Source organism: Camellia sinensis, chromosome 11, assembly GCF_055761805.1.
Source record: "Camellia sinensis isolate YWXY chromosome 11, ASM5576180v1, whole genome shotgun sequence".
Classification (NCBI taxonomy): Eukaryota; Viridiplantae; Streptophyta; class Magnoliopsida; order Ericales; family Theaceae; genus Camellia; species Camellia sinensis.
In genome coordinates this window covers 153604885-153676973 of record NC_138971.1, presented here as the reverse complement: position 1 = coordinate 153676973, position 72089 = coordinate 153604885, and the positions used below count along the sequence as shown (strand labels likewise).

The following is a 72089-nucleotide window of genomic DNA, read 5'->3' as shown; positions in this document are numbered from 1 at the left end:
ATGATGTACTTTAATGTTTTCTTGTTTGGTGGGCAGGATCATTTGGGGTTGGTTTTACGCCACACGTTATATTGGTCAAGGCGGGAGAGGTAATGCAACTTTTTGTTATATTATACTGTGATATTCAATTTCATAGATGGGTACTGTCATTTTATAAAGGAAAATTAAGATTCAATGTTAATCAAAGGAGGCTGCAATTTAGCAAAAGTATCTAAATTGGCCGTGGTAAGTATTTAGTAGTGAAGCGATCATTATTGCATTAAATGGAGGTAGTTTGTATTTATTTATTTATAAAAAAGGATATAAGGTTTACTTTCCCTTCAATGAAGTCAATGAGATTAGATATATATTTATTTTGACGAGCAATATCATGACACTGAATTTAGTTGATAATGGTTAATTGTCATTTAATCCAATATTCATGCATGGGCATGTATATTAATGAGACACATGATTGGGTGGGCTTTCACAATCTTTTTAAGATTTGCACCCTTCCCCTTGCTTCTCAATAATCAGACTTTTCAACTTATTTCAACTATTTTTACCTATTTTTAGGTCTCGTTTGGGAACAAACTTTTTAAGTAACATTTTGACTTTTTTGACTAAAATATGATGTAAAAAAAAATTAGTATGTTTGGGATGATTTTTTGATTTTTTATGAAAATATGTGTAAAAAATAGAGAGAAAAGAGAATATTTGACTTTTTGGTATAGGTTGTTGACTTTTTGATTTTTTTTAGTGATTTTTTAGCCTTTAGGCTATAAAGTGCTGCTGCCAAATGAGGTCTTAAGGTGTAGGCAGAAGCTGTACCAAACACTATTGCACAAATTTTCAGAATCAAAAAGGTTATAAATAGAGGTGAGCAGTAAATATTTCGATCCGCTACATTTTGGACGGATGCGTGATGATGAGCAGACGTTTGTGGGCTAATTTTTTTTAATCCGCCTAGTTTTGGATGGATGACGGGTTTAAGATTCCTTTGGTTACAACCAAACTGCTAAACCGCGAGCACCCCTAGTAATTTCTAAGACTTTATATTTTTAATTTGTTTAGATATTTTGTTTGTATTTTTAATTGAAAAAGATGGTAGACATTTTGTTGTGTTTTCAATTGAAAAAGAGGTTAGATATTCTGTTGCGTTTTCAATTTGAAAATCTTTTTATCAAATGGTAAGTGCTGATATTTGGTATTTTTGTGTGGAAAATATAAGGTTTAATTTTGTCATTTAAAAAAAAAATCAAATTAAATAGTTTTTGAATAAAAAAAAAGAATAATGAAATAGTTTTGATAATGCATGGTTTTCTTTTATGTATTTATTATTGGTATTTGACAGTTTATTTGATAATCTTTTGATTATGTTGAATTGGATTGTTATTTAAAAAAAATGTTGATAAATTGTTGTATTATGTTCAAAATTTGTAAAAATTTAAACCGCCAAATAGATTCGCATCTATGTCAATTCGTGTAATCCGTCAATTCGTTCAATCCGCAATCGTCAACCCGGCAGACAGATGCGGATTGATTTTTTTCAATTTGCCAATCCGACGGACGGATAGCGAATTAAAAGTTCTCCAGCAGCAACCGAACCACAAACACCCTAGTTATAAGCATGCCAATAAGCTGCACTGCACCAAACAAAATGCTTGTGCCACTGACATATTTTGTGGTTTAGAACCAGTCATATGTGGATTTCTGTGTAGAAAAGTTGTAACCCTATACTTGAGAGGTCCTATAATATATGCCACATGAAAAAGAAAGTACTTACTAAAAACACTTTTCCGTTTCTCACAAAAATTGACGAGATTTGGCGAGAAACGAATAATTGGATAATGCTGAAATTGTCCATAAAAGGAAAGGAAAAGACAACTTTATGTTCTTTTCTAGTATAATCATACAAGATTGGTCACCATTTTCTTTCTTGTTTATCCAAACAAGATGTTGAGAAAATACAATCATTTCTTTTCTTTTCTAACATATGTGAGAAACCACGATAATTTTTTTTTTATGTAATTTTTTCTCGCCTAGCTTTTCAAATTGACTGTTTTGTAGGTAGCTCAATTGATAGTAGCTAAACCAATATCTGATGATATCTTGGGAAGCCAATTGTGTTGGTTGTAATAGAATAGATGGATAAATAATACAAATTATTCATGTATGATGGGAAAAGCACATGATTTTCCCACGAGTGTAAATCGGTGGAGGGAAATAAAAAATATAAAAAAGGCGTACCCAGTGCACGAAACTCCCTTTAAAGTAGGGTCTGGGGAAGGGTTGATGTATGCAGCCTTAACCCCGCAAACGGAGAGGCTATTTCTGCGACTTGAACCTGTGACCACAGGTCACCAAGGGGTAGCTTTTACCCGCTATAGAAGGTAATAAAAAATATGCTGAAAAATAAATCAAACAAAGCCACTAAGAATTTTTACGGGATTCCTTCAATGTGAGGTACATCCATGGGATTGTAGTCCGATTCCACTATCAACAACCTGTTTACAAATGATTTATAAATGAGACAAAAGGTCTCACAACCACCCTTAAGGTGAATTCCAACTAAATCAAAAATAACAAGGAAAAAGACCTCACCTAATGATTGAACAAATCATCTTGGAAACAGGCTGTAAAATACACCAAAATAATGGACCAAGTTGATGAATGAAGCTACTGGAAATGAACGAAGGAAGTTCGTCAAAACTACTGGAGATGGAACAAATATGGAGTTCTAAGTCTTGGACCCAAAACTGAGTATACAAAACAGCAACTGGTTTCAATGAACTCCACTGAATGCATATCCACGTTCAGCACAAAACAATGCTATTGTTTTCTTTTTGATTAGCAATCAGACAAGATGAGATGATAGCCACCAAAGCAGACCAATCACGATTAAGGCATGGCAAAGGTCTTTTAATTGCAGTGTCGAAATACCTCATTCTAGCTGCTGACAGCTTGAGTAAATATATCATTGTGACTCCAAAAGTCAGATACATATATAAATTACATATACTCTATATAATACAACCAACACCAAACTTAATTAAATAATACTTGGGTAAATCAAATTGGGTATCACACTCCACTAAGGAGGTATACCCAACAAGCAATCCTGGCGTTTTCCATCGGAAGATAGTTAAGAATTTGAGTTACATAGAATAAGTTCGAGAAACAAATATGCATATTACCCCTTTGTTTTAGTTTTGTTGTATTTATTCCTGTGGCATGGAATTATATTGCGATGACTCTGGTCATTTTATCCCCTGTGCACTTCTTGCTATTTTAAGTTATATGCTTGTTTACCTATTATCATTTTTCCTTCTCTCTTTTTATCTAAACTTAGTCTGGAAGTTGGAATTGGTAGGAGAAAAGGAGAAGGAAATGGAAAACTGCTTCCTTTGTATTTTCCCTTCTACTTAAAAGAACATTAGAGTAGTATATTTTATGAAATGATAATAAATCATGAAAAAGAGGGGAAATGATTTTTGAAACTAACAATTCCTCATATGCGTCCATCATGTTTTATTTTCCTCATTGTTTTATTTTTCGTTGCCCTTGGCATCATTAGTTTTTGGAGTAGTTTGGTGGAACTCCTGGTTCATGATGTGTCAGTATTGGGAGAAGAGATGGGTAACAATTGCAATTTTTTGAAGTACTTCAATGACTTAAAACTTCAATTATTCCCATTGAAAGTTAGTTAAGATATGTATAATAGTATTTAGGGGCCAGGTAGCATTTGGAAAAGTTTGAGCTTGCATTACACCTTTTGAATTCGTGTGTTGATGATAGGGGTATGTTATTAGATTTATAATGAAATGCACACATACCTTTTCCCTCGTTTAATACCTTGTATTTGTTCTTGTGATGTTGCTAAATAATGTTGTGGATCTTATTATGGTCATTTCTTGTTGTTTACACTTCTTATTTTTGTAATAAAAAATTTCCTACTTAAGTTTTAACTGATTTGCATATTTATTGTAATGTGATTATGGTTAATTTTAATTTTTATGGGTGCCCTTCTGTTTTACAGGACATAGCATCAAAGATCCTGGCCTTTTCACAGCAAGGGCCGCGGACTGTTTGTATTCTCTCTGCAAATGGTGCCATCTGCAATGTCACCCTTCGCCAGCCGGCAATGTCTGGTGGCACTGTGACATATGAGGTTAGCACAGAGTGGGATATGCATACCATTTTGGTGTCGTCATTAGGTCCATTTATAATAAGTTAGAATGCTGAATATATTCATTTTATCCGACTCTCTAGCATATGCATATTGATTGGAATATGGGAGCATTTTTTTTTAAGAAGCCTGCATAGGAATTTCTATTGATAGCTAAATTTATTTCTAAATATGAAGAACATGGTCTTTTGGATAGCATAATTGGGTTCATGATTAGCATAATTGGGTTTGTGATGTCCTGTTTATGTTTTTTTACTTATTCTATGTTTTTACTTTTAAAGTACGTGGAGAAAAGGTGGGCAATGGTTGCGGCCCACGTACACAATGTATACAGAAACCTTCCATACTACTTACAAAAGCAGTGACAAGTTCAGTTGTACTTTGTTCATATTATTATCATTTGTTTAAATTTGATAAAATTTTACAGTTACTGCTTTTAAATGGTGTTTATGATGGATATTTTTCCATGGAAATGGGATTTGGTAGAAATCCAATTGGTATGACTTAAAAATCATGCCGATATCAAAAGATCTGCTTTCGCATTGAAAGGGAAAAACTGTGAGCATGAAATAACCTTTCGTGTTGGGCATTTTGTGAAGCTTGGTTTGTGATGTAGCCCAAAATCTATTTGCTTTCTTTTCTGGTATTTTCTTTTCAATGAAATATATATATTTAACTCGATTTCTGAAAACAGATATTGCAAAATCTGATGTTGCCTCTGCACACACCAAATTTGCTACTTTCGTTATGCAAATGGTAAGATTAATCTTGAACAGAATTTGAACACACCAAACGATATGAAGAACTAAAATTACATGTAGAAGTCCGAAATATCTTTATTCTCATCCAAGTCTGTAAGTAGGAAACTTGTCAATTTCCTAAACAAATTTGAATCTAGCTGTCATTTGGTATGTATCCATTCTGCAGGCCATAGTGATTGAATGAGCTTCTGCACCATTTGAATGTGCTGATTGTATGGCTCATCATTTATCAAAGTTCACCATCAATTACTCCCTTTTTAAAAAGAACTAGTCTTCTGGTTTAACTGGCTCTGTAGGTTCCACATGGAACATCTTGGCCATCTTCTGTTGATTCATGCTGCTGTCGTAGTTGATTACCTCTTCTCGCTTCTATTGTCAGGTTTTGATGTTGTTGAACTTGAACCATTGAAAACTAAAAAAATATATAAATGATATTGTTGGAGCCCGCATGATTTTTTTTCTTCTTTAAATGAGAAATTCTGATGTGAATTATGAATTGTATGATGATCATATCACTGTTAGCTGTTGCCCAAGTAGCACACTACATATGCATATAGTATTCAGTTCCATGTCACACCTCAACTGATCTTTTTAGTGAGTTTCCACTAGTTACTTGATTCAATTGAGACCTCATCCAAGTGTCGTATCACGAGGATGTGGTTTTGAATGTAGCTTGAGTTTTCCCCACCACAAATGAGATGAGATTATATCAACAGCTACAGGCAAAGTCTGAAAGATGTTAGACCTATCACTGATCAGCATTTATTTTTATCCATGTCTCTCTAATAATTAACAGTACTTGATCATTTTATAAATGCCTTTTTCCAAAAGAGAAATTGCCAAGATATTAAAAAAGGGTAATCCTTGTGTGAATAATTTAGTTTTTGTTTTGTTGCCTCCCCCCTTAATTTATTTATTTATAATAATGATACCTAGTCTTTATCATCATCATCATCATCATCATCATCATCATCATCTTTATTATTGGTTATCGTCATTATTATGTTGTCATTGTTGTTGTATTAAGTTCTTTGCCCCAGGAGTAGAAGAAGACTATCCAACTAAAACCACCACTGTTAGGGTGGGACTGCTATTGCATTTAACCAGTAACAAAAACCGGGCAGATCTGAACTTGATGAACATCCAAACAAATCAGAGGCCACTTGTTCACATCTAATTTAATTGCTTATTCTTCTATATTAAAGAACTGTCAGTAGGTTGATAAGTTAATCTTTGTCACTTAATGTTTCTTTGTCCTTCCAGTTTTTTTATATGCATTTAGTGTTTTTTGTTGCATCTTAAATACTGGTATATTTCAACAAGTGTGTTTTTGTTTGCTTTCTTGTTGGTTGCTACTATAGCCATTTCATCTTCTGATGATATTGAGTGGAATGTTGGGCACCCAAGAGATCATATGTTTAATGAAGATTTTGGTGAGGAAGGATATTGAAGTTGAAAAGTGCTTATATTTCCTGAATTTAATGAGCTTAATTGGGTAATATATTTAAAGTTTCAATTGGAGTGGATGGGACACTTCAGTTCCCTAGGGGACCACCCCGGCAGCATAGGTTGCATTCCCCAAATAGAGAGACTGAAGGATGTGAACATACCCAAACTGTAATGATTTCACTAAGATTTATATATATTTGAATATTTTACAGAGCATCAGTCTCGACAGTTGTAGTTCTATGAAAGGCTACTATAGCATGACATTTATGTTTTCTGGGAGGGGTGGACAGAATACCTTCCTAAGCAGTCTTTATTCGCATAAGGATGTTGGATAAAAGGACCTGATTAGACCTTCTAACTAAGCTCACTTGGGCACCAAAAGCCTGTCAAAGACAATCCTATGGAAGGTTCCATTTGGGATGCCTGGGCTATTTTTTGTTTGCAAAAGAGATGCCCATTTTGGAAACCTAAAACTGAGACTTTGGGTGTCATGCTGATCAAGAAGTCATTTTTGTTTGATATATGTGTTATTGGTTGTTTTTGGTCCTTTTAAGTTACTTTAAATTAAGTCATTTGCTAATGGTTTATGTTTGTATTTACAAATAAGATATAATTTTAGCTGCTATAATGGCAGCATCACAAATTACTATAGCTGGCACTTGTTATATTACAGTAGTAGGTAATTGTTCACATTATTTTACGTTTTAATTTTGAGTTTAGTTGTTAGAAGTCCTCAATCAGCTTTGTCTAAATCAAACTCTGGCTGGCTTCAGAAGGAAAGTAGAACCTTTCCCTTCTGAGTTCTGGCCCTCTCTTTATTTGTTTTACTTCTGCGAAACCATGTTCCCTCTGAACGTTTGGACTGCACCATATTATCAAAGGCACCTCATATTTCACCAGTTTACATGTGGATATATGATTTGCAATTCTGTACCGAGTAGTAAAGTAGTCATCTAGCTCTACTTACTGCACCAACTCACTTTAAGAAATGGTATTGAATTCTTTTTTCGCCTTTTTGTTTGTTTATTAATCAAAAGATGAATGTGTTTCCCTCTTCAACTATGCATAATGGTAATAATAATTTTTTTTTTGCAGGGCCGATTTGAAATTATCTCTTTATCAGGTTCTTTTTTGCTGTCAGAAAGTAATGGTAGCCGCAGCAGGACAGGTGGTCTTAGTGTCTCCTTGGCAGGGTCAGATGGGAGAGTTTTAGGTGGTGGAGTTGCGGGGATGCTAATGGCAGCAACACCAGTACAGGTTTTGGTTCTGCTAATGTTTGCCACTTTTCCTTTTCATTTATCGTAATTTTGTGTTTGTCAAACAGAAACTCTAGTGTGTAAGTCAGATTGAACATATATGTACATTAGGCCTGTCTACTGGTTCTGCTAATGTTTGCCACTTTTCCTTTTCATTTATTGTAATTTTGTGTTTGTCAAACAGAAACTCTAGTGTGTAAGTCAGATTGAACATATATGTACATTAGGCCTGTCAACGGGGCCCCGGGGGGGGGGGGGGGGGGGGGGGAACACAAGTGATATTCACACCTTTTTAGTTCACCATAGTGGATTAAATTAAACATGCTAGTCTTTTATCACCATCAAATAAATAGTTGGATCGGATCGGATTTATTTGAATCCACTTCGTTTAGATTGGATACGATAGATACAAATGTAATCGGGTATTCAGATTGGATTAAACATATTTGGATATTTCAGATCTGATTCGGGTTAAATACAATCCATTGACAAGCCTAATGTACACATCTGCATTTCAAAAACAAATATAGGTGGACATCAGAAGTCACCAAATTGATTCCTCCAACAAATGTCTGATGCTTTAAGAGTTTTATGAATCTAATTAGATTTAATTTTTTAATGCACTACCAGGTTATTGTCGGTAGCTTCATTGCAGATGGGAAGAAACCAAAAGTTGGGCCATCTTCAGCACCACCAGCCAATATGTTGAATTTTGGTGCACCAGTTGCAGCGGCAAGTCCTCCATCACAAGGGGCCTCAAGTGAGTCATCCGATGACAATGGCGACAACCCTTTTAACAGGTTCTCGGGATCTTACAATAACACTAACCCACCCGTTCATAACATGTCCCTTGTGTATTCATCGAACCTGAACTGGGGAAACTAGATGTGATGTGAAGACACTTCCCAATCGATGGTACATTTGTTCGGAGTATGACTTTGTCTACGCCCTGTATTGGAGGTTAGAGAGGTTGATTCCAAATGCTAACCCCAGCAATTTACATGAGCTCTTTTTCTTTTTCTTCTTGTAGACCCTAGCCTTTTTTTTTATAATTTATTTTCTTTTTTTCTTGTTTAGTGTTTTTCATGATGAGTTGGTTCGCGTTTTTAGTTGTTCGTCTTTCATGACAGTCAGACTGAAAACATTGGCTAATTTGTTGAAAGCCGAGGGGATGATTTATTTTCGACAAATTTAGAATCTTTCAGTTATATATTGCTCGGAGTGCTTCGTCTCTTGTTACCTGACCTGACTTGATTTATGATCTTGTTTTAGAAATTGTGAATTTTGCTGGGTGGAGTGGGGTATTCTGTGACTGGAGAGCCTTTTTTTTCTTTCTAGTCCAAAGATGGTTGGAGTGGGTTGTTTTGGTTGTGTTTTAGAAGTCTTTTTGGTTGTGTTTTAGAAGTCTCCGTACCCGACTTTTTTTTTATATTTCATAGTATGGACATATTTGTATTATATCAGTACCTGTGTTTTATAGCTCTCAAATTATCTCTAGTTGATTTTGGAGAAATTTATTAAGTTGAAAATTTCTTGATTACTCTATGTGGGCGTGCAATTGTAACCAATATACTTTTCAAATTAATTTCAATAGAATTGATCGATAATAGTAATTTCAAAATTGAGTGGGAAAAAAATTTGAAAATTTAATTGCTGTCCAAAGAATACTCAACCGGACTAGTACTCAATTTATTTTTATTTAAAATTTATTTTTTTTAATTTTTGAGATAAAAATTTATTAATTAAATATATATATATATATATATATTTTAAATATTTGATGGGCTAATTAATTTTTAAGGTATAGTTTAGAGGGTAAAATGAAGTTTGGTGTCATGTCAGTAAGTTCCGTTTAATTGTAGAAGACATACAATGGTAGGGGTCAAATTACTCAAAATTTTAAAAGTTTGGAGAGCAAATTGATATTTTATGCAAAGTTTGGGAGTTGAGTTAAAAAAAGCGTGAAAGTTTGGGAGACAAAATGATATTCTCTCTTTTTTAAATAAGAGATCACTCAAAATAAATTACTCAAAATGATATTATACAAGGTCTCTATGAATTTCATTTCAATGATTTGAGTAATTTATTTTGCAAGTTTTTATGCATAAATCAGTCATAAAAAAGATGTAATTTGGTACTACAATTGTCAAATTAATCTATTTTTTATATGGGGCAATTTACGTGTAGCGGTTTACAAATTGAATATCATCGGAATGGGACTCATGCTACAGGTTAATACAATTGAATTTGATTTCTCTCCCAATAGAAAGAGGTCCTACCATTTTTAAAAAAGATTACAGGATTAGTAGCATTTTTTTAATTAATCTCTTAATTTTAAATTAAGGTATCCAATTAATCTCTCGATTTTAAATATGAACAAGTTTAAATTTTCACAAAACAAGCAAATTTAGTACCTTTTTTTTTTTTTTAATGGTCAAACATATTTAATAATCCAAATTTAAGATAAAAAAATAAAAATAAAAAATCTAATTCTTAATTTAAAATTGATCAATGGTTCCTTAATATTTGCTGCACTGCACTATAGAAACGTCCTTGTCTACAAACCCTGCGTTTGTTGTGCTGCATCCCTTTTATTTAAAGGAAGACCCAATTTATTCTGGCTGTTCACCAATTATCCCAACTACACTACCCACCAACCAAAAAATAATAATAATAATAATTATTATTAGATTGACCGTGTGATAAATTGAGGAGGTGACAGAGACTGGGTGAGAATAAATTAATTTTGTAATCTTAAGAATAATGATATTAATAAAAGTAACAAATAATATGATATGTTATCGGTAATGATTGATAAGTAATTTACCTTTTATTTTAGGGAAAATAATTTAACAGTTGATGTCAGAAAAAAAATTTAACAAAAAATATGATAAATTTTATAAATATTAATAATTAAAATTGTAATATTTTTTAAACATTACCACTGAACGGCAATTTTCCCTTTATTTATCAAAATTTCTCTTGTTAAAAAAAAAAATAAAAAAAATCTATCTAAATTCATATCTAAACACAATCTGAGTGATCACCTGTTAAAGAGATATCCAGCAATGCAGTTATTCACGGTTGACCTAATTGCATGTGTGTGAAATGATTTTGGAAGAATATGGAATAATTAATCTGCACGATAATTTCTTCTCTTTTTGTAATTTTTTTTTTTTGGTCTCAAATGTTGTTTCATTACTAAATCATACCTCAAAATTTATATGATTTTAAATATCTGCATTATTCATAATTAAGAATACATTACAAAAAAATAAAAATAAAAATAAGAATAAGTTAAAATAGGAAAAACTGTGAATCAGTTGGAAAACCAAAAAATAATTACAAAGTGATAAAAAAATTATAATTTTAATTATTAAAGATGATAGATTTTATCATTAATTTGAAATTTATTTTAAAAATATGGGCTGAATTGTAAATTTTCCTTAAAAATAAGCTTGGCGGTGACACCAAACCAACAAAACGCCACCCTGTTGACACGCGCATTGATGCCCTGGCCACCCCCCACATGGACGTCTGTCTCAAACCTAACAGCCATGTAATAAAATATGTTATTAATCATGAAATTTTATTTTAGAAGTTAGTGTAGACCCTGAGAAATTTTTAGGTGCAGATAGAGAAGGTTATGTGGTATCTTTTTCTTTTTTTATTAGTCGAGAGAGTATGAGTTATATTTATGTGTTGAGTGATAGGGAGACAACATGTCACATGATACCCTATCTGCATCCAAATATTTTTCGTGGACCCTAAATTTTCATATAAGAGGGAGAGCGAACATATCTATATAAATCATTTTTTTTTAAAAATAAAATAAAAAAATGAATTATAATATTTATTTTTATTAATGTGATTAAATAATTAACTATACCTTGTTTTATTCTTTACCGACTATAAGTTGTTATCAACACTAGTTATATAAGAAATTAATTTCTTTTATTATATATTGTTCATTTTTTTTTGAATTTTATATTTTGATCACATATTTCATAATTATAAAATGATAGTCATTTAAACTTTTTTAAAAAAAAAAAAAAATATCTAAAGAGGATGATCCTTAAAATATGTGAAAGAAGAAAAACTTAAGGATGGTGAATATCTATAATTTGTAAATAATTACAGCTAATACTACCGTAATAAAATGTATTTTTGAAATCGTTGGGGGACATTGTCTCCTCTCCATCCTTGAGTGTGCTATATATATATATATATATATATTTAAAACTAATCAAATCATTATATATAATGAATATATACTATTAATTTTTTGAATAAATTATAAATACACCCCCTTGAGTTTTGTTTAAAATATGAATTGTCTCATGTGATTTAGAAAATTACAATTACCTCATTGTCAGAATTTTTTATTTAACAGAATTAATCGAAAAAGTGAAACTTTTAACTGTTCACCTATACAATAATAAAATTATCTAAATTATTAATTGAAATAAAATTTTAACATTATTAAAAATTGTTAATTAACTTGATGATTTATTAATAAAATGATCTATTTGTTATGAAATTAAAAACTTTAGAGGCATAATGTAATTTCTAGAACTACAAGGGATAATTTGTGATTTAAGTAAACCTCAGTGGATGTGTTTGTAATTTATCCTAATTTTTTAAAATAAAATTTTAAATAATTTTTTTTATATATGTAATATTAGTAATAAAATTCATTCACGAGACTTGACTTTTGTTACTTTTCCATCCACCAACTTCAATGGGTCATTTTTTTTAAAAAAAAAAATTTAAGTTGGGATAATGTGAATTCTCATTAAACACGGGACATAGTGAATTGCACATCTAACTTTAAAACTATTTCTAATATTTTCGCACTTATGACTTGTCATAATTTTTACAAATATCTAATTTTAAATATTGTTTATTAATACAACCCCTAATCAGTTTAACAATAAGATTTGTGTAAGAGTTATGCTAGGGATTCCAAACAAATTACCAAACCTCTCACATGGGTGTGGGACCCACACAAATCACATGTGTGTGGGTCCCACACCCATGTAAGAGGTTTGGTAATTTATTTGATAATTTGTTTGGGGTCTATAACATTTTCCTTTGTGTAAATCATACTCTATATGTCTAAAGGTTTGTAGAAAATATAATTTAGTCCTACACTTTTAACATAATTATACTACTCTCTCTCTCTCTCTCTTTCTATTTTAGTTTATATGACACTTAACTCATTTTTTACCAGTAATTCATTAGTCGTATGAATAAAAAATAATGTTGTCATCTCTTTTATACTAAAATGTATATTTATCTTTATTTATTTCGGTGTCAACCCGTTATCTGCATTAATTTCAATTAATTTAAACTTATTAGTGTAATTATATTAAAAGTATAGATAAAGGGTCGTGCTATAGTATACACCGCTAAAAAGATATATATTATATCCACCATGTTACGTATTTTTGTGCTACATGTTACACATTTTCACAACAAATATTACGTATTGTTTTTGGTAGAGCTACGACAATTTATGATTAAGAAATAGAGTTACATATTTTGTGGTAATATTGCACGTTTTTTTGTGCAAACTTTTTCTAATCACAAAATCTGTAACATTATTACTAAAATACATAACATTACTATAAAATGCGTAATTTCATTTTTGAAATATAAATTACTGTAATTCTACCATAAAATTATATTATATTTACCACAAAAATGCACATACACCATAAAAATATATAATAAGGTACATATAATATATTCATTTTCAGAAATGTGTGTTATAAAATTTCCTTAAAATTTATTTTTTCTAAATATGAAAGAAGATGAGTAAAATTTACCCATAAGATTTTTACATATAAAATCGTAAGAATGACAAAACAAGACTATAAAATTTGAAGGAAAATGTTGGGGATTCCACTAAGGAGGATTCTTATGACCTCACTGATGTATTAATTATTGACATTGTACGGGGAGGAAATAATTCTCCTCGTATAATCCTGTTGACCAAATCCACGCTCCTCCGTACGACGTCGCTTTGTCACCTGAAAACACAAACGTGAGCTAGCCGGCGGGTGTGTGCTGGAAACCTCTCCGATGCCTAAGTCAGAAAACTTGACAAATAGACAAAGCTCTATGTTCTCAGAAAGATTGTGTTCAATTACCTCCTCCAAGGTGATGTTTGTGAGCTTTTATAAGTTTCCCGTGACACAATCCTAGTAGGACTTGTACTTCTCCATGCAGAGTCCTCCTAGGATTCATTCTCCTAAGGATAATGCTTATCCTTTTACACCCTCCCCCACTGCTTAAACCAAGTGGGATGGTTTTCTCTTCAGCCGAATTACCACATGACCGAAATAACATTGGCTACGCCGAACCATAGAATGGACCATACTAACCGTAGTTCGGTTCTTCTTGTCGCAGCGTATATTGGTTCTCCCATACATGAACCGTGGTACGTTTGAACCGTTTTACCAAGTAATAACATTCCGACTGATCAGACCGGAATAACTTATAACCGGACTATCTCTGAGATCGTTTTAACTAGAAGCCACCCGGGACCGGAGTAGCTTTACATCCCTGAGCCGAAGTAACTTTTACTTCTCCCAGCCGGAGTAACTACGCTTCTCCTGGGCCGGAGTAATACTGCTCTCCTGGGCCGGAGTATCCTTTATGGCCCTCTTACTTAGTCCTTCGCGTTTTGGGCCTCAAAGCCCAACTCGCAGCTCGGCCCAATTTTTCCCAAAAATTACCCTCTCAATTGCCCCTTAATTCCATCTGTATAGCATGATTGGGATTACCAGTCCTCCAGCCGAGCTGGCGTCGTTTTAAGCTTTTCCAGCCGAGCTAAAAAATGCTTTAGCCTCTCCAGCCGAGCTAAAAACTCTCAAACTTCTAGGCCGAGCTACTTTTACTCCGGGCCTTGTTTTGTCCGGTCAAAAACGTCTCTTCAATCATAGTCTGTAACGCTTCCCATTCTTATGACACATGGCATGTTTTGGTTGGCGAAGGACGGCTGTCACGCCGTCTTCGTGCTTCGCGATTTTGAAACAGTTCCCGCTTTTTCCTTTCCTTTTCCCTCTCTCATATTTCACAAAACACCCCTTCATCTCTGAATCATTCCCCAGTAGTCACATACCCTACCTTTTCTCCCTGCTTTCAGCTCCTTGCTTCCAAGTTCGTGCTTTTCATCGCTGCTACTGCTCCATCTTCAGCTTCTTCTTCTCCAATCTGGTAAGTAAGCCTACCCTTCTTGCTTTCTTTGTTTTCGTACTTTGCTTTCCATGCTTTGTATGTTTTTTGTAAATAGTTTGTCCATTTCTGATTCGCTTTTGTACTTATGGAGAAACCATTAGAACTCTATGTATATGTCATATACCCTAGAGAAAAAATTTCGATTTTGATCCAGAATCACGTCCCGACCGAACTTGGATACTGTTTGTGTTATGTATGTAGATAGATTCAGAACATAACCGAACTAGAACTTGTAGGAATATCAGTAGTTTCTTCTGACCCACTCTAGCCAAGATAAGATCACCGAACAAGCTTGCACATACCGAACTAGGTACTTCGGTCTATAACCGAGCTAAGATTTTGGGGCCGAGCTGGCTTTCTTAGTTCTTAAACCGAACTCAGAAAGCCGCCCCTAGGGGCTCAACCGAAGTAACTCTCCTCATACTGCAACCGATTTAGGCTTTGGGACTAAACCAGCTTTCTTAGTTTTTTAGACCGAACTCAGAAAGCTGCCCCTAGACGTTAAACCGGTCTAAACCGCTCAAAACTGAGCTAACAAACCTTCTGATGAGCCGAGGTAGAACCAGCTCACTAAGCCGAAGTAGGATTTGTATATCTTGCTTATAATTTGTAGCGCGGTCCAACGATCTGTGCTTAACCCCTTTGTTTTCTACCTTGCAGACTTAGGTTGCCCAGGCACTCCTGCGTGTGCTCAACCGAGCTACTGAGCCTAATTTTTGTACCGAAATAATTTATTCATAAATTATACAACAAATGGGTAAGTATAGATATTTAGTCGAAACCCCTGGTGGCATGGCCGAATTTAGGCAAGATTACCAGATTCCTGATGATGTCCAACTGGTGTTGGCCAAGAAAGATGCTACTCCCTGGGACAATGAAGGCTCCGTCCCTTTTACCCTTCAATCCATAATAGAAACCGGTCTACGGTTTCCTGTCCAACCGCTAATCTGCGAATTTCTTAGACAGACTAGGTTGTGCCCCACCCAATTGTCCACCAATACATACCGTATTATAATGGGAATAGCCGCATTAAATCACCAAACCGGACTAAATCTTGGTCTTGCCGAAATATTCCATCAGTATTCCATCGGCTCGAAGAATGCTGGGTGGGTCTATTACCTTAGGATTCGCCGCCGCCGAGAGAAGATAATTAAGCACACACCGGACAAAGACCTTAATGATGACTTCTTCTGGGTCTCTGGGAATTTTGAGGATTTTCAAGCCCAAATTCCTGGCCGACCTATAAATTGGAAAATGGGAGAGCCTGGTAATTTTACTTCGGTCTTCTGCTTTGTATGTTATCTCGGTTGTTTAGTCTATTAGCCGAACTAACACTTGTCTTTTTTGCAGATTTCGCCCATCTCCATTCCTTGTACAGCTATCCCAACCTCGGAGTTTTGCGAGCCGCATTTCGGATTAAAGAAAGAGGTTGGGCCAAGCTTCTAAATTTTGAGCCGACCTATCGCTACAGCGGTCGCCGAAAAGCAAGAGTGACTGACTTCCTTCTTGAAGAAGCACCTGAACCGGACCCAACTTTGCCCGAAATAAGACTTGTCCCACTAACCGCTGAAGAAGAAATGGCCAAGAGGAGCAGAGTAAGGGCGCTTCTGACCGAAACAAGTAGGGCCGAGGTACCGTCACCAAGCCAAACGCAGCCTGCCGTTGTGGCCCTCCCTTCCCAACAGCTGTCTTCATCGCGCCGAACCAAGCGCGCCCGAACCAGCGAGTCCGAACCAGGTTTGGTTGATGAAGACGAGGCTGTTACTCCGCCAATCTTGCCACCGAGCCCCCGACCGGAACCTACCAACCGAACTACCACAACTTGGGTACCAAAATTGACTTTTAAAAACCGAGATGTCGAGGATGCTGATTCGGTTGTCGCCGAAAAAGATCATGAGTTGGCCTTTAATCTGGCCAAGGGAGTGTGCCTCCCCAAGGATATGGAGCACCACAGAAAGCAGCTGAACACCGAATTGAAGTCCATTCGGTCTGCCACGAAGTCCATGATCCTGGTATGCCGTTCTGTCCATTCTTCTGTCTAATTTTGTTACTTTTATCTCGGCTCATTTGAAGTCCTTGTTTTTTGCCAGGCAATTCAGAAAAACTACAATACTCACAAGAAGGTGCTGGAACTCAGAAAAACTGCTAGGGATGCTGTTGCCGAAGCCGAAGTGAAGTCGGCCGAAGTAGAAGAAATCAAGAAGCAAATGGCCGAGCTTCAAGCTGAGAACAGCAGGCTGACCGGACTAGTCAGTTCGGCTGAGGCAGAAAGGCAGAAGACTGCCATAGCTCTTAAGGACAAATACTTGCGCGAGCTGGTGAAGCTCGAAAGAAAGAAAGATGCCGAAATAAAAGAGAAGGCAAAAGAAGCTGACAAACAAGGCTTCAAGAGGGCAGAGGATGCTTATGCCCAACAATGCAATGCGGCCAAGGATCTGTTCTTTAAGTGCGGCTGGAGGGGAGCCGTTGAGAAGCTCGGTCATGATCCTCAGACCGAGGTTTTCAACCCTCCAGCCTACTTTATACCGAATTCCCTGATTGAATATGCCAAAGCCATGCAACAACAGTTCCTTGAGGGCTCAGACGATGAAGACTCTGCCCCTGAGGATACTTCGGTTGTGAATGCAGATCAGGTAGTTCGGTCGGAGCCTATGGTGGAAGATCTAACTATTGATCAACCGAGTGAAACCGTGGCTCCGGCCGAAACCATTCTTCCTTCTGACAACGTTGTTGCGCCCGAAACCGGTCTTCGGGTTGACGCCGATGCTGCCTTTGACGCCGAGATCGAAGACCTTTTTTCTTGATTTTTTCTTCTCTTTGTAACCGAAGTATGCCCCTTTGTAAAGACTTTTCTTTGAATGGAAATTTTACTTCGACTCTTATTCCGGTTGTGGTGTGTATGCTTGTGCTTTGTAATGTCTTCTATTACTCCAACTGTTATTTCGGTTTTGGCTTTCTAAACTATGCTTGCCAGCCAACCACTCCTTAGCCGATATTCTTACTTCGACTGAGGAGTACAAGGTGTTTGGTTTATTCCAGCCAACCACTCTTCAGCCATGCACTTACTTCGGCTGAAGAGTAACAAGAGTTGGTTTATTCCAGCCAACTACTCTTCAGCCATACCCTTACTTCGGCTGAAGAGTAACAAGAGTTGGTTTATTCCAGCCAACCACTCTTCAGCCATACCCTTACTTCGGCTGAAGAGTAACAAGAGTTGGTTTATTCCAGCCAACCACTCTTCAGCCATACCCTTACTTCGGCTGAAGAGTAACAAGAGTTGGTTTATTCCAGCCAACCACTCTTTAGCCATACCCTTACTTCGGCTGAAGAGTAACAAGTGTTGGTTATTCCGGCCAACCATTCTTCAGCCATACCCTTACTTCGGCTGAAGAGCAATAAGAGTTGGTTTATTCCAGCCAACCACTCTTCAGCCATACCCTTACTTCGGCTGAAGAGTAACAAGTGTTGGTTTATTCCAGCCAACCACTCTTCAGCCATACCCTTACTTCGGCTGAAGAGTAACAAGTGTTGGTTTATTCCAGCCAACCTCTAAGTTAGTTTTTCCAGCTATCTTAGAATAATGTTTGGTTATTCCGACCAAACGTCCTGCAGCCTGGATCCTTATCCTGGGCGTAGGAAGGGTGTTGGTTTATTCCAGCCAACCCCTAAGTTAGTTTTTTCAGCTAACTTAGAACAAAATGCCTGTGCTAAATTTATACTAAGGCTAACTTTTACAAAGAATAACTCGTGCTAAAAAGAATTTCTCATTTTATTGAAGGAAGAGAAAAGTACATATGTTTGAGAAAGAAAAGCTAAAAATAAAATAACTTGAGATTGGCCGTATTCCATGGCCTAGGGATTGCCTTGCCATCCTTGTCTTCTAGGTGGTATGCCCCTTTGCCTGCTAACCCAACCACCTTGTAAGGACCTTCCCAATTTGGGCCTAACTTGCCGTCTCTTGGGACCAAGGTGTCTCCCATTACTTTGCGTAGTACCCAATCCCCAATCTTGAATTGTCTTGGATGCACCTTTTTGCTGTATTTTTTGATTAACTCTCGTTGGTATGAGGCGATGTGGACTAATGCTCTTTCTCTTCTTTCTTCTGCAAGGTTGAGTTCTAGGGTTATGGCTTCTCCATTTAAGTCTGGATCAAAATTTTCGCTTCGTATTGTGGGGAGGCCAACTTCTAGTGGGATCATTGCCTCCATTCCATAGGCTAAGGAGAATGGTGTTTCTCCAGTTGATCGCCGAGGTGTGGTGCGGTAAGCCCATAAAACATGAGGAAGTTCATCCGCCCACTTGCCTTTTGCTTTCTCTAGCCTTTTCTTTAGTCCATCCAGGACGACTTTATTTGATGCTTCAGCCTGCCCATTTGCTTGAGGATATGCCGGTGTGGAATTGTAGAACTCTATCTTGTATTCTTCACAAAAGCTTCTAAAGATTCTGCCGTCGAACTGAGTTCCATTGTCTGAGATCAGTGCTTTTGGTATGCCAAACCGAGTGATAATATTCTGCCAAACAAACTTCTTCACATCTTTTTCTTTGATTGACGCCAATGCTTCTGCTTCCACCCACTTTGTGAAGTAGTCTGTTGCTGCGAGAAAGAATTTTCTGCCCCCGGGTGCTGTTGGAAGTGGTCCTACTATGTCCAAGCCCCACATTGCGAAAGGCCATGGGCTAGTTAAGGGTAGGAGTTCTCTTGCTGGTTGATGTATTTGGTGCGCGAATTTCTGGCATTTTTCACACTTCTTTACATATTTTTCTGAGTCTGCTTGCATATATGGCCACCAATACCCTTGCGAAATAGCCCTGTAAGCGAGCGATCTTCCTCCTTGATGACTCCCACATACCCCTTCGTGTATTTCGAACAGGAATGCTTCTACTTTGCTGGGATGAACGCACTTGAGGTAAGGCCCAGAGAATGACTTCTTGTATAATGCCAAAGATGGAGATAGCCAAAATCGTTGCGACTTTGCCCTTATTCTGTTGGCTTCTTTTTTCTCTTCTGGTAGGATGCCGTCTTTCAGGAACAGGATGATGGGATCCATCCAAGAAGGGCCTAATTCTGTGCAACATACTTCTTCTGCTTCGGGGTCTTCTATGCTTGGTCTTGGTAAGAAGTCGATGAGTAATGGATGAGGGATTGATGTATCTGCCATTGAGGCCAGGCCTGCTAGTTCGTTCGCTCGGCAGTTTTCCTCCCTGCCGATTTGTTCTATCCTTACTACATCAAATTTCTTGATTTCTGTTCTGACTAACTCTTGGTACTTGGCCATTCTGTCGTCCTTTGCTTCGTATTCGCCAGAAATTTGGTTTACCACCAGCAGAGAGTCACTGTATACCATTAGTTCGGCTGCTTTCATGAAGTGTGCTGACTTGAGTCTTGCGAGAAGCGCCTCATACTCCGCTTCATTGTTGGATGCTGGGAAGCCAAGGCTGATTGCTTGCTCTATAACCAGGCCGTCTGGAGAGATGAGGACTATGCCAAGCCCTGCCCCATGTCGATTGGATGCTCCATCCACAAAGAGCTTCTACATCTCTCCAACGAATAGTTTCCAGCAAGTGGAAGGATCAGATGATGCCATGAGGTCTAGAATGGTGTTTTCTTCAAGGTCCATGTTGGCTATCTGTCCTTCGTCCTCTGTTTGAACTGTTGGTGAGCCTTTGTTTGTCTCTTCCTTGTTGTCCTTAGTGTGGTCTGCCTTGGTGCTTGATTGACTACCTTCTTTTAGGGGTTGCGCTATTCCGGCGTCAACTTCTGTCCCTAATTCGGTTGTGCCAGTTAGGTCGACTGGGCAGATATGATGACTTCCAGGAGTAAATTCTGCGACGAAGTCTGCCAAGGATTGGGCTTTTATTGCGGTCTTGGGTTGGAGCTTGATGTCGAATTGCCCCAACTCTACTGCCCACTTCAAAATTCGCCCACTAAAGTTCGCCCTTTCGAACAGAGCTTTAAGTGGAAGGGCTGTGAGGACGACTATGGTGTGGGCGTGAAAGTAGTGCGCCAATTTTCTGGATGCCATCATTAATGCTAAAGCGAGTTTCTCCAAGGGCAAGTACCTTGTTTCGGCTCCCAACAATGTCTTGCTGACATAAAAGATGGGCAAGTGTTGTATTCCTTCTGAACGAACCAACACTGCGCTGACTGCGTGCTGAGAGACTGCTAGGTACAAAAAGAGTTCTTCACCAGGTACTGGGGTAACAAGTAGTGGTGGGGAAGACATGTACTCCTTCAAGCTTTCCAGAGCTCGGTCACATTCCTCATCCCACTCAAACTTGGCTTTTAAAGCTTGGAAGAATGGTCGTAGTCTGTCTGACGACCTACTTATGAATCGGTTGAGTGCAGCCGCCATACCAGTGAGATGCTGCACTTCTTTGACTGAGTTTGGTCTCTCCAACTCCTGGATCGCTTTAATCTGAGAGGGGTCTGCTTCTATACCTCGGTTGGTCACCAGGAAGCCCAAGAATTTGCCAGATCCAACTCCGAAGGCGCATTTGGACGCGTTGAGGCGTAACTTGTGTTTCTTCAGGATCTGGAACATTTCGTCTAGGTCTTTAAGATGGTCATTTTCATCCTTGCTTTTGACCACCATATCGTCGATGTAAGCCTCCATTGTTCTTCCTAACAATGGTTCGAACATCTTGGTGACCATCCTTTGGAATGTCGCCCCTGCGTTTTTTAGGCCAAAGGGCATGACCTTGTAGCAATATAGCCCCCTTGGTGTTGTGAAGGATGTGACCTCCTGGTCTGGTTCATGCATGGCAATCTGGTGGTAGCCTCTGTATGCATCCAGAAAGCTAAGTCGGTTATGTCCTGCCGTTAGGTCCACCAGTTGATCTATCCTTGGAAGAGGAAAGCTATCTTTTGGGCACGCCTTGTTGACTGTTTTGTAGTCAACGCAGACACGCCATTTACCATTCTTTTTTGGCACTACAACTGTGTTGGAGATCCATCTTGGGTAGTGCACTTCTCTTATTGCTCCTGCCTCCAGCAGGTTGCCTACCTCTTCCGCCACTATTTCGGCATGATGGAGCGCCGATCTGCGTGTGCGCTGGATGACTGGTCTAGCGGATGGGTGGACATTGAGTTGGTGACTAATGAAGTTTGGGTCAATACCTGGCATGTCGTAGGGTGTCCAGGCAAACACTTCGATATTAGAGGTCAAGAATTCCAAGACCTCTATCCTCTCAGTGCTGGACAACGATGAGCCAAGTAAGAAGAACTTATCCGGGTTCTTCTCATCTATTTTTACCTCCACCAAGTCCTCTACCGCTTTCTGATCAGCCTCTTTGCCGACGTCTGCGAATAGTTCATTACTTTCTGGTTCTTCCACCGAATGAACGTATCCTTTGGCAGCTCGGCTTCCATTCGCTGTGGCGAAACATTGTTTTGACATGATCTGATCGCCATAGACTTCTTCAATTATGCCGGTGTCGTTGGGAAACCGCATTACCTGATGGTATGACGACGCTACCGAGCGCATGGCATGCAGCCATGTTCGGCCCAAGATGATGTTGTATGTGGAGGGGACTTTTAATACCCAGAACTCCACTTGCTTTGTTACACTCCCTGCTCTGACTGGTAGGATTATTTTGCCGACAGGCCATTCTGGCATGGAGTTGAATCCAATCAGGGGAGAAACTGCAGGTGCCAAGTCCTTGTCTTGCAGCTTCAGTTGCTTGAATGTATCGTAGTACATGATCTCGCATGAACTACCTTGGTCAATCAGAATCCGCTTGACGTCAAAATCCTTGACTCGGAGAGTGACGACCAAGGCATCATTATGGGGGCAATAGATTCGATCCAAGTCCTTATCTGAAAAGGACATGACATTTGTTGCCTCTGTCTTCCCCTTCTTGGCGGCAGGTTGGGCACTTAATACTTCCCTAAAGTGCTCAGCCTTTTTTATTGATCCCCTAAGCTCGCATACACGCTCAGGTTCAAAGACTCCATGTATTACATTGATGGTGCCTTGTGGTGGGGCGTCAATTGGTATTCTGTTGGGATGGTTATTATGATCTTGGGGGGCTGGTTGCGTCCCTCCTTCAATGTATTCGTCCAAGTGGCCTGCTGCAACCAATTCTTCCAAGTGCTGTCTCAGCGGTGTGCAGTTTTCAGTTCGGTGCCCCTTTTCTTTGTGGAAGGTGCACCGAGATCTGTCATCATAATTTTTCTGAGCTTCCCCTAGTTTGGCTGGCCACTTAACAAAAGGCTCATCTTTTATTTCGCTCAGAATCCGATATATTGGTTTTTTGAACACCGTTGTTATGGCAGTACGGATTCTCAACCATCTTTTGTCTGGGTCTTCTCCGTTATCTCGTTTGCCACGTCCGTTCTTGTTACTTCGGTCGACGGTGTTGACCTTCGCAGAGGTTTTCTTGTCTGGTACTGCGGTCGCACTTGATTTTGCCTTGGCTCGTGCGCCATCCTCTTCTACCCTGATGTGCTGATGCACTCTCTCCATCAGGGCCTCCATGGTGAGGGGTGGCGTCATTGTAATTGAATCCCTTAGTCTATTCCCTACTGGTAGACCTCTTTTATACTGCGCAATGGCTAGATTGGTTGGGCAGTCTCCAATCTGGTTGAATGTCTCCCAGTAGCGATTGTTGTAAGATCTGAGGGTCTCTTTTTCACCCATGTTGATGGAGAGTAACTGGTCTATCTCCACCGGTGTTTTTGTGTTCGTTCGAAACCTTGTTACGAACGCTTCTGCCAATTGGGCCCAGGGGGCTATGCTGCCCTCTGGGAGTTTTTCGAACCAAGTCAAGCCTAGGTCACCAAGGCTTGACGGGAAGAGTATGCACATTAAGGCCTCGTTTCGCCTGTACACAGCCATGACTTGGCGAAAGTGGCTCAAGTGTGAATACGGGTCCGTCTTCCCTTCATATGTGGTGAATTTCGGCTGAAGGAAGCCTGATGGTAGGGGCGCGTTTTCGATTGCTGGGACAAACGGCGAAGTCTGTAATCTTGCCAATGCCTTGTCCGTTGGTTCGTAGGCCGGTCGCGGTATTGGCATTCCAACCTCGACGCTTCCATGCGTCCGAGGAGCCAACCGTTGTAAGGCCGAAACTCGGTGTGGATCCCTTGCCCTCGCATCCTCCTTGCATCGTGCTTTTTCTTCGAGCACGATTCGTAAGTCGGATGACCTGGGCAGTTCTGTTTGTCTAGATCTGGTTTGGTGTGAATGGGAAGGCCAATACGTGCTTCCTTCAGTATATGATCTTTCGGATCTCGTCCTCTCAGACCTGGAGTGACGAGTCCTGGAAGATAAGGAGTGAGTGTCGCCTGTCCTGAGGCTTCTACTCTCTCCTTGGGAGGGTGTAGTATTCCTACTACGATTCTCTGAGTGGCGAGGGGGCGTCTTGTGCCTGCGCCCCTCTCCTGTCGCCACATCTTTAGTCTTCATCTGGCGTTTTAATGCTTCCATGTCCGCCGCCATCTTTCGAATTAGTTCATCTTGTTCCTTCACGCGATCTTCCAGGGCTTGAGGATCAATCCTCCTCCTTTGCCTGTCAGGACTTTGAGAGTGACGAGGGCTGTTAACCCGCCTTCCCCTGCCACTCCTCCTGGAGTTATGTTGTTGGGACTCCAGATCTGCCATAGGAGGGACAGAGGGTAATCCTTCTCGCCTTGCGCCCCCGTCTGGAGTTAGCCCGTCGACGGCGGACTGTGGTGGTTCTTCAATGTGTGCCATTGATTGAGAAAAGGAGAAGCTTAGTCAAGAGGTTTTTGTTCTTGTCTGTTCTTCCCACAGACGGCGCCAATTGTACGGGGAGGAAATAATTCTCCTCGTATAATCCTGTTGACCAAATCCACGCTCCTCCGTACGACGTCGCTTTGTCACCTGAAAACACAAACGTGAGCTAGCCGGCGGGTGTGTGCCGGAAACCTCTCCGATGCCTAAGTCAGAAAACTTGACAAATAGACAAAGCTCTATGTTCTCAGAAAGATTGTGTTCAATTACCTCCTCCAAGGTGATGTTTGTGAGCTTTTATAAGTTTCCCGTGACACAATCCTAGTAGGACTTGTACTTCTCCATGCAGAGTCCTCCTAGGATTCATTCTCCTAAGGATAATGCTTATCCTTTTACACCCTCTCCCACTGCTTAAACCAAGTGGGATGGTTTTCTCTTCAGCCGAATTACCACATGACCGAAATAACATTGGCTACGCCGAACCATAGAATGGACCATACTAACCGTAGTTCGGTTCTTCTTGCCGCAGCGTATATTGGTTCTCCCATACATGAACCGTGGTACGTTTGAACCGTTTTACCGAGTAATAACATTCCGACTGATCAGACCGGAATAACTTATAACCGGACTATCTCTGAGATCGTTTTAACTAGAAGCCACCCAGGACCGGAGTAGCTTTACATCCCTGAGCTGAAGTAACTTTTACTTCTCCCAGCCGGAGTAACTACGCTTCTCCTGGGCCGGAGTAATACTGCTCTCCTGGGCCGGAGTATCCTTTATGGCCCTCTTACTTAGTCTTTCGCGTTTTGGGCCTCAAAGCCCAACTCGCAGCTCGGCCCAATTTTTCCCAAAAATTACCCTCTCAGACATGTTGGAATTTTTTTTTAGAAATTGTGAATGATTTGAATCATTTTAAGAATTGTGGGGTGTTTTGGCAAGGAGGTAAAGACTTTTTACCTATTTTGATTCACATCACCTCATATTGTTTACTCATTAAAAGATAAAATAAATTAAAAAAAACTAAAAAATTAACTTTTTACCAATTTCTCAAACACCACTGTATCTGTAAGAATTATATTTTTTAGGAGTCCCTGTCATTACCTAAATTTGAACAAATCATATGGGGTCGCTTTCAATTGTGACCGAGAGAGCGGAGCTTACAGAGGGAGAAGTCGGCAGAAGAGGTCTGCTTGATACGCGCCTGGGGATATGATTTGGGTGTCAGGTTTTATTAAAAAAAAAAAAATATTAAATTTTTTTTTATGAAAATTTTTAATTATTAAATTAGTTTATAGTGTTTTATTGTATATTATATAATTATACTTAGATTAATTTTTCATGATATTTATTTTATAAAATGTATTATTACTTAAGTCCGATCTCAATCTCTCCAATTAGTTGGGATTATTGATCGAAACTCCACTTCAAAAAAGTTAAAAATCAGATTAGGTGAAAATTTTGTCAATTTTCATACATAATTTAATATTTAAAAACTTATTAAAATATATCAACAAAAATATTTGAAGATAAAATAATTTAAAGACAAAAGAGTCCACATCATAAAACTTAAAAGATGGCTTCACTTTAGTTTATTGTGTGGACTATTGAGTGCAATTAGGAGTTTGATTTTAGTATGGGAAGAATAAATACTTTCAGATTACCGAAAAATAGTAAAATTTACAACTTTTGGTGAGATCAATATATATTATGTATATAGGGTCTATTGTCTTGGACTAACTAGAATTTGTGTATTGTTGATATTTCAAAAATATGTGAACAAATTTATTTTTGTGCAGTTGGGGTCTGTGTGTTAATTACGATTTATATTTTGATGATTTGATTAGTTTATTTTGTAAGTCCCACATATGTAGGTAATGTATAAAAAAAATTAAATTGATTCGATATTGACATTTATGATTTCATAATATTTATCTTAAAAAAATAAACTGCCTATTTTAAAAGTCATATTTGCCATTATTTATTTTTTAAAATACAAAGGTGATAAAATTATAATTATTAAGTCAATATAATTTTTTTCATAAATAATTCAGACAAAAAATAAAAGAATCCATAATGAAAGCCTACATAGAACCCAAATACTTGAATTGCACTAGTGAATATGCACAGCGAAGAGAAACCGATCACATAATAGGGCACAAAATACACATGAATGATTAAGGTTTTATATGATAAGGGAAAATACTAGAGATTTTAATAGGTTTATTAAAATTTCTATCAAATGTTTTACATGAGTGTGAGACTCACATTCATATGAGATATTTGATAAATTTTGATGTTAAGTGTTTGGGTGTGCAACCTTACATAGGCCCCGTTTGGTAAATCTGTGGGAAATAACCTAACAGCTTATAACTTATAGCCGTGAACATAAGCTGATTTTTGACTTATAAATTAAGCTTTTCCTTCCCCACTCAAAGAATAAATTGATTTTTGACTTACAAAAAAATATAAGCTGTATTGTTAAGCTGTATTGTTTGGGTGTGCAACCTTACATACCACCATATGCACAATTCACAAAATTATTTAAACTTTTACGAACTTACATAACCGGTCTTATAAAAATTTGTAAGTCGAACAAAAATTCATATAAATTATTCATTAAAATTTTAAATTTCACAAAACCACATAAATTTTTACAAATTTATATAAATTATCTCATAAAAATATACGACTCAATTCGCAAAATTATATAATAAAAATACATACACATGATATGCCAGGCTCATTGAAGAGTTTTCCATTGATATATAGGACTTTCCGGCAAATTGATAAATAGTTAGGTAACGTTTGGTAGAGTTTTGTAAATGTGATTTGAGAGTATAAGTTGTATTTTGAGTTTGTGTGTTGTGGAATTATGATTTGAGTATAAAAAATTTGTTTGGTTATAGTTTTTAAATAGAGTGTTGAAATGTATTTTGAAGATGTATTTTGAATTAAGTTTTGAAAGTTTGATGTGACATGTAAAATAAGAAAATTTGTTTGGTGATGTGTTTTGGAAATGGTTTTCAAAACTTAATTCAATCAATAATTTATAATCAAACACACACCTCATATATCGATATCCGTATTTTTTATCAACAGTAATAACCAAACTATTTTTAAAATACTGAAATTAAAAATTAATTTTTTTTTCAATTAATTTTTTTTCAGTAATTTTTTTTGAATAATTTTTTTTTCAAAATTTTTTTTTCATTTTAAAATAAATCTATGTTAATTATTTTGTGTCAATTAAATTTTCTATCAATTCATTTTTTACGTCTGTACAAACATCTTCTATAATACGTTTTTTTATTTTTTTCTAAAATTTTGTTAAAGTCAACAACTTTTGAGAATACATATTAATAAAAATTAACATAAATACACTAAGTTTAATATTTTAAAATAGAAATCATAACGTAAACCTTACAAAATATTATCAATTTTTTTTTTCTCATTTATTACACATTATTAATTTAGTAATAAAGTCGTAACAGATTGTTCAGTATACGGATGTAATATTATTAAAAAATTATTAATATTATAAAAAAATAAAAGATAAGAAATAAAAAGTAAAAAATAAAAATAAAAAACAACCTAAACCTTCAGAGTAGCTTCAGATAGTCTAACACCAGGAAGTCGGACCGGGACAACCGGGCGATCAACTGGCCAGTCGTCCCATCTCACACCAATTCCCACTCAGTGAAAGCTTTTCAGAGAAGAAATATGATGTTCACGTGATACAGAGAAGAAATATGAGGTTCACGTTAAATTTTTAGAAACGATGAAGAAGGACATGGAAGCTTTTCAGATCAAATGAGAAAGAAAGATGAGGCTCACGTGAAATTTTCAAAGACGATGGAGAAGGACATGGAAGCTTTTCAGATCAAAAGAGGAAGAAGACAGAAACGTTAAAAGTGGAGAACTGAAGTACAAGCTGCCAAACGAGTTTTCAAACTGTAATTTGAATTAACACGCGGAATTATATTTTGAATGTCCTATCCAAATGTGAAGCGGGAGTTCACGTATTGAAAGTTAATTTAAAAATACAAACAAACAGAGCCTTAATTTTTTGATTTTTTAATTTTTTTGAATTATATCACTTATTTATTTTTTTACATTAAAAAAATTAAAAAAATTATAAAAAACCAAAAAATTGACATTTTACTATCTTCTCATAACACCACATACTGTGATCCAAAACTTACCTGTAAAGTGTGAACAAGTCAAATGAACCAGACCAAAAAAAACAGTACTTTTCTAATTACCTCAGGCTCTCACGCGCTTCACCCCTTTGTCTCCTTCCAATCCCTCCTTTTCCATGATCCTTCTCTCTCTCTCTCTCTCTCCAACGGCTCTCTTTCCAGCAAAGAGGCTCTCTTTCCAGCAAAAATCATATAAAATGTAAACGCACATCCACACAAACACAAAGACACATAAATACTTTTCGTTCTTGCATTTATACCTTTGTTTATCCGTTGGAAACCCAATTCAATCACAACCCAACAATCTCTTCCCTTCATACAACATACATCCTCCATTTTCTCTCCAACCAAACAATCCCAATTCCACCCACAAACCTTTCATGATCAACTAACCATTTTCTGAGAAATTTCACACTTTTCCCAGAAAAAATCCCCCAATGGCCTGCTTAGTTCTGCCGGTTTCAATTCTAAAAAGGCGGTGTTCGGGGTCACGGCTAGGCTACCGACAACTCTCCGACGATGTTTTTGGAGAATCCTATGATCCGGTGACCGTTGTGGTGGGTAAGGAGAGAAGAGAATTTGTGGTTGATCCAATTGTATTAGAAGAACAACCATTTAAAGTTTTGATTGAGATGCAGAGGAATAACAAGAAAGGAATGATTAATGGTGAGAAGAGAGTGATTTTTGTTGATGTTGATGCTATTTTGTTTGAACACATGTTGTGGTTGATGCACAATGATTGTTCTTCATTGTTGAATCTCAATCTCAAAGAGATTATTGATTTCTATGCTCAAGATAATTAAATTATAGTTTGTTATTATTAACAAGAAAGAAACAGAGGAAAAGGTTACTGTTTTACATTTATTTACTATTTTAGTTTATAATTACTTGATATTTTGTAAAAATACCACAGTTTAATGAATATATACATCACTACATACTGTTATATATTGCTTTCTCTCTCGTGATCTTCTTGTTTGTTTTTACTTTTAGTAATTAAAATGTTTCCTGGTGATCTGCAATTTTTGTCATGTTTACTATTTTTTTTTTTTTGCACATCCACTCTGGCCACGTGTCCTCAATTAACTGGACCACCTGTTGTCAGAGTTTAACAGAAATAGGTGTGAACAGTGATGTGGGTAATTAAACTTGATTAATGTGTTAAAAAATGGTGATTATCTTGAAATTGAGACTTGTAGAGCAACATGACTGGGTGCGCAATGGTAAAAACACCTAACCTTTTAGATCAAGTCATCCTCATTAGCTCGGGATGAGATAATTAACCTCGATTAATGTGTTAAAAGATGGTGATTATTTTGAAATCCGGTCTTGTAGACCAACACAATTGGTGCAATGGTTAAAGTTCGTAACAATTAAATCAAGTAATGCTTATCAGTTTAAGATTAAGTCTCGGGAACTCCTCACCCATCTCCTCCATTGACCAAAATGTTGAGTTGGGTGAAGGGGTACTTAATTTACCAGACGAGTTCTTAATATTTTTTTTCTCAATTAATCACTTTTGTTAGTATACTAACTCCCCACGTTAACATAATACTATGCATTAGTTACGTGTACATCTAAATTAAACATTTTAAATGTCTAATTATGACTTGGCCAAAATAATTTAGAATATTTTCGCTTCCGATTTCTTATGTATGACCTCAATCATTTGAAGAAGTCTTTATGAGCCTTTTTTTTTTTATAATTTTATGGTTACATTTTCATAGTGACAAGGTCTAATGTGTGCCATAAAGTGTGATGTAGACAAGAGAACCTCATGGAAATAGATTACGATTTTCTTAAGCATTCTCGCAATTAATTCATGACGATGTTGCGACGGACTTTGATTGACAACCTAATTTGCCAAATTTAACTGATCTTTCAATCTCTCAAGGCATTTATTAGAAAACTTGTTGGATCATTGATTTAGAACCTTGGTATCAAAGTTAAGAGATGAATTGGGTATTTTTTCAATTAAAAGATAGTGTTGACAATTACACATTAGACTAAGATTGAATCAAATAATTTATTTTAAGATTACTAAATAATATAATGAACATAAATTTAAACAAATAAAATAATTTTAGTTTGACACACAATCACGTGGCGTGATGTTTCGAAAATACTAAATAATTTTTTATGTATAGGAATAAACTAACCTAATATTAAAACAATTCCTATTAAAAAAAAAAGAAAAAAAAAAGAAAAAAGAAAAAAAAGACCTTGTTCTAAAACAAAATTTTAAAGTCTTCACTTTCTTAATATGAGAACTGGCCGTCTTGACCTCTGAGAGGGCTGAAAGCCCAAAGCTCCATTTGGAGCCTCATCTTTGTTCAGATACACATTTTGCAACAATATTATTGGATTGATTCACATGGCAAGCACTTTGATTTCTTAGCCCTGAAAGATAGTAAAATAATGGACTAATGAGTTACTTTTCAGCTTCTAGGAAAAGTCTTCCGTGTGATTGTTAATTTTGTATTTATAGCACTAGGAGCAATGTGATATATAGCCCACATGAATCCAACGCTCGGTTTATTTGGACAGAAAGCATGCGTTTTTGTATTTTTCAATATTTGGTATAATAAAAAATAAAAATTAATGATTTTTATTTTGTTTTTTATAATCAAAGAAAAATAAATTTATTTAAATGAAAAATGTTTTTCATTTTTGAGAGGTGTAAAATAATTTTATCAACACTATCACATTATCACATCTCCATCACCACACCACCATAGCCATAGCTAAGACCACACATCACCACCACCACTACCACTACCACTATCACTATCACTACCACCTCCATTCCATCACTACCACCACCACCGCCACCACACTACTACCACTACCGTCACTACCCTAGAAAATGTTTTTTTAATGAAAAATATTTCACCGAAATAAAAGCAAAATAATAATAATAATATAAGAGGAAGAAGTCCTCAGTACATCCTTGGCCCAATTTGAAAATTGGGCTGGCCCAAGTTTGTAAAATCGGTGGAAAATACAATTCGAGCTGATTATTTTAAGGTTAATGTTAAAATATTTCCAAAGATGTGTATTCGGTACCAATCATTATCCGACAATGTCATCAATGATATCGGTAATATTAGTTTAATGTTAGTCATGATATCTATGAGATGGGTCTTTTATTTGATTTATTTAATAAAACTTTGTTTCTTATCTAAAAATAAATAAAACTTAAGTTTTATTTGCCATAACCTAAAAAAGTTAAAAAGTTAAAAAGTCACTATTCTATTTAAATCACATCAACACATCACCTCTTTATCACATCACTTCAAATTCAATTTATATCCAATTCATATTTCATAAAAAATCAAAAAATATACTTATTTAGATCACCCTAAACCACTCCTTAATAAAAGATAAGATATCATTATCTTAATTGAGAACGATGATATATAAAGTAGTGCGGTATAATTTAAAGAGAAAACTACCGCCTAGAAAACTGTATGCAGATAGTACTAACCCTATGTTTGTTTTGGTAAAAAATGTTAGTCTAAAAATTATTTATATATATATATATATATATGTATATTTTGGTTTTTGACATGATGAAAATTGGCGAAAAATATTTTTTCAATGATAAATTGATTTTTTTTGGATGGAAAATGTTTTTTTTTTTACTTTGAAATGTAAAAACATTTTTTTAAATTAAAAATCTCAATAGCGCGCCAAGACACTGCCGCCACCATCCCAACCAACACCTCCACTGAACACTACAACAAATTAAGGTTAGGGACGAAATTATTTAAGACAAATACTTTAGGTGCCAAATTTAACGACAAAATTGGACATTTACTATTTGTTTGGGATCAAAATTTTAGCTTTAAAAAGTAAACTTTTTGATACAAAATTATTTTGTTTCTAAAAATACATTTATTAACTACATTTTCAAAATTATATAGCTAAAGGTCATTGTTTTTAAACTTTTGGTGACATCTCACATGACAACTGAAATTGGTCTAATATATAATTTTTTATAATAAATTAATTTTTTTTGAATGAAGAACTTTGATCCCCAAAACAATTATATATTATAGTAAAATGACACAGGAAAACTTGGTCAACCCTTATTTGAATCCGAGTCTCTTATTAATTATTCATGCACTTCTTATCAAAATAATTCATGCACACTTGTTTTTAATTTTAATAATGTCAGAATGATTATATTTTCATATTTTCAATTGGTAAACTAAGGTCCTTCTACTAAATTTGACAAAATCTTCATATTTCACAGAATCAATGTGGGTAGCAAACTGAGTATTTTGCAAATAATGTTGCACTATCATATATAGTTCACAAAGTTATAAAACATGTATTGGTTAATTATGCAAAAATTAAAATGAAAAGAAGCCTAAACTTTTTAGCGAGTAACAAATAATTGATAATCTATTCGCAATCCCGCGATAAACCATTCTTTGTAAAACTTAGTGCTTGCATTTGCACAATTCCAAGCAATCACAATCAACAGACAACTTTTAGATTCACTTTGGCAATATACACTATCATATAAAACTAAACCTAAACCTAAGCATTGCCTCTTAAAACTCTAAGAAACGTTAGCTTAGAGTTAGCGTAAAGCATATTTCTTAATTAACCGTATGCTTTGTAATTAAGTGGAATCCGATGCAATGAGAATTTTGTTTTATGATCAAATTGTAGTAATTAAGGATTTAATTGGATGCAAATGGCCTTTCATTTTGTTAATACTTTTCCAGGCACCTCAACTCGAAAAATTTCAAGTGGAGAATAAAGTTAATTGAGAGATTATATTCATTAATTATAATACTAATTAAAGTCCAGTGTTGATCATAATTAGAACCCTTCTTGATCAGGGAAGTTTTGATGATCACTCTACCACTACAAGAAAAAACATCTTTGGTGACTAAATTTTTAGTTGCTAAAAGTCTTTTTTTAGTCGCCAAAAGTCGACTTTTCACTTTTTCCGACGAAATATTTTAGTCGCCGATTTTGTCGCGAATAGATGGTCGGTGGAGGTATTGGCGACTAAAAAAATTTTAGTTGGCAAAGTTTTAGTCTTCAGCGACCAAAGAATTTGTCGCCAATAGTCAATTACATTTTTGAAAATTATACATTTAGCTACTAATCTTTTAGTCGCCAATCGTGAATTATTTTTTTTTTTAATTTATACATTTGCCGATTAAGCTTTTCGTTGCCAATAGTCAATCTTTTGGTGTCCACTGTTTTTAGTCGTCAAAAGCATATTTCAGGAAAAAAAATTTACCCTCTGTTGTTCCCAAGATTTGAACCACCGACCCATCCCACATTCCAAACCTTTACCATCACACTCTCCCCACTATGCCACTATAACATCACATGAATATAATTGCAACATATATTATTTATATATTACTTTGACCGGTATTTATACAAAACCATATATATAAAAATAATTATTTTTATTCAATATAATTTATGTAAAAAATAAATCATTTACTAAAAAAAAAATTAGATCACTTTTGGCGACTAAATCTATTTTTTAGTTGCCAATTGTATAGTTTTGGCTACTAATTAGTTTTTAGTCGCTAAAAAAATTCATTCCCACCTAAAAAAAACCAATTTTGGCGACTAAACCTGTTTTTAGTCGCCAAAAACGTCCCCTTTTGGCTACTAAACTAAATTTTAGTCGCCAATTGACTGTTTTTAACTACTAAATTTTTTTAGAAGCCAAAAAGCTTCACTTTCAGCGACCAAACTGTTTTTAGTCTCCAAAACAAGTAGAATCGGCGACCAAACTGTTTTTTAGTCACCAAAACCTATACTTTTGGCTACTAAATTATTTTAGTCGCCAAAAACTGTCACTTTTGGCTACTAAAAAACCTTTAGTCGCTAAAATCCCTATATTTGGCAACTAAACTGACTTTTAGTCGCTAAAACCCTTATATTCGGCGACTAAACTCTTTTAGTTGGCAAAAGTGATCAATTTTGGCGACTAATTCCATTTTAGTCGCCAATTCTACTACTTTTAGCGACAAAAAATTCAATTTTAGTCGCGAAATCTGCTTTTTGTTGTAGTGTACCTTGTTAGTTGCTGAAAACATAGAGAAACAAGCTTTTTTTGAAAACATAAATGGTAAAATCAACAAATGTCAATTTGACTATCACAGTGGTTAAAGAAGCATTAGTAGATTCTTGATCATCAATCTGCACTAGGTTTGCTTTTCTTTTCTAATCAACTTACCTCGAATATATATTAATACATTGTTAAATAAAACACAATCCCATTTGTATGAGCACATAAATAATCTTCTCGTATAATCCTGTTGATCAAGTTTGCACTCCTCCAAACGTCATTGCTTTGCCACCTGAAAACACAAACGTGAGTTAACCGGCGGGTGTGTGCCGGAAACCTCTCTGATACTTAAGTCAACAAATAGACAATAGACATAAAAGCTCTGTGTATTCTAGAGTAAGAATTGAGATACTTGTACATAGGTCATGCTATTAGCTTTTATAGATTTTGCCTGGCACAATCCTAGTAAGATTCCAACTTTCCTTATAAGAGTCCTCTCAGGATTCACACTCCCAGTGAAGAGTGTCTATCCTGATAACACTTTACTCACTACTAACCAAGTGAGATGGTTTGCACAATCCTAGTAGGACTCTACTCTACTTAGCAGAGTTCTCTTAGGAATTACATTCCCAAGGATAATACATATTATGATAACACCTACTCACTGCCAACTAAGTGAGATGGTTATTACCTTACTTGGCTCGCTACGCCTAGCTGAGCTACCTGGCACAAATACCCTAACCGGGCCGCATGATCACCAATTTCTTTGAATCTTCTCATTGGGCTACCTCTAGCTCGGCTTCCTATATGTGGCCGACATAGCACTTCGGCTCACCCACTGACCGCAACTGGAGCTCACCGACCGGCTTATCAACCACTGTTCCCACACCGAGCTATCTTGAGCTCGTAACTTGGCCCACAACGTGACCCAATATTCAGAAACAATGCTTCCTAGCTCGGCCCAATTTTGCTATACAAATTACCCTCTCAATTGCTTCTTAATTCTATCTACGATGCATGATTGGGATTACTTTCCTCTAGCCGAGCTAAAAACGCTCAACTTTGCCAAACTAGAGAAGTTGTTCGGTCTCACAACTCATTCAGTTCCAACAAGTCTTGTCAATTGCTCAGCACGTCCTTCCACTAATCTGGCGTGTTTGATACGATGTCATTCTTAGGACACGTGGCGTGCCCCTATTAGCCCCGTTCTCCTGTTACAGCTGTCATGTACCTCCCAAAAATTTGAATAGCCCCATATTTTTGCCTTTAATGTATATAACTTTCGAGTTTGCAATTGTACGGTGATTTGTTCTTTTTGTGTCTCGCCGAGCAGACTAATTCAGTTTACTAACCCTGTTAACCTTCCTTGGCCGAGATAACCATCTCGGCCTAAGAGTTCAAAATTTGTTGGTCAAACATGCCAACCTGCTTTGGCCGAGGTAACTATTATCCTGGCCAAAGAGTGCAAAAAATTTTGTTGGTCAAACCTGCTAATCTGCTTTGGCCGAGGTAACTGTCATCCTGGTCAAAGAGTGCAAAAAATTTGTTGGTCAAATCTGCCAACCACCTTTGGCCTAGATCCTTATCTCGGCTAAAGGGTGCAAAAATTTTGTTGCTCAAACCTGCCAACCTTCTTGAGCCTAGATCCTTATCTTGGCCGCTTGAGTGGGAAAAAACAACTCCCAGTACTTTTGTAGGCGAGTAAAATTTCTAAAAGGTCGTAATCTCCGCTCGAACGCAAGAATGGCCGCTTGAGTGGACAAACAACTTTGACTGCAATTTTGCTTTTTGCTTCGGGGGAGCTGTCTCTCAACCCCGCCGGGGCACTGCTCCGAACCCGCCAAGGGGCGCTGCCCCTTGGACCCCCACAAGTTAATTGGGTAGCTCGATCTCTGACATAGTCAGCGAAGTGACAAACATGAAAGAATAGACATCACAAACTTCTTTGCAAGGCACAATTCGGGTTGAATTCGCATCTAAAACTCATAGCCTCACTGAAATAAAAGAACGAATAAAATTACAACTGAAAGGAGTTTTGTCAAACGGGATTGTCAAGAATAAAAACCTAACAATTTGAATGCATGTTGTGAGGCTAGCACACCTAATACTGATTATCATTTATGGCTTAATATTAGGTTGGTCAACATATTAGGCAGATTTGATATTTGGATTAAGTCAATTGAGGTTACGAGTACAGTAAAATTAAGTGATGAGATTTTGTTCTAATTGATTGAGATTAAATTTGTACAAATCCTCGTTATATAAAATGCGGTAGGGGTGAGCATGGTTCGGATTGGACCGGATTGGGATAAAACCAGGACCAATTCGTTATCTACGGTTTTTGAAAAATTGAAACCAATCGAATCTGTTTAAATCATGGAACTAATCTGAACCAATCCATTTAAATATAGATTGGATCGGTTTACGACCACGGATTCATATAATTAAATAACAAATATATATATATATATAACACTTTAATTTTATAAAAATATAAACATAGCTCCATATTAGTTCCACAATAGCAACATGTTTTTTTATAATAGCGACATACTATTCTAGAATTTAAATAACCATAAGAAAACTGGTTTCACCATAAGTATTTACACCATTACAAATTAAAACTAAAAACTAACAAACAAAAGTAATAAAAGAAGATATTATATGGTTTTAGGTTTGAGTTTAGATTTTATATAGAATAAGAGAAGATAATATGGGGGAGGATATATAATAAAAATATAGATTATTTGTATACGGTCCGGATCGGTTCCAATCCGGAACCGTGGGGTTCAATCCGGAACCAATCCGTGGACTACGGATTTTTAATTCTTCAATCTGGAATCGAACCACGGATTCAAAAAACTAATCCAAACCTATCGGATTGGACTGAATTGGATCGGATTACGGATTTCACAGATTCCTTGCTCAGCTCTAAAATGCGGATATGATTAGCAATACTACATTGTGGGCATGTTAACCACCTTTTTAGGAAATTCATAATCCTGTGAGATTGCCATTTTTCACAATCAAATATGATCAAACATAGTGATTAAGCCAAACATAGCCATTAAGCCATCAATGTTAAAAGGAAAATGACATGAAAATCCATTCCTATATCTACTTCAGAGATCTAGGGATGTAAATTTGGTTCGGCCTGACTTACGGGCCAAAAAATAAGCATAGGCCCAAGAAGTATTCGAGCCTGGGGTGGGTCATTGGGCCGGGCCTCGTTCCTGGCTCAGGCTTGGGCCGAGCCTAGGCCTGAACATTTTTTTATTTTTTATTTTTTCCACCAAAATTTTATTGTTTTCCACTAAAAATGAAACTGGGTTTCGGGTTGGTTGGGACTCAGGTTGGGATTTGAGTGGGCCTTGAGCAGGCTGATGGGTTGGGTCCACGGGCCAGGCCGAGCCAGGCTTCAAAATGATGGCCTAACCCTAGGATCTCAGGTTGGGCTTGGGTTCGAGCCACAGTGAGATCAAATAGTATAAAAAAATTAAGCCTAGGCCCAAGGGGTATTCGGGCCTTGGGTGGGTCGTCGGACAGGGCTTGGGCCAGGCCTAGGTCTGAACATTTTTATTTATTTTTTTTATTTTTTCCACCAAAAATTTTGTTGTTTTTCCCGAAAAATGAAACTGGGCCTCGGGTGGGTCGGGCCTCAAGTCGGGCTAGGTTTTGAGTAGGCCTTGAGTGGCTCGATAGGTCGGGCTTCAAAATGACGGCCCAGGCTCAGGCCAAAGATCTTGGGTTGGGCTCAAGCCTGGGTCGTGAGCCATTTTTACACCCCTACTGAGATCCAATAGTATAAAAAAAAATTGTTAAAAAATATAAAAATTTGATCACAGAGTAATATACAAAATATATAGGGTAAATTACAAATATACACCCTGAGATTTATTTAAAGTACAAATGGTCCATTGTGATTTGAAAAATTACACATACCACATTGTCAGAATTTTTTATTTAACAGAATTAACTAAAAAAATAAAATTCATAATTGATTCCCTATATAATAATAAAATTATCTAAATTATTAATTGAAACATATTTCTAACATCATTAAAAACTGTTAATTGACTTCATAATTTATTAATAAAATAGACGATTTGTTATGAAATTAGAAACCTCAGGGATGAAATGTAATTCATAAAACTACAGGGGTGATTTGTATTTTAATTAAATTTCAAGAGGTGTATTTATAATGTATCTAAATATTATATGAAAGGATAAAAATTCTGTGTTTGACATAATCTTTTAGTCCAAGCTGACTATAGTGCAAGCCATGACAATAACAATCTAGCTCAATCCAATTTACATATAAATGAGTTTGAAAGAGCAATTTTGAGGTCAATAAAACTCAAGTTTTAAAATATTGCTCTCTCTCATCATTTTCTCAATAGTTCTCACATCTCTTTAATCATTCAACAAGTGATGAGAGATTTATTTTCTCTCAATTTCTTTTCTTCACTTAACAAAACCCCAATCTAGCCGTTACTACATCATGTGCCAAAAATTCAAATATTAATAACATATTTTCCATCAATCGCAACACCCGCGAAAACTAACATCTAAGCTCTAGTGATCCCCATTAAAAAAAATAAAATAAATAATAGTATTTGATTTCCATTTTTTCAATAACCAGATCAATAGAAAACACATCAGAAAATGGAATCACAAACAGAACTATCCAATAAGAAATCGAATCAAAATCACCAAAAAAATACCCATGGTGGCGATCTTGCGCTTAAACCGACCAATGAGAGGATAAGAAGCCATCTTTCTATCATGTCAAGAATGGCATCAACTGCCATTTGTTTCGACAAATAAACCCTCAAAACTATAAGCTCATAGAAAATCACCCTAGGACATTACGTCCTCCTATTGAAGGACATTACATTTTGCACATAGTTTTCATACCGGAATATTAGGAAGTCTTCCCAATCGAAAGAACATATTTTAGCACAGCATAACCAACCCTATGTCTAGAATATAATCTTGGCCAAATGTTAAGCAGCAGACGTATATAGTAGATATAGACAACTAGCAGCACATTAAGGATGGATATATTTGATAATAACTTTACTACAATTGAAAAAGGATGTATTACAAAAACAAAAGTAATAAAGTTGCAATGACATGATATTTAATAAATCAACAAAACAAGAATAAGGTTCTTGTGCTTGCATCTATAGAAACACTAATAAAGTTGAAGGAGAAGAGAATGATATAGGAAATTATTGAACTCTTACATTGGAAAGTCCAAGCTCTATCTCTTCCTGCAAATCATTCAATATAGAAATCAGAACCCGGGTTTTTTTACCTACCCATAATTTTAGAATAGGGCATTAGTATAATTTTTATAGATAAGAAAGGGTCAATACATATAGGTTGATAAATGAGGGATATGACAGGATCATTTCAAATCAAATATCAAAACCATTCATAGAATATCACAAGATTGATTTCACCTTAAGAGAGAGAGAGAGAGAGAGAGAGTGTGTTGAGCTCACCGATCTAAATCGCTGAGATGAACTTCGATTTCAATTTCAAGAGAGAACTTCGAAATCGCTCTGATGAATCACTGATCTGAATCGCTGAGATCGATCTGAACCTCGGAATCACCAAACTGAATCACCGATCTGAATTGCTGAGATGATCTTCGATTTCGATTTCGAGATATGAATCACTGAGACCAATTTGAATGGCTGAGATCTGAATCACGATTTGAATCGAACTTCGATTTTGATTTCGAGATATGAATCACTGAGACCGATCTGAATCACTGAGATCTGAATCGAAATTGAAGTGATATGAACTTAGATTTGAATCGCAATATGAAATCGAAGTGATATGAACTCAGAATTTTAAAATTTCGTGATATGAACTTCGATTTCGAGATCTGAATTGCTGAGATGAACTTCAAAATCACTCTGATGAATCACTTCGATTTCAAGAGAGAACTTCGATTTATGAGGATTCCATTGATAAGCAATTGAATCTCTGTGATAATTAGGGTTTAGACAGTAGAGAGAGAGAGAGAGAGAGAAAGAGATTATTTGCGAGTGCATCGGTTCAATTTGGGAGTTGAGATTCTCAGATTGAAAAAGGAAGCGCGTGAGACAACACGCATTTGAAGGCGTTAATAAACGCCTCATATTCATAAAATGGCGTCGTTTCGATTAAAGAAAAACAAGACGTTTAAAAAATGCCGTTAAATATTAGAAACAGTGACATTTTAAAAAACGCCGTTAAAAAAACGTCACCTAAACCCATATTTCCTGTAGTGCTAGTGACTACTTATATAAATAAAATAATAATATTCAAAAAAGAAAGTCATATGTGGTGTACCAAACGTTACATGAGGGGGTCATATATGTTGGGTTTATTGATTCAACGGCCCACACTTGCGAAATATGATACATTGATAAGGACTCGATAGACTGATTTTCAGTAAATGGAATGTATAATGGCTATTGATTTGATTTTATTACGATGACGGCCCTGTTTGGCAGGTGGATTTTGAGTTATTTTTTAGTTAAAATTTATAAAAAAAATAAATTTAAAATAGGTTAAAATAATTAATAAAATAAAATGTCACATCAAATCCATAATTATTATTATTTTTTACCAACATCACATTTGACTATAAAAAAATTAAATCATCTTCCCAAACAAAAATTTTAGCCAACTAATAAAATAGCCAAAAGCTAAAATACCAAACAAAATTAAGCTTTAAGTCCCATCAAATGGGGTCAGCTACATGAATTCTTCTTTTCCATGCAGCTCTATCAAAGGTCATTTCGTTAGTCAAATTAAGTGGATCCATATCTTTATTTACAACGCTAACCAACATTAATCTAAGCCTACCTAGTTCCCTAATATATGTCCATCTATCGTCACTGCATTACATCTCTTCACTACTGCCTCTGTTGGTCTCCGTTGAATATGACCAAACCATCTCAATCGATTCTCTCTCAACTTATCTTCTATCAGTGCTAGTCCTACCAATTCCCGAATACATTCATTCTTTATTATATCTTATCTAGTCTTGCCATACATCCACCTTAGCATCCTCATCTCAGCAACACTTATCTTATATACATATTGTTTCTTGGTTGCCTAACACTTCGTCCCATACAATATCGTTGGTCTAATAGCCGTTCTATAGAACTTACCTTTTAGTCTAGCCGTTCTATAAAACTAAAATAACCTACTAAAATAGCAACTTCTCAAATACCCACATTAAATGAGTAAATCATCTTTTTAAGATATCACTAAATCTAAAAATAAGTTTAAAAAATAGATTTATATATCATTTGTTCACGTTAAATTGGTTCAAATGAACACTTGAGGGGGAGATTGATTTTCCTTTGTGTTTAAGAATTAGAAAAAGAAAGAAATAAATAAATAAACTATTTGCTTGGCTTTCAGCAAAACTTGCCATATATGCAAATGACAAATGACAAGGTTGAGAGAGAGAGAGAGAGGGAACTTATAAGTTACATGGGTATCTTCCCACCAGACTAGGTCAAGAAAGTTATCTCAAACATATACACCAACCAAGATCTCCATTTCAAGAAGTAGAATCCTCATGTTTGGAAGTTTTCTTAATTTTAGTTATTACATCCTCAAAACAATACAAAAAATCACAAAGCTCATAATTTTCATGATCCAAACATATGTTTGGCAATGGATTTTTAGCTAAAAAAGCACAAAAGACAAAATTGGCTACATAAGTCAATAAGACAAAATGTCATATCAAAATCATAATCATTACACTTTTTCTCTCACAAAAGTCAAAAAAGTCAAAAATAAAAACCAAACGAGGCTAAAATAGCCAAAAAGTCAGACTATTTTAGCTCTCCTCAAACGAAGACTTAAAAAATGAACAAAAGATGTATAAAAGCAAAGCAACACTATAAAATAAAAGATAAAATATGTATCACTTAAAAAGAGGTAATTGATCTATTAGTACTACCACCATATTTTGAGTATGCTAGTTTCTAAACACAAGTGAGTCTGAAACCATGTCCTTAACAAGAATAGAGTTGCCAGGAAGAACATAAAGAAGACTATTTCAAGAAAAATAAAGATACAGAAAAACCCAAGAAGTTCAAGAAGAAGAAAAACAAAGACAACTCAAGATAAGAGAAGAACCATGATCATGATCATGAGCAGTAATAATATTAGCTTGCTAACTGTAAGATAGAGATAATGCAGCAGGTAAAGAGATTCAAACCATACCTTGTTTGATAGAATCCAACTCGAAGAACCTTGTGAGTAAATTACGTGCTTCACAAATCACGAACTACGAACACCCAGCAATGGTGTGATACCATAGTATGAGTATCACCCACACTAGTCACAGTACAAAGGCTTGATCGTTGTTTTTAATAGGAGAGAGTTACAGAGAGAATATGGAAAAAAATATTCGTTATTCGATACATCCCACATCCTATATACCGTATCAGATATGTAGGCTGAGCATCTAACCATCTATCCATATCTCTTGATAAGATATGGTAGATATAGATATTGATTGTGGGTTATCCAAATAATTCAAATTCAAATTTACATGGATAGTTTAATTGTTCATGGGTCATGCCACATGGGCGCCCAAATCCGGGTCCAATACCCAGCCCAATTTCCAACATCTCCCACTTGCACATGAGTTAGCATGACATTGCCATATCTCTATCTCAATCTCTCAAAATATTGAACAATCTCATACTAGCCAATGAACCGTGTGACCGCTGAGAACACCTGTATGTGGGAGCTATATACTAGAAACTCAATATGAGCCAGCATAGAGACATCAACCCAAAAAGAATAGAAATTGTGTCTCATGTACCCAGACCCATTTAGTTACATCAGTCCAGAACATCTCTAATCCCTCAAAGAGCATGTTGGACCCTCCTAGGTCCCGCATTGTATTCATACCCAATCAGCATCCCATACAGAGCGATGTGAGTTGTCAACAGTGAATATAGAGCAGAGACGTAAAACTAGATGATCTTCCCTTCACCCTCATATCATTTAACTTGGAATTGACCGCTTTCCCAGTAATGTCCCTTAAAGCCGAAACATACGTGACCGCAGACAACATACCAAAGTAGTCGAACATTAACTCCTTATCTTATGACATAGTCAAAGGTCACAAATGGCATAAAGTGAAGTCATTGGTAAAATGACTTTTAGGACTTACACGGTGTGGAAGCAGGAATCCATTCTCTCACCTCGCTAACGGATCGATAAGCATATGCAGTACGAATGCATGCTATAGTGGAATAACTCTTCCAAAGAGTGATGTTAAACTCACACACTATACAGATCTTAGTCCAGTCGCTCTTAAGCACATAAGTCGTTTTCTAGCGTCTAACTCAAATTCTCTAGTTGCTTGCCTCTCGCATTTGGCTATCCATAACAGGCACATCATGGAAAAGTGGGTATTCTCATATCCATGGTAGGACTTTAACAAGACCTCATCTTGGCTCCAACCAAGCCAACATAGCTAGTGGATAATTTTAGCCTCACTCTTGGCTCCAAATACAATAAGCCACTAGTCTCATCCTTGCTCGCTACCTAGAGCTAAGGGCGATTACTCGTGTGAGTGAGCCAATCTTGCCTGCTAACATCAAATTTATTTATTCTGTGTGTGCTAATTCACAAACCATTGCAAAAAATAGTAAACATAAATGTGTAATAGAAAAAATATGAATACTAATGGCATAAATATCCCCCAAAAAATAAGAGTTCAACTGAATACACATATATCACCACCTACGTAGTCCTAAAGCCCTAACATGAGTAGGATAAGCATCTCTAGCAATGGGTTTAGTCAAAGGGTCCGCAACCATGCGACTCATAGAGATGTGCTCCAAGATCATTTCTTTCTGTGCCACAATGTCTCTGATAAAGTTGAACTCACATCAATGTGTTTCGTTCTCCCATGGTACTTAGGATCCTTAGCGTCAGTGAGTGCAGCCATGCTGTCATAATAGATAGTCATAGGGTCTGAAGTATGTGTGATAATATCCAAATGCTGAAGGAATCTCCTTAACCAAATGGCTTCCTGAACGGTAGATGAACAAGCCACAAACTCAGCCTCCATTGTCAATAAGGCGATACAAGATTGCTTCTTACTGCTTCAAGAAATAGCACCACCGCTAAGCATGAAAGCATATCTTGAAGTGGACTTATGCTCATCTAAGTCTCCTCCCTAGTCAGTATCACAATAGCCAACTAGATGTAGATCAAAACTTTGGTATCAAAGTGTGTAGTCTGTAGTCCCTCTAAGATATAGTAATATCCTCTTAACTGCTTTCCAATGAGTTGGTCCTGGGTTGGATTGGTAACGACTCACCAATCCGACTGCAGAACAAATGTTAGGGCGTGTACACATCATAGCATACATCAAGCTCCCAACAACATTCGCGTAGGGTACACGGGCCATCTTTTCTTTCTCTTCTGGAGTCTTAGGACCCATATCAAGGCTTAGGCTCTCGCCTCTCGCAACAGGAGTGTCAATGGGTTTGCAGCTCTGCATCTGGAATCGCTCTAGAATAGTCTTAATGTAAGTCTCTTGAGATAAACCGAGAAGTCTCCTAGAGCGATCCCTAAGGATCTTAACACCGAACACATAGCTCGCTTCACCCATGTCTTTCATCTCAAATGTAGAGAACAACTACTTTTTAGTGGCGACAATTATTTCCTTGTCATTTTCAGCCAATAATATGTCATCCACATATAATGACAATATTAGAAAAATGTCCTTGGACTGCTTAACGTACACACAGTGATCTTCATCGATCATTGTAAATGCATTAGAAACAATGGCTCGATGAAATCTCAGATTCCACTGTCTGGATGATTGCTTTAAGCCATAAATAGAACGTTGAAGCTTGCAAACTTTGCGCTCCTGACCTACTGCCACAAAGCCTTCTGGTTGATCCATATAAATCTTTTCATCCAATTCTCTATTGAGAAATGCAGTCTTAACGTCCATCTGATATAGCTCTAAGTCCAACTGAGCTATTATGGCCATAATTACGCGAATAGAGGCAAACCTCACAACTGGTGAAAATGTTTCCTCATAGTCCACACCCTCTAATTGGGTGTAGTCTTTCGCCACTAGGCGAGCCTTATACCTTTCTATGGAACCATCCGCCTTGGGCTTGATTTTGAGAACCCATTTGTTCCCAATAGTCTTGCGCCCTGGCGGCAAATCAACCAAGTCCCAGACATGGTTTTTCTTCATAAACTCTTTCTTCATCCATTGTAGCACTCTATTCTTTACTAGCAGGGGATGAGAGAACACTACAAGAAAACTGGGCTTAAGAGACGGAACTTTTTGCAACGGCGCATTTGCCGTCGCAAAAAATATGACTTTTTGAGACGGCACAATTTGCCGTCGCAAAAAAATGTGACTTTTTGAGACGGCACAACTTGCTGTCGCAAAAAATAGAGTATTTGCGACGGCATAAAATGCTGTCGCAAAAAAAAAAAAAGAGTATTTGCGACGGTACAAGCTGCAGTCGCCAAAAAAAAAAAAATTTTTGCGACTATAGTAGGTACCGTTGCAAAAAAAAAAAAAAAAAAAAATATATTGTGGCTTTGAGATGGCTTCATATATATATAGTCACAAAATGGTTTAAATAAATGCAACGGTATTTTTCTATCACAAAAAAAAAAAAAAATTAAAAAAAAAAAACGACGTCATCTTACTCTTTTGAACATTTCTCTTTTCACCCATTTTTTCATCTTCCTATCTCTCTGTCTCTGTCTCTTTTCTCTTTCTCTCTCTTACTCATCACTCTTCTCTGTCTGTCTGTCTCTCCCTTTCTCTATGTGTCTCTATCCCTCTTCTCTCTCTCTCTCTCACTCATCACTCTTCTCTGTCTGTCTGTCTCTCTCTTTCTCTCTGTGTCTCTGTCTTTATTCTCTTTCTCTCTCTCACTCATCACTCTTCTCTGTCTGCCTGTTTGTCTCTCTCTCTCTCTCTCTCTCTCTCTTTTTCTCTGTGTCTCTCGTCCATCTCTCTTCTCTCTATCTCTTTCATTTATCTTCTCTCTTTCTTATTTTTTTCTCTCTCGCTCATCTCTTTCTGTCTCTCTCTCGTTTATCTCTTTTCGCTCTTTTTTTTCTCTTTCTCTCTCTCTCTGTGTCTCTCTCTCTTTGTCTATATCTTTTCACCCATTTTTTCATCTTTCTCTCTCACTTTTCTTCCTCTCTCTCACTCATCACTCTTCTCTCTATCTCTCTCATTCATCTATCTCTTCTCTCATCCCTTTTCTCTCTTTGTCTCTTTTGCTCATCTCTCTTCTCTCTATCTCTCTCACCCATCTCTCTATCTCTCTCACCTCTCTCTCGCTCATCTCTCTTCTCTCTGTCTCTCTTGTTCATCTCTTTTTTCTCTATGTCTCTCTCGCTTATCTCTCTTCTCTCTATCTCTCTCTCTGTCTCTCTCGTTCATCTCTCTTCTCTTTTTGTCTTTTTTTCTGTCTTTCACTCTCTATCTCTTTCTCTCTCTCTCTCTCTCTCCCCTACTGTGTTCGTGTTGCTCACTCTCTCCCTTCCGTCTTCTCTATTTACTGAGCTCCCTCTCGATTTATCGATCCACTATAAGAAAATATACTTTTAGCGACCACTTTGTCTCTCTCTCGCTCACTACTCTCTCTCTCTCTCTCTCCTCTATCTGTCTCTCACTCATCTCTCTCTCTCACCACCCATCTCCTCTACCACCTTCACCACTACTACAAATGCCATTTCACTACCACCACTACTACCACGGTTGCCACTTCACCTCTACGACTACCATTACTACGACCATCGCCACCACTCCACTACCACTATTGCCACGACTACTACTACTACTACCATTACCTCTCCTTCACCCCCGTCACTCCACCTACTCTACCACTACCACAACTTCACCACTAATCTCATTCGCCATCACCACCACCACCACCACCACCACCACCATCTCTTATCCACCACCTTCACCACTACTGCCGCTCCTTCTCCTCTACCACAAAATATTACCTCTACTTCTACCAAATAAAAAATAATAATAATTTTTTTTTCATTAAAATAAAAATAAAACAAATAAATTTTCAATCTTAATAACTAAAAAAATAAATGATTTTTTTTTAAAAAAAAAATTCATTAACTACAAAAAAAAATAAAAAAATAAAAAGAGAGTTAAACCACGTTATTTAAGTTTGTTGTTTAAATTTCATTTGGGACCGAAATTTTTATTATTTTTTTCATTCCCCGTTTTGTTCCCCCCCCTTTTTTTTCCATTCCCCTTTTTTTTTTTCCATTCCTGTTCTGTACCCCCGCCTCCCCAACCCAAACAAAAAATCCCCAATCTCAAACCCCCCTGCCCAAAACCAAAAATCCCTAATCCCCCTCCCCTTTTTTTTTTCCATTCCCCCTTTTTTTTTTTGCATTCCTGTTCTGTACCCCCGCCTCCCCAACCCAAACAAAAAATCCCCAATCTCAAACCCCCCCTGCCCAAAACCAAAAATCCCTAATCTCTTCTTACCCCTCTCTCTCTCGATCGACGATGACTCTATTGTCATTGCCAAGTCATTCCCTCACATGCTTAACTTGGCTAACCTCGTTGAGGAGGTTCAGATTGCTTGCCATCGACGAATCAAGTTGAAAAAGGGGGATTTTGCTGATGAGAACTCGACAATGACTGAATCAGACATTGAAGAAACTCTCAAGAGACTTGTGGGGGAACTGAAGAAATCTCCTGAAGAAGTTTTTGATGCTATGAAAAATCAAACTGTCGATCTGGTCTTCACTGCTCACCCTACTCAATCTGTCCGCAAATCTTTGCTTCAAAAGCACAGAAGGTTTGTCATTAAATAGTTTGTAATCTTTCATTTGTGTTGTCAACGTGTTATAATCTTTGATGTTATGAATTGTTTTTTATTTGCTTTGATCAATCCCTTATTTTTTTCGGTCAGGATTCGTAATTGTTTAACCCAATTATACGCCAAAGATATCACTCCTGATGATAAGCAAGAGCTTGATGAGGCTCTATAGAGGGAGGTAAGTTTGACTGCATAATGCATTAGCTTATATATACCATCATGCTTTGGCATTTTTCCCAATACGTGACTTCTCACAGATTTACCATAATGCACTAAATATTAGGAACGTCAATTATGAGTTGCACCACCCACCATTGTCATTAGATTGAGAAGGGTTAGGTGGACAGAAGTTTGTAGCAGTCACAGAAGTCACTTTAGTAGACTAAAACTCAAGATAAGTAAGATGTGAAGTTATGGGTCAAAGCAATGCAATTTTGTTCTGCAAAATCAGTAATTCTAAAATTGCATATTTATTTATTTATTTATTTATTTACAGATAAGTGCTCAAAATAGCAACACTGCATATTCATCTTAGACAATAAAGTTTGAGGCCTCAGTTTTTAGGAGTCTTGTATGTCTTTTAAGCCTTTTAAATTTTGACATAGCCTCAGGGTTGTGAGAGAGTTTCTTTTGGTTTGTTATGTTTTCTTTTGTATGATTCTATGAAGAGATTTGTTGCCTAATGCATTTTTCATCATGTGACTCCTGAGGATGTCTTGTGCATCATTGTATATCTTTATTGTTTAGTATATTAACCTTCTACTTACGAAAAGAAACAAAAATATTAGACAGTTTCAGGACCCAAACTCAAAAGTAGAAACTTTGTATGCATAGATTAATCTGAAATAGGGACTGCAATAGGAAGTTGGTGGCCTAATTCATCAGGAATTATAAGACAGAATGCATCATGTATTTTATCTAGCAAACCAACAGAAGAATGTCTCTTAATCCAAAATGAAACAAAGTCATTTACCATAAAGGAAGCACATCGACTATAAAGATTTAGTACACGGGGAGGGAAAAAAAATTGAGAGAGAGAGAGAGAGCAAAAACCAAAGTATGTTACAAAAGAATTTAGTATTATCCTTTGTCTACAGTTTTGATCTCAAGAACATACCGTATTTGATGTCCACTATAAAGCAGTGTATATCATCAAGGTTTAAATAAGTTCAGTGGGTGCTATAAATAAGTTTAGAAATTTTTTTTATCAGTTCATAATTAAGATGAAGAGCCAACAGGATTGACTAGTGCATGAGTTAAGACCATTCCCAGTAGTGTTCCTATGTATTGAGCATTTTGGCATTGACATGATTATTAAAAAAAAATTATGTTAGCTGCACAATAAACATGAAACAAGCAAGAGTTTAATATACTTTCTTAACATGATATCAAAGTTTCACCCAAAAAAACATGATACCAAAGTTTTGGTTCCATGAAACATCACTTTAAACCTTGCATTTCAAACAAGCATTTCAAATTCACTTCGTTATTTATTTTATTTTTATTTTTTTATTTTTTTTCACCAACTTTGCTATTTATGATTTTTTTTCTTATTTTATTCATTGAACTTTGTAAGGTTTTTGATTACTTATTTTAAGTTCTTTCAAGACTTAATTTAATTTGATAAATTACAATTATTGAAGAACTTCCTTTGTATTGTTATTTTTTTTAAAAAAATTCTTTATTGTTTCTTTTATTCTTCCCCTCCCCTCCCTTTCAAGATGGTTCCACAAAATTCATATTTTGGTATATATTCACGTACTATAAATTTTATAAAAAAAATTAAATATTACTTAACATTATTTTTTATAATATTCTAAACAAAAGGGGTAAAAAATGTGTTGTTTGGTATACTCTTTTTAAATCAAATCATATGGGCAAGGAACCAAGGCAGATACAAAATTGTTCTAAAGAATCATCATTTTGGGTATTTTTGATTGTGACTTGAGAGACGACCCAAGTAGGATTTGGTTGTGACTTGACATTTTCTACATTATCTTGGTATTTGGTTGTGATTGGATTTTGAATGTGTTTGTGTGGTATAAATTGAATTGATGAAGTGTAAGGTTTATATATAAAATAAATTTGAGTTATTAATTTTTTAGGTAAATTTTGGATTTTTAGTATTGTTGATTTGAGATATGCATAAATTTGGAATTCATGATAATAAAATTTGTATTATTGTAAATTTTATGTCTGCACAAATTTAATGACTGTCTCTGAATGGTATGTTAATTGATCAACATTTTTAAAGAAATTAATTGTTTTATAAAATAATATATAGTTGTGTATTCAATCAAGTTATTCATTTATTTGAGGATATAGAACCTTTGTTGTTAATTGGACATGTTTTCACTATGGTATTTTTGGAAGATGAGATTATTACTTGGTGCTAAGATGTTTTATAAAACAATTAATTTCTTTAAAAATGTTGATCAATTAACATACCATTCAGAGACAGTCATTAGAAACTTTCAGATTACCAAAGAAAGATAACATATGAAACTTATGATTGGCAAGTGGGAATGAAGCTCAAATGGTATGCGCTTGCTCTGCATGCTCCAAAATTTTACTTTTATTTTTTTGTAGTTTTGTTTCTAGCTTTACTGGTTCACCAAATTAAACACATCTTATGCTGAGAGTTGGGAGATCATCACTTTGTTTCTCGTCCTCAACGAAGCTTTCAGTTCCAGAATTAAACTATTTGATTTTTTGCTGAAACGTAATCCTTCCATCCATCTCATTGCACATTAAATTCATTTTTCCATTTAAATTTGTTTAGCTTGGAAAATAAAAAACAAGTATTTTTTGAGAGGTGACTATTGTTTAATTTTACTTTTTTGAATTTTGCAAGTGAAATTCAAAATTTCTTTTATATTGGATTTTGGGCAATGTAAATAATGAAGCTTAATCCAAAAAACAAAAAAAAAACTCTCATCAAAAGTAGTATAGAATCTTATCATAACAACCGAATGAAAATAAGTTTGGTTTGATGAAGATGTAATAAGCAAAATAATTGACAGTCTGTTAAGACAAATAGAATCGTTAGTATTTATTCTATTCATCTAATCACTTTATGTCAAATAGAGAATATTTATTTATTTCCCAACTTCATCCAAAAAATTGAATTTTGATTTTTTTTTCTAATTTTTTAGATAACCAAATAAAAGTTTTAAAATTTTTTTAAAATTGAAGTTAGAAATTAAGAATCAAACAGGGTGATTAGTTTTTGTTATAGTATTAAAATTTATAATTTTTTTTTTTGTATTTGATGCTATAGTAAAATTTTTATTTTTGTATTTGATTGAGATGTTTAATTATTCATGTGGGATTTGATGACTAACAAAAAAAATTGTTGTATTTGATGCTATAGTAGTTAAATTTTTATGTTTTTTTGTAATTAACATTAACACATAATTATATTGTCATTAATTATTTTTGTTTTTATTTTTCAGATATTTTCCATGTAGGAGTGTGCTTCTTGTGGAATGCATGCCTGTGGAGAATGTGGCTAATTTTTTTTTTTGTTATGTATGAAGAATGATGAGAAAAACATTTAATTTTGGTTTATGTTATTTTGAATTATGAACAAAATCATGTATTTAAACATTATATATGTATAATGGAACATTATGTAGTGGGATAATTTTGTTGATGTGTAATTATGAATGGAAGAATATTTTATTATGAAGAAATTGTTATTTTTATACAGGAATTTTTATATTATTATGCAATTATTATGGAGAAATTTTAATATTTTTAATAATTTTATCGGAGGATGTTTTTTTCTTTTTTGTGACGGCATTACACCGTCGCAAAAAACAGAAAATTTTAATATTTTTATTGATTTTGTTACAAGTTTTACTTTTTGCGACGGCACTAAACGGTCGCAAAAAATAAAAATTTTATTATTTAAAATAGAAATTTTATTATTTTTTAATACTTTTTGTGATGACAGTACACTGTCGCAAAAAATAGAAATTTTTCATATTTTTAATACTTTTTGCGACGGTGTGGCGTCGCAAAAAAGTGTTCTTACTGTTGCAAAAAAAAAGACTATTAGCGACGACATTTTTTGCCGTCTCAAATAACATTTTTAGCGACGGTAAAATAGTACCGTCGCAAAAAGTCAAGAAATTTCAAACATTATTAGTGACTGCAAAGTGCCGTCGTAAAAACTCTTTTGCAACCCCCCCAGTTGTGACTCCCCTTTTGCCGTTTCAAAAAGTCATTTACCGTCGCAAAAAGTTTTTGCGACGGCATTAAAAGTATTAGCGACGGCATTTTACTGTCGCAAAAAGCTGAAATTTTAGTAGTGGAACCACTTTGAGATTCTTAGGCTTCATCTCATCACTTAGAGTAATCATGAATTTTTCCCCGTCAATCTCAAAACGACGGTGGGGTATAGCTCCACGCTTGCTTCTACGCAGTTGAGAGTGCTGAGAATCCTTATCCATTGGATCTAATTCATGGGTAGGTAAATCGTTCCTACTGTCCCTAGGAGTTTGAGGGATTATTTCTTCATTCTCTACTAGGTTACTAGGTGTGCCTTAATGTAGATCCTTCATCTCATAGAGCTCTACATCTCTAGTTACCTCACCTTTGCTATGGAAATCCTCCTCTAGGAAATTCACGTTTCGTGACTCAATTTCAGTCACACTTCCATCTAGATGCTCTCCAATAAACACATAGCCCTTAGAATGCTCACTATGGCGAATGAAGATACACTTCTTTCCTCTAGGGCCCAACTTCCCAAACTTATGAGAAGCGTTGTGTATGTAAGTTGCTGAACCTCGAGGTCGAAAATTGCCCATATCAAGTTTTTTGCTCGTCCACATCTCATATGGGATGGAAGGAACTGCTTTGGAGGGCACACGATTAAAGATGTTGACAGCAGTCAACAAGGCATCTCCCTAATAAGAAATGGGAAGATTAGCTTGCGCCATCATAGATCTAACCATGTCAAGCAATGTGCGATTCCTTCTCTCCGCTACACCATTTTGCTACGGAGTCCCAGGAATTGTTAATTGCCTGATAATCCCTTTTTTCTTGCAGGGCACTTTAAATTGCTCAGATAGATATTCACGTCCTCGGTCAGTCCTTAGAGCCTTAATGCTCTTGTCTAATTGATTCTTAACCTCATTAACATACTATCTAAAACAATCCAATGCTTCTGACTTGTGAGAAATCAAATAGACATGGCCAAAGCGTGTGCAGTCATCTATAAATGTGATAAAATAAGGGGCTTCATGCCTTGCCCTCACATTCATTGGTCCATATATATTAGAATGAATAAGCTGTAATAGGATAGATGCCCTTTTGGCTTTCCCAAATGTTTTCCTTGTTGCCTTTCTAGCAAGACAGTGCTCAAAAGTAGGCAAAGTGACTCTACTGAGTGGGCCTAAAAGGCCTTCTCTAGCTAATCTAGTCGTCCTATCTTGCCCTATGTGGCCGAATCTAACATGCCATCTCATAGAATCATTATCACAAATAGATGCAATGTAAGAAACAGAGCTATTGGCATTTTTATTAAAACTAGAATCATCTACATCCAAAACTAGGAAACCATCTAAAAGATAACCAAAACCACAAAAAATTGTTCCCAAATAAATGCTAACACCATTATTCTCAAAACAAAAGCTAAAACCAAGGCTTATCATGCTAATAACTGAAACTAAGTTTCGCTGAATATCCGAAGCATAAAGAACATCATGAAGATACAAGGTGTGCCCTCGTCGCATTTCCAGCTTGTATGTGCCAATGCCAAGCACCTCCATATTGGACTCGTTCCCCATGTAAACTTTTATGCTCCTAGCAGGTACTCGATGATACTCAATGAACCTTACTCTGTTCTTTACGATGTGGTCTGTTGCTCTTGAATTTATAACCAAAAATGAGAAGGATAAGCAATTTATGCTTGACTAGAAACAAAGTATTTAATACGAGAAATTAAGTAAGGGAGTACCTTCTTCTGCTCAGGGCAATCCAGAGTGAAATGTCATTTTTTATTACAGTTAAAGCATGTCAGCTTAGCTTTTACCTTCTTACCACCTCTCTTGACCTTACGCTTGAAATTTATGGCGCTATTAGGCTTTAGCGCAGTTACTGCTTGTTTCTTAGGAGCACCTTTTGCTTTTCCACGCTTGAACTGAGAAGTCCTACGCGAGCTTGACTCAACCACCATAGCAGAACTATCAGACTTAGCCGCCTCTAGGCGCTCAGCCTTTAGCTCTAAATGACGCGATATGTCTTCGAATGTTTTCACACTCTCATTATGCATCATGTTTTGCTTCATCTGCTTCCAAGAATTTGGCAGAGAACGAATCACAGCTTGCACTTGTTGCTCTAGAGTCAGATTGTGCCCAGCAGCCGTAAGCTCACGTATCATGGTTGACATGACCCTCAAATGCTGCTTCATCGAGTGATGCACTTTTTTCTAATAAGAGTCAAACCTTATAGTTAGCCCACGTTGTAGAACGTCCCCGAACGTCCCGAGAGGGAATCCCCCCCCGTTTTGTTCATTGGGCTCACTACAGTTCAAGACTCAATGTCACGGTCCTGTATCTAATCTCGCAGAGTGCAATGCAAGACCGATGAAATCATCAAAGAGTCCAAATTCGGCAAATCATTTTTGAAAACAGATTTTTTGAAAGAAGTGCCAAACATGGACTGCTTTGCCAGATACAGAGTGGCCACCTAAATATTTTATTTTGGGAAATTTAGGAAACCCTGACTTGTTGACTAAGGCCACGTGTCCGTCATCACCAAAGTTGCCTCGGCTCGGGAACTTCGGTACGATTGGGGAAGGTCACTTCGTGAGCACCCCCGCTCGCCCGATCAAAGATCGACCTCTACTAACCATGATATCGAGTTTTGAAAACATTATGCGTTCTTATTCCGGTTATTAGCCTAGACTTACTATGTGATGCACACAGCATACAAGTATAGACTGGATCGCCTGAATTAGAACGAAACATCTCATGTTTGTTTTGAAAACGGTTTGCTACTCGCAAGTAGGCTAAAATGTGGATTTGCCACCCTCAGGTGGGCTTAGAAAACAAGACGATTTGCCACTATTTAGTGGGCTTAAAACTCACAATTGATGAATTGTTCCAATCCAAATAACCCAACCTTCACCCACAGGCATTTAGGCAGTTATATCACATAAGCAATTAGCCTCATGGTAAACATGCTATCATGACAGTCACTCACACACATGTAAGGATGCTAAAGCATAAAACTTACCGAGTACTCCGAGCCAAAACAGAAACTAGTTAGAAATCAATGCATGATCCTAACTATACAGAAATGCCTAATGCAACACATGCAAAATGCAGCTAAGATAGGCTCGGCTATTCTAAGATGGCATATGAAATGCTACAACTAACAAGTATTCAATTTGGAATTGAAATACAATGCAGTTAGTATGATGCGCCGAGCCCGGTGCATGCAAGACAGATGAATGAATGCAAACGTGCTATCATACTGTATGCTAATTGAAACATGCCCTAATCTAACCATCATAAGATGGTAAATAAAAGGGAGAAAGACGTGGGGTTGGAAGACATACATCACACTCATGCACACTTATTACAATTGTGCCCTCGCTCGGAGGGTCCGAATAAATAATATACAGTCCGAAATGAATAGTAAAATATTACAAAATCCTAATTAATTAACAAATTAACTAGGAAAGCGATAAATCAGCATGCAAGCCTATGGACTGCCTCAGCTCTGTTCCGAATGATGGGAGATGCATGCTTGAGTTGCCTGGCGCGGAAATCGATTGCGATGCCCCGATTCGCCTCTGTTTGCAATTGTTTTCGGAATATTGCGCAACACTCCAGAAGGCCGCTGATTTCTGATTTACTGCAATAGAGAGCAACAAAGGGGCATGACAAAGTATTTCACACATGTATGCATGACTACTCTTCAGGGAGTGTAGTCCTCGATCCTCGTGCCACCAATCACGCATATCGATGCATGATGGCCGAGGAGTTGAATTGCACGGCTCAATATGAAATGAATGCACATGAAAACACAACAAGACCTAAACTCCATCATGGGTAATCCGGAGTGTCGGTGATAGGGAATTGAGACACGTTCTGTCACTCGGGGTACGAAATGTACCTCGTTTCCCATGCTCGGGCTAACTCCTATCCCAAACACAATGCAAATGAGTGGCATACACAATGCGACTAACATACAACCTAGCATACGCAATGCTATGAAATGGCATACACGAAGCTCTAACATGCGACCTAGCATACGCAATGCTATGAATTGAAAAGGCATACACAATGCATAATGGACTTACACCAACATGAGTGGACCTCAGCCACACTCCCATCAGTGGCCATGAGATGAAAGTGAGATGACCGAAATACGTGCACACATGCACGCAAATCGAGGACCGAACCTAAGGCATTAAATGCCACTCTACCAAAGCATGGCAAGGATGAAGCATGACATTCAAGCATGTAATTTTCAGCACTGAAACATAATGCTAAATGGTCCCGAAACATGGAAATATGGCATCCGATGCATAGAATAAGCCCCGAAACCCAAAACTAGTCCAATGCATTGAACCACAAGTATACAAAGGAAACATTATTTGATCATGAAGTCTAAAGATAGAGCCAAGGCAGTCCCAAAACATGCACATTTCTAGTTTAAAGCATGGGAAAAAAATGCTAACATGATGGACTAAAATAGCATGCAACATTGGCTAGCTAGCATGGTTTACATGGCATGTATATGAAGCAAATGAGAACTCATCAAACCAGCCAAAAACAGTGAATAAAACATGCCAAAATATACCCAAATAATCACTGAAATGCAGCCAATGCATGCAAAAATGAGGGGCTTCTTTGGGAGGCCATTCAAGGGGTTGTTAAGCACATATAAGATAGACACTTAGCATGACCAAACCAACTCTATAAATGAGTTATGAAAACCCTAAAACTCACAAAATTGGCCCTGAAATCAGTCAAGGAAGCATACAATGAAAGGCCCCCTCAAAAGGCCTTGAATGGAATTGTTCTACACATGCATTGTAGACATAAAACATGGCCAAAAGGGCCTTGGACAGAGCCAAGGCAAACCCTAAAACTCACAAAATGAGGCCTGAAACAAGACTTCGATGCATGAAAAATGGGATCCCTTTGGAAGGCCCAAAAGACCCCCAAACAAGACAAGGAGAGAGGGGGTCACCCCCCTCTAATTTTGGCCCTCAAAAATGTATCTAAGCCATTGAAAATCCACTGGATTTCAGTGGCTAAGAGGCCAAACCATGGCCAATGCAAGTGTTCTAATGCATAGCCTTAATCATGAAGAGATGAAGCATGCATAGGGGGAAGATGACCCCAAACAGAAATAGGACCTTAACAAAAATTGAAGAGGAGATCAAAACAAGAATTTTTCTAGTTTATAACAAATCTCAAAAATGTTCACAAGTAAGGCTAAAGTATGATGCAAAAATAGCCCTAAAAGAGAGATTGAAGAAACAAGGAAGTAGATGACCTCAAACAGTAAAGTACCCATAAACAAAGTTGAAGAAGGGCTCAAAATAAGTCACTTTACAGTTTATATCAAATCTCGAAAGTACTCACAAGTAGGACCAAGATCTGATGCAAAATAGGCCTACAAAAAGGGGTAAAGCATGCAAGGGTGTAGGAGGCCTCAAACAGAAAAGTGTTCTTAAACAAACATGAAGAAGAGCTCAAAATAAGACTATCTTCAGTTTACACCAAGGCTCGAAAATGCTTTCAAATGGAGCTAAGGTATAGGGCAAAATAATGCAAAAATGGGAGAAATGAGGACTTACCCTTGAAGAGCCGACCTCCAGCAGCTTTTGGACCAAGTTGATGAGCTTCCAACCTCTGCAAATGGCTTCCAAGGTGCTGGAATGGATGATGGAGGTGTGGTGCTAAGGGTTGTAGTGTAAATGGACCAAGAAAGTTAGGGTTTTGGAGCTTGGAATAGTAGCAATGGAGGTGGGAGGTTATGTGCCTTGGTCAAAAATGTCTAACCCTTAGATATGAAGAGGGCCTCTCTTATAGAGAAGAGAGGTCAAAGCTTCTCTTGGAAGCTTCAAAGATCCTCCATACACGTGTATGGAGGATGCACCAAATGTCCCCCAGCTGGCACAGCTGTAAAGTATTCAGAGAGGGCAAAAAGCAAGAAGCAGGCCGGCCAGTTCAAGTGGCCGGCCAGCCACTCCCCCTGGTCGGCCGACCAAGGGTCAAAAGGTTCAAGCCCCAAAGCTCGTCGTCCATGAAGCCCTTGAAGTTAGCTTTCCAATGCCGCCAACCTTGCATTAAAATTCCTCCTGTGCAAAAAGTTATGCCAGTTTTGGTGAAGCCGCGCAGATTCGGTCCAAACGGACTTCAACCAACCATATCTCCCCTACCCGGACTTGTCCTTAGGAGATTCTTGAGTGAAAAATGAAGCCCCGGAAGTAAGCTTTCCAACGGTGGTGGCCTCATATCTTAATTCCTTCTGTGCAAAGAGTTATGCCCATTTCGGTGAAGCCATGCAGATGTTTTCTCGGATTCATGCTGAACCACTTTTGACTAAAAAAAGCTGGTCGGCCATCTGATTTTCTGGTTTTCCATGTGGACACATTGAAGCCCCCGACGTTAGCTTTCCAATGGCGCCAACCTCGCATTAAAATTCCTCCTGTGCAAAGAGTTATGTCCGTTTCGGTGAAGCCGCGCAGATTTGGTCCTATCCGGATTCATGCCGAACTTCTCCCAAACTAGTTTTGCTTTCTCTTCTCCTCTTTTCTTCAACTCCAAACCCCTAGACAAGGTGTTTTGAAAGATTTTTCAAAGATTTCATCTCTCTTTCGTTCATTTCCACTTTGTCCTTGCTCGGTTTACCGAAAAGCGCAACATTTGACAAAATGTGAGCCTCAGAACATCGTAAAAACTTTATTTCAAAAACATTTTGAAAGAGAGGGTTTTAAGGTCTAAAATCTTTTGATCAAGATTGTTTTGGTCCAAAAAGGGGTACGAAGTTGAGATTTGACTCTCCTCTTGCCGAAGAAATTGACCCTTTGCACTGCACAACTTCCAAAACCATCAGTCGCGTCCAAGTCTTAAAGGCGGTCAAAAATAGGGTGTCTACACACGTAGCTTTGCCAAAGAGGTGACACCAAACTTTTGCTTGAGAGCTTCCCACGTCTCAAATGCAGTCAGGCAGTGCTCAAACTCACTAATCAAGTCGTTGTGCATGCTGCTCAACATGGTAAAACGTGCACATAGATCTTTATTATCCAAGTCTTATAGACTTCAAGATCACGACGATGTTGAGTTGTATTGCCCTGCTCAGGCTTAACCATCACTTGTTCAAGTGTGTTCAAAACTTCTTGCTCATTGAGGAGGTATTGGATCTTACGGCGCTATATGTCATAGTTATCGCCATCCAATTTCTCTCCCTTAGTTAAGTCTGCCACCACTGTCTTAGCTGCCATTTCTACATACAGAGTAAAGGAAGAACAAATGGGCAGGGGATATTAATGATAGCAACACAAAATTATTTTGCAGCAAAAGAATCTAAATTAAATAATGATAACATTATACATATCTCAAGATCGAAAATTTTCTATGCTCGTAATCATCTCTGCGCCTCTAGTGACAATTATCAAAATTTAATTTAATTCCATGCACAAAAAAAAAAACCTCCCACTTCTTATGGCATGTACAAAGCATGATAATTAGTCTAATTCCATACAATAGCATCTTCATGTAAATTTACTATTAACTCATGATATATTCATTTAATAATGGAATTCAATAAAAAAAAAAAAAAAAAAAAAACTAATCATGCTTCTCTAATCACAACATATTACAAACTCTAGGAAAAAATAATAATATGCTGTATTTAATATTCAGATTATGCCATAACAGTAAGTACATCACTTTTGAAATTTTTTAAAATTTTAAATAATTAATAAATACACATAAAATCAAAAATAAATATTCTAGAATCTAGTAAAATGCAACAATCATACCAATAAATAATAAACCATTACTGTAGTCTACAGTAAAAATTTCAGCTTCAGAAACTTAGTCATGTAACACCAGAAGCATTTTAAAACAGAAATAATGAATTATTATTTTAGGAAAAATATTTTTTATTTTCATAAAACTTCGAAAATTTTATAGTAGATAAAAAATTTAATTTTGAGTCTAACAGTAACAACCACGCTTAAAACAAAGCTATAACAAATTACTTATGACCATTTAAAGCAATTTTGATTTTTTTTTTAAAAAACAAACAGCGCCTTAGCACCCAACAACCAAGCCGGCGTGAAAAACGGCACGACGCGTAGCGCATGCGTGGACAGCGTGGATGACTCACGCAGATGACATGCGCAAATGACACGCTTGTAAGAAGAGCGCCTAGTGCGTGCGGGCTGGCAGTGACGCGTGGCGCGCTCATGGGCGGCACTGACGACGTCATCTGGGGCGTGCAATCCACACGTTGCCTTCCGGGGTGTTTTCTGGTCCAATTTTGGTACTGTCGGACTCCATTTTCCAAAATAAAAACCTTGGTGGTCTTAAAAGTGACATTTAATAAATAGAAATAATGGGGTGTATCACATACTCTCTGTAGTGAGAGTGCAAGTGCAGAAACTCTGCACTTCATTTTCTTCCTTAAGCCACCAAAAAACTAAAACGAACCCAAATTAGGGTTTGATTTTTCACATCAACCGTAAGTCCAAATCTAACAAATAATATATGGTTTTGAAGGTCTCGAAACAAGGATTCTAAATATGTAAGATTTGTAGACTGAAATTAAAGCATGTAAAACCATCATGCAAACAAAGTTTCGAGAATATAAAATGGGTCTTCATTTTTCTTGCAATCTAACTGTTGAATTTTCATGAAACTTTGCAGATATATTCTACATGAAATGTACTACAACATATGTATATATATATATAAAATTATATACTTATTTTAATGCAAAAAAATAAGTACGAAAATATTCATTTAATGCTTTGATACCAATGTAAGATAGAGAAAATACAGTGGGTAAAGAGATTCAAACCATACCTTGTTTGATAGAATCCAACTCGAAGAACCTTATGGGTAATCACGTGCTTCACAAATCACGAACTACGAACACCCAGCAATGGAGTGATACCATAATATGAGTATCACCCATACTAGTCACAATGCAAAGACTTGATCTTTGTTTTCAATGGGAGAGAGTTACAGAGAGAATATGGAAAAAAATCATTCGTTATTCGATACATCCCACATCCCATATACCGTATCAGATATATAGGCTGAGCATCTAGCCATTTATCCATATCTCTTGATAAGATATGGTAGATATAGATATTGATTATGGATTATCCAAATAATTCAAATCCAAATTGAAATTTACACGGATAATTTAATTGGTCATGGGTCATGCCACATGGGCGCTCAAATTCGGGTCCAATACCCAGCCTAATTTCCAACATTGACCTTTTTATGATACAAAAAAAGAAGCCTATTTCACCTAAGTCAGAGAGGTTGCGAAGATTGAATCATAAACAAATGTGATCATCATAACATTATCGATTCATCAAGCGAGCTGAGTTTCCCACCCAATTATCAACTAGTAACTGACAATTATTAGCCATAGGCAAATTCAAGAAAGGAAGACCACAAGATGGGTTAAGAAATCCACCACCGCCACCGCTACCGCCGCCGCCGCCGACGACGATGGAAACCTCTGACACCGGTGGCTAAATCCGAAATGCCGCCTCCTCCTCATCCAGCGACAGTCTCTCATAGGCAACATTACTAAACGATGCCGCAATCAAAACCATCGGCCCCGCCGCCATGAGATCTTCCACTACACTCCCTCCCACCAGCTGTCCCTGCCCTCCACCCAAAAACACCGTCAAGCTCGTCGCTCCCGGCGGCGCAGACGACAACAAGAATGACTCGCTCAACAATAGAATCTCAAACCTCTCATGTAACCTCACCATCGCACCACCACCCGCCGCCATGGTTGGCTGCTGGAGACTCACGTTCGTGACGGTCCCATTCCTGCCCAAAACACAAATCCCACACTGCCAGCGGCGGGCATAGATGGCTACGGAGTCAAACACGTCGCAGCCATTGCTGACCTCGAGAATATGAGCTCGGAGCGTGTTCGCGCTCTCTTGGGTTATAATTACCTGTGGTTTGGGCTTGTTTTTGGATCCGGGTGGTCGGCCTCTTGGCCGATGAGGGACCATATCATCGGAGTGGTGGCTGCCGTTGTTGTCGTCGTTGTGTCCTTCGTTTTTAGGAATTGGTGATAGGTATAATGAGAAGCACTGGCTAAATCAACTAGACATGGTTTCTGCAACAACATAAAAAGAAACAAAAAACAAGAAAGAAAAAGTAATAAAAAAATAGTGTAAGAAAGATTTAAAGCTGTTTTTGCTTTGATTATTTTATCGAGTAAGATATATATAAAATAAAATAAAAAATGTTAAAAATAGAAAAAAAAGAGAGCTATTGGATTCGAAAACTTGAATGGGTTTGAGGATTTGAGTGGAGAGAAAGGGAAGAGGAAAAATGAAGAGGAGGATTGCGGGAGAGACAAGAGAGACTCAAAATGCAGTCATTTCTCTCACGCTACATGTTTAAATATAAGAAAAAAAATTATATATATTTTTTAAATAATTGTTTATTTATTTATGAGATGAAAAGATTAGAGGATAAATAAACGTGTTTTCAAAGCGCGTAAAAGTGTAACATGTGCATGGTTTAATTTTAACTATATCAGGTATATATAAATATGAATTATGTAAATTTTTATATTTTCTAAACTAATTTAGATTGACCCTTAATTGCAAAAAATTAGATAGAGATCACAGAGTCGACCCCAAAGCTTTAGGAGTCAACTCTTAATTCTAAAGAGTTTGGCTGTGAACAGTGAATCACCTTTTGAATATAGAGTCAACCCTATTCATGGTGCAAATGTTGCCTGTGCCCCGTGCAAATGTTATTTTGGCACTGTGCAAGTACTATTTTGTAAGGTTGTGCATATTTGTCACTTGAATTTTGCACATATTGTACTTATTTCGAGTACAAAATTAAGGTTTTAGAGATAAATTTTTAGGGACAAAAATAATTTATCTGCAAAAATTATACTTTTAAGGACAAAATGAAGGAATTTATATATATATATATATAATCATGTTATTACATTTTTTAGACAAGTTTATTTGGTTGTAAAAGGATAAGTCACTTTTACCTACAATTTTAGTTGGTCCCTAATAAACCCAAATCATACATTATTTTATTTTATATATTGATTTTTGAACTCAATAGTCGGGACTATCTAAAGAAAAAAAAGAAGCATCCAGGTTCTATATTTCATCACTCACTCACTCACTCTCTCTCTCTCTTTCTCAAATCCCTAATTTCTTTTTCTCTCGCAAATGCAATGGTTCTTCTCTACGGATCTTGTTGATTGCTTCTGATCTCAGCAACAATTTCATCCCCGAGGAGTCCACTGTGATTTTAGCGTCTGGGTTCGATCGATTAATCGATTTCAGTCTCATAGATTTGGTTTTTGATCCATTGTTCGTATTTATTCTTCGAAAATGCTTATTTATCAGTGTAATGTTTCTGTTGATGATGTATTATCATAATATGATTCATTTTTATTTTGTATTTGTGAGTGTTAGATTCGTTTAGAGTGTTATCATAATGCACTGTGATTTTGTGAAGCGGAACAAGTGAGGTGAGAGAGAGCTTGAGAAGTTTGATTTGGACATACCTACTCTGTGATATTAGTCGTTGAGTTTCATGGCCATTCAATGGAAATGTATGAATATTAATGCAGAAGGAAGACAAGAAAAAATCAACTTGCTTTCAAATTTATAATTAGGGAAAAATCTCAGTGAATATTATTTCTCGTGTATGTATATAATAAGAATGTGTTTGTTTATGATATGAGACTTTGAAGAATTGAAAACAGTTTCGTTTTGATAACTAACAGTGAAAGTGCTTTTTATTTTAAGTGTTTTAAAGGTTATTAGTTGAAGGTTATTATTATATAATTATATGTAATGCTTTAATCGAAGAATTTGTGTTCTTGTTTAAATTCTCTCTATTTTCTACTCTATTAATCGTACTAGGTTCGTTTCCATCTCTCTCTCTCTCTCTCTCTCTTATGTTTATTGGTTCATAGTTGAGTCATGGGTTATTCATGTTTAGTTTAATTGAGGCTTAAAAATCATTTATTAGCTTAAAATTTGAGTAATGTTACAATGATCATTTAGGTTTTTCTTGGTACACTACAAGAATTAACATTTTTAGCGACCAAAAAATTGGTCGCAGAAAGATCATATCTAGTTGTTGATGAGTTTTCGTGACCAAAAAAAGTTGGTAGCAATGTAGTCACTAAAAGCCGGTCACAGTTGGTTTTTAGCGACTAAAACTAAAGTTGGTCGTGGAAAGTATTTCAATTTCTCAAAAGTAGTTTATTTTGCGACGGAAAATTTAGTCGTTGAAATATGGTTTTGATGACTAAAATAGAGTTGGTCGCGAAAATTAGGAATTTGCGACCATATATGTTGGTCACGGAAATCATTTCAATTGCTCAAAAGTGGTCATTTTGCAATGAAAAAGCTACGCTGAAAGATAACAATTGCGACCACCGATTTTAGTCACTGAAATGTGGTTTTTGGCGACCAAAACTATCTTAGTCGCGAAAAATCTAGCACAGCAACTGCTTGTCAAGGACCTATTGCGACTAAAATTTTATTGGTCGTAAAGAAACTTTCAATTTTAAGCAACATATGTAATACTACTTTTTTTTTGTAATACCTATAATACATTTACAATTAACACATAATTCATGTCCATTCAATTAATTCAACATACCAATCCATCAACAATCCAATCTACAAACAAAAAAAACATCAAAAGGAAGTCAAAATAATAATTAATCCATCGAATTAGTACCACCTGTCAACATGAACATATTAATATTTGACAAAATAACCATCCATTTAGTTTACAAAGTTATCATCTATCCATCCACTTAGTGTACAAAATTACCATCCATCCATTTATTGTACAAAATAACCATCCATTCATCCATTTAGTTTACAATGTATATTCACCAAATCAAAATCATATATCAGAAAATTATCAAAGATTTCAAAAACCATTCATATCCAAGTGCATGTCATATTTGTCTGATGTGAAATATATCAAAAAGTCCATGTATAAGCATAACTTAGAATTCATGCACCGACAAACTGATCATGTCCTTAAACACGCATGACTACACCTCTAGCTGCCTATAAGGGAAAAAAAAAATATGAAGAAAGTGTTGTTAATAATAATATTTTTGATTACATTTCTATTTAATTTTGTAAAATTCTGTGGATCTAATTCCACTTCCAAACTAGCAATCACACAGAGCTTTATTAGCAATCGCATGGAGCCTTTTGAACGTCATGATCACATCTTAACATATTGTATTAAGATGTTGATTTTAGCATATTCGATTTCACTTAACATATATTAAGTTTCCTCCCCATGATACAAACTCATGATGGTATCCATCAGCTCTTTTTAAATTATCTTTTTGGGTGTTTTATCCTAACGCTTCTATTTAATGTGCCATCTTCATCTTCTACAGGTAGCAACATATGACACAGTGGAAAAGAAAATGGCATTTTTTGAGCCTTCACATGCTAAAGATTTTCTCTTCATCTCTGGAACCAAGGTAGGAATTGAATCCTGATTTTCTGGTTGTTAGTAGTGTATCTCAGGCTCTACATATCTTAACATAAATTCTTGTAGAAGAATTCGTTATAGAACATTAGAATCTTTTAGAGTTCTAAATATTATCTACATCCAAGTATGCATATTTTGTGTTTTTGTCAGGGGGGCTAGGTTTTCTTTTGCCAAGAGCCACCTCCAATCTGAATGTTGTGAGGGTATGATGTTTTGCTCAAAGTTGCATGACAATTCAATTTGTCATAACTTGGATAGAATAGGCTAAATGAATTAGGTCTAATCTAATGATCTTAACTCTTAAGCAATCAGTGGAAATAATATGACAAAATTGGTTTAAAATCGGTTTCACGAGAGAGTAATGCCTATTGTGGAAAGGGAAAAAAAATATTCCCTTCTAACTTGTGTGTGTTTTGATCGAAGGTGTATGTTATCCTAGATGCATGGAAGTGGTATTCAAGAGTTAGTCTTTTTTCTTGAGATCTAGTATTGACTAGCATTATTGCTACCTGGGATAAGAGGTTGTGACTTGGCATGATGACTAGTGTTGTCCACTCAGCCTTGTGGCATGGGTTTGAGTCATGTGAATTACCTTCTCCACCGAAAAAAAAATAAAAAATAAAAAAGTGGGGTAAGGTTGCCTACCTACCGACTCTCCCAAACCCTACTGTAAGTAGGAGTTTTTTGCAACAAATAGTGTGGGTAAGATTGCATACCTACCAATTCTTTGACTTTACTATAAGCGGTAGCCTTGTGCACTGGGGAAGACAGATTTATTTATTTATACATAGGATATGCATGCTTAGAAGACATTAATGTTCAGGGCCTAGCTTACAACAGAGACATTAATGTTCACTTGAACTTAAATGCTTGCTTAAAATAAAACATGGAAGTTCATGGCCTCTAGGTCATATGCCTGATTAGAATGAAAGAAACCTAGAAAATGCATCTGTATGTCTTGTTGATTGCTCAACTAACACTCTTCTAAATGGAGTCACACATCCTTGTAGATTTGATGGATATACATCGAAGGAGGATACATCCACTAGATCTTTCACTATTTATTCAAAACATTATATCTAAACCTCAAACTTTGCTGAAAATTTTGAAACCGACTTTTCCAGGTTCATACTTTGTATTTTAGATAATGAGAATTATGCAATAAAGATATATTTGGAGGAGCATCATTGCATATATGGCACTACTTTGTTTTCAAACTTTATTGATAAGAACTTGTAGATTTCATATTTGTTTTATGTCATTTTTGTTGAAAAGATTTTCAAGAGGAAAGAAGAAGAAGAATTACAAACAGACATACGTGGAGAATGATGTCTGAGTCAAAATGGACAAGTTGGTTAATTATAAAATATTGCTATTTTAAAAGCACTAATATATGTAATAAAATTTAAAGTACTTATTCATCAAAAAAGTCGTATCCACTATGATCGCCTAGCATTTGTCTCATAAAGTGTTTGAACTGCTCAAAGCATTCTTCATATGATTGAATTATCCCTTTTAGTGATGCTACCTCTTTTTTAAGGCCCTCAACCTCTTTATCATGTGCTTGTGACCTAGCTGTAGACTTGAAAGTGGCTGACGGCTTTGGACCAACACCGAAACCTTTCAAATACCCTGACTTCTTCCCGAGGACTCGAATAGAAATTTGCTCTTGTGTGAGTGGGGTTGCTCCAGACTGTGAAACTTTCTCATGAAGTTGGTCCATCTTCTCCTGTCAATTAAAAAAAAAAGGTTAATTACATTTATTCTTGTTGCTTTATGATTGGAACAATTTGTGTTGTCTTGGCAATTCATCTATTGGCAATTCATCACTGAACCTATTTTTTGGACAGGTTCATGTAAAGCTATTGGGACTCGTTTGGTGGTTTGGAGGTGGCTGCATTGGGTGCCCTTCCATGGATAATGTCTCTCTTGTTCTTCAAAGGAATAGCCTATTAACTTGGTGGTGGCTGCAACATGCGCCCTATCATGTTATTGGTTGGAAAATCTGTGTAGTTTTAATTACTACATGTAGATCTCTGTTTCTGTTTTGGTGGTTAATTTGGTCTTTATTATTAATGCCTACTTGTACGGGTTGTGTAGGAGATTATATGTGTAGTTTTAATTACAATGTGTATATATTTTTATACTTCAGGTATGTAAAGTGCTTTTAAGTAAAACCAGGAGGAGTTAAAGTGTAACTAATCAAAGAACACAAAAAAAACAAGTAGTTAAGAATATGAATAACAAATATAGTGAAGGTATCCTTACATATAACACCCCACAAATTGGTTCAATCCAATCATTCTTTTTCTTACTCCAATGTGAGGTCTTGTAAAAATCTACGATGTGAGGCTCCTTGCCATTTTGAATTCCCTGCATTAAAAATATAAAATTCAAGCTTAGCAATATTATTAATAAAAAAAATACAGCATTAATTAGTAGTTTTAAAACAAAAAATATGTTACCTCAATTGAGATTGCCGCTGAAAATAACCTTGAACCCATGGTGTGATTATAGGGTAACTTTTTTCTATTGTCTATGGCTCTTTCTGACCATTTCTATAATGCAATACAAATATTAGCGTATTCATCAGTATCCATGCTTGTTTGTAACAAGAAATGAAGATTTCATTTTCATTGAATTATTCACATATCATTACAATGTAACACGATTTAATTGTAAGTAATGAATGAAGGATTGTACATATCAGTGGACTTGTTGATACTCTTATCAATGGCTGGTTCAGTGCAGAGTTTGAGATAATTTCAATGAAAATAATATTAGCAAACAGATTTGCAATTCCATCAAAGTCAATATTTTTTTTATCTACTAGCGAACAAAATTTTGCAACAAAGTTTGAGATAATTTCAGAAATCCACCAGATGCTGTAAAACTTGACAAGGGTACTCAGTTACTGGATGTGAGCAAGGGAAAACAGAGTCTGTTCTGAAGATCTAGAACTTGAAAAACTAATGGTTTAAAATATAGGACACTGATCTGGACAGATAGTAGAGATAGTTGGCGCAGGAAGAGATGCAGGAGGTTTAGATGGTTTAGATAAAGAGGTAGTAGATATAGATGGTGCAGAGCAAGAGGTAGCAGGTAAAGGACCTGAAATTGGGACAAAGACAACACAAGAAGGCATAATGATGATTTGTGGTGCAATTAGAAGAAACATTCATGAGTGTTGAGTTAATTACATTGTGTGTCACCAAGAAACACATGATCAATCATGTACCTCCAATCTTTTTCGGTCACCCCAACAAATGGCTTACTATAAGGATCTGTTTATGATTTCCCCAATGCTTTATAATGTTGATTCATATGATATCGCCAGCCTTTGAACAAATGTGTGACTTTGTGTCAATAATTTCTTGTGCGAGTGGGCTCTCATCGTATCCTTCAATCTCAAACTTACCTTGTCCCAATTAAATAATTAGAAAAGTAAATAGACATCATATATATTAACCTACTTACATTAACTATAAAAATTAAATTACCCGCAAGAACTGCACAATAGCGGCTCGAATGGCTGGTGGAACATCCTCCCGATTTTTTGTTCATTGCAATAGGGCTTGCAATTGAATTTGTGCCCCCAATTCATTAGTTGCCTTAGTGGCATTAAGACCCACAAATGTTATTTGCTCACTAGAAACTCCAACAAAAAGCTTCTTGCCACCATGTTGGGTGATAAGGCCACTAATCTTCTTACCCCTTGTCGGACCTCGTACTCGCTTCACTGATAAACCTATATTATAAACACAAAATTTCACAGTTTTATATGAAGAGTTATTTATGGGTTGCTGCTGGTTACTGTTGTGAACAACTTAATAGTAGCCTATAAAATTGAAAGAACGGATTTTGATTAATAGATGTGAACAGATTAATAGATTTTGAATAGATTAACAGATGTGAACATATTTTGAACAGATTTAAACAGTTTTGAACAATTTAACAGGTTCAATTTAACAATTTCATATGAAGAGTTGTTTAGCAAATTTGAACATCTATTTAAATATGTGAATTAAGAAGTCAATCAACAAAATTGGAAAGAAGAAGTAAAGAACATTTTGTAGCAGTGTATATTCTATGTTAAAGTTGAATTGAACCTGTTGCATGTGTGTATGCCTGTTTAAGATGCATTAGTAGAAACAATTGGGGCATTTTCTAATTAAGTATGAGACATGCAGTGTACATTCTATGTTGATTGGAATTCTATAATGTTACTGATTAAATAAATGGGTCAAACCTATTAACAACACCATGGGTCATAACGTTTTTTTTTATTAAATAAATAGACTAAAAGCCAAACGGTACTGTTTCGTTGTCACAGAACTGTGGTTGTGACAACATGCCCTCTCAGTCCTATACATGATAGGAATCAACATAAATTACAATGGTGGGTGCAAGAATCAAACTATTCTATACAAAGGATGAAACACTTACAAATACCAATTGTCTGCGATGATGGAGATGTTGACAAGTGAGTTGGGACCTCAGTTGGGGTTGCCTCTGACATTGAAGTCATTGACCTCCTCTTTGTGGCTTGCAAAGGTGGTATATGTGTAGTCTTTGTGTGTAACAAATAAATTATAAGCAATGCATTAATAAATATTTAAAATGCATGACAATTCATGAAATGATAAGATAAGCTAATAGTCTAATATTATAACTACATTACAATTAATGAAATTGTCAACAAAAAAATTCATTACAATTTGAATCATAACTAAACATGACTTCATTAACAAGTGCATGCCATTACATTCAAGGACATTATAATCAAAATGACTTCATAATGTAAACAGTGAAGGACATTACAATCAAGGCTCTACATCATCATTTGTATCTGAGTCATCATGACTACGAAATTCATCTTCATCATCACTAGGATCATTTGAATTTTGATCATCATCATCATCACAGATAAAATCATCTCTGTTTGTAGCCTCTACATATACACCTCTACTAGATTGCATAACCACTTCACTTGGAATAATATCAGGTGCAATATCGGTCCTACATAAAGTGTTGCAAATGGAATCTACAATGGTGATTTGGACAATTTCAGTGGCCTCGTCCTGCTAGAATACATTATTCAGAATAGGCAATTCATTGTCATTGGGATCTACATCCTCAAGCTCCGGCACATTCCATATTCCTCGACGTTGAAGTAGCTCTACGACTTTCCAATGTTCACCTAATTTGGTATCATTGACCTAAAAAACTTGTTACACTTGACTTGACAAGACAAATGGGTCATTTTGATACCAATGACTCCTTACATCAATGGTTGTTAGATATATTTCAATGCGAAATGTTCTGCTGCTACCAGTGTTAAACCATTCACATTGAAACAACACAACTCGATGCCCGAACATATATGTCATTTCCCAAACTTTAGTCAAGTGACCATAGAAATCAATTGACATACCCTGATGATCCCCTTGAATGACCACACCGCTATTTTGACTTTTACGACGGTTGTCTCGATCTTTGGTATGGAATCAAATACCATTACAAATAGAACCCGAATAAATATTCACTATTGGACCAGGATCATTAGCTAATGACCATAACTCATCAGTTGCTTCTGATGATCCTTCAGCTCGTAATTGATTTATC

The 72089-nt window shown here is 36.3% G+C and overlaps 3 protein-coding genes and 1 pseudogene across 7 annotated transcripts in view; 3 read left to right on the top strand and 1 right to left on the bottom strand.

Annotated features, from left to right (window-relative positions):
* The window catches only part of LOC114308524 (AT hook motif DNA-binding family protein), a 9868-nt gene extending 995 nt beyond the window's left edge, over window positions 1-8873 (top strand). Inside the window, exons 2-5 of the mRNA XM_028254143.2 lie at window positions 37-89; window positions 4019-4150; window positions 7474-7635; window positions 8265-8873. Of these exons, the coding sequence (XP_028109944.2) occupies window positions 37-89; window positions 4019-4150; window positions 7474-7635; window positions 8265-8519 (602 nt within the window). The 3' untranslated portion in view covers window positions 8520-8873. The remainder of the gene's footprint in view (window positions 1-36; window positions 90-4018; window positions 4151-7473; window positions 7636-8264) is intronic.
* A 20337-nt stretch (window positions 8874-29210) lies between these two features.
* On the top strand, window positions 29211-29576 carry LOC114308452 (auxin-responsive protein SAUR76). The gene has a single exon (XM_028254039.2). It carries the CDS (start codon window positions 29211-29213, stop codon window positions 29574-29576), a length of 366 nt encoding a protein of 121 aa, XP_028109840.2.
* An 18669-nt stretch (window positions 29577-48245) lies between these two features.
* On the top strand, window positions 48246-68574 carry LOC114308525 (phosphoenolpyruvate carboxylase 2). Of its 5 annotated transcripts, none has more exons than XR_014344831.1 (5): window positions 48275-48690; window positions 48805-48889; window positions 66367-66453; window positions 68046-68213; window positions 68315-68574. XR_014344831.1 is itself a non-coding variant. In XM_028254146.2 (3 exons), the coding sequence occupies exons 1-2, from the start codon at window positions 48431-48433 to the stop codon at window positions 48881-48883; spliced, it is 339 nt and encodes a 112-aa protein (XP_028109947.2). In that variant the 5' UTR covers window positions 48246-48430; the 3' UTR covers window positions 48884-48889; window positions 52167-52420. The 5 variants fall into 5 exon arrangements, 2 of the variants coding, with proteins under 2 accessions (XP_028109947.2, XP_082752039.1); XR_014344830.1 differs by having other exon boundaries at window positions 68040-68213; XR_014344829.1 differs by lacking the exons at window positions 66367-66453; window positions 68046-68213; window positions 68315-68574 and adding exons at window positions 51190-51250; window positions 52167-52420 and having other exon boundaries at window positions 48246-48690.
* Window positions 61992-63199, bottom strand: LOC145803306 (AT-hook motif nuclear-localized protein 23 pseudogene; annotated as a pseudogene).
* Window positions 68575-72089: the final 3515 nt, after the last annotated feature.

Coding starts and splice junctions, on each gene's coding strand:
- LOC114308452 (XM_028254039.2), top strand. CDS start 29,211: ATGGCCTGCTTAGTTCTGCCGGTTTCAATTCTAAAAAGGCGGTGTTCG.
- LOC114308525 (XM_028254146.2), top strand. CDS start 48,431: ATGCTTAACTTGGCTAACCTCGTTGAGGAGGTTCAGATTGCTTGCCAT. Junction 48,691..48,804: donor TTGCTTCAAAAGCACAGAAG/GTTTGTCATTAA, acceptor TTTTTCGGTCAG/GATTCGTAATTGTTTAACCC.